This window comes from Cynocephalus volans, chromosome 9, assembly GCF_027409185.1.
Source record: "Cynocephalus volans isolate mCynVol1 chromosome 9, mCynVol1.pri, whole genome shotgun sequence".
Lineage (NCBI taxonomy): Eukaryota > Metazoa > Chordata > Mammalia > Dermoptera > Cynocephalidae > Cynocephalus > Cynocephalus volans.
Genome location: NC_084468.1, coordinates 59,799,688 through 59,871,776, shown reverse-complemented (window position 1 = coordinate 59,871,776; position 72,089 = coordinate 59,799,688). Strand labels below are relative to the sequence as shown.

Genomic DNA, 72,089 nt, shown 5'->3' with positions numbered 1-72,089 from the left:
AGTCAAATGTGTTGACAAAATGAGTTGCTTGTGCGGATTCTTCTTGTAGAAATATTGTTTCACTCTTACATTTTTACTTAGGAAAAAGTAAAAGTAATTTTATTTCTTATAAAATTTTTATTATTTATACTGTTACTTCAAATGGTAAGTTTAAACATTATTGTTTCTATGACATGTGGTATGTCAAGGTTTAATCTTCAAGGTCCTTGACTTACCAATCCCAACAATGGTTGTAAGTATTTTGAGATGAATGATTCAATATAACTATTTTTTTTAATACGAACATAACTATATTAATACCAAATATTTATTTTATAGGAAATTTTAAGAGTTAATCTAGCCTTCAAGAGTTTCTGGGATTTCTTAGTGTATTCCAATAAAATATACACATAAGAATACACTTTTAAGTATGATTTTGTTCATCAGCCTTGACAATTAGCTTTATAATCTTTATTTCAATGTTATGGGCATCTAACAACTCCTACAGTGTATCATATTAGGAAGGTTAGGAAGAGGACATGACACCATCTCCTTTTTCTAAATAGTGTGCCAAAGTTGAGATAATACATACTATTGTTACAGAAATTTGGTTGTCATTCTGTTGACATTCAGCTTTTTCTTTCCTTGAAAACTCAGATTAAGTTACAAAAACATTCTTTCTTTACACTTTAATTATTTCTGTGATTGGTAATATAATTTGTAGTAATTTTCTTCTGAGTTTAAAATTACATTGAGTTTAAAAATTGTTAGGCTCTATGATATATTGAATCTATCAATGTCTCATTGTCTTTAGTAGCTTTGATTCATCATCACTAATAAACTGTTAAGGTCACATTGTTTTTTCTTTCTGGATTCTGATAAGAAAAGCCTAGACTATTTAATCTAATTAAACGGGTATTTCTGTGTCAGTTGTTAAAAATTTATTCCTTTACTTACTCATTTGTTTAATAAATATTTATTTAGCTCCTACACTGTACTAGGCTTTGTCTTGGAGAGACAATAGTGAGTAGAACATAGTTTCTATGCTCATAGGGCTGACAGCCCATGGGAGAGGTTTGTAGGCAGGTAAAATAGAGCTATGATAACTAAGAGAGAGAGGAGCTGGGCAGGGCAGGATACTGTGTAGGACATGTATAAGGGTACTTCAAAAAGTTCATAGAAAGATTCACATTATTTTTTAATGCTGTTTTTCCACACACTTTTTTTTTGAAGTACCCTTGTACTTGATCTCAGAGTTTTGGGAAAGGTTTCCTCAAGGATGTAAGCCAAGGATTCTAATTTTGACTAAGTGATATGAATTATCTAAATGATATGAGCAGCTTCAGAAAAATACTGGATGATGGTGGTGGTATAGCTTAAGCAATCACAGGAATTTCTGACTTGCTGGGGTATATGGTATGAGGATCTAATGGAGAGAAATGAAGTGAAAAGGTAAATAGCAAGATCATGAAAGCTGACTTTAAGAACAATGGATGTGCTTGGCAATTTCACTTAGGGAATTTAGGAATAAAGGAATGAACATTTATTGAAGCCCAACTACTATAGGATACTCTAGCAAATATCTCAAATTAAAGTTTGTATGTCCTAGAAATAAGATAATGCTGGGTGGTGGACTGGATTGCTAGAGTTCACTCTACTGTACTCTAGAGCTCTACTACTTAGCTTTTTTGATCTTGGACAAATAATTAACATCTTTGAACCTCAGTTTCATCTTCTCTACACAAGCATAGTAATTGTACCTTTGTAAGAGAATGCAATGTGGAATAAAGTTATACCAGTAAAACCCTTGCTACAGAGTCTGATACAAATATCATTGTCAGTAAGTATTACTTTCCACTAAATTTATTGCCCAAAGTTACACAGGTAGGGAATGTTGAACTAAAACTTTAATCAAGTTCTATCCAAATGTAAAGTCCAAATGTAAAATTTTTACTACGTTATATATTGTGGAGTATACTAACGTTTATAAAGCAAATATAATTCACAGGGCCTAGTTTCCAAAGCCCTGTAGTTTCAGGTATAACCTAACTTTTAAAATTACATATAGAAATGTTAAGCTTGTGAGAGACAAGAAACTTTCCCCAGGCTAAAGTCTCTGCTGTAGAAAAAGAATTGTAACACAGCCAAATTGTTGGCTCAAGGACAGATGCCCTTGGAGCAGGTTAACCTAAAATTACTTGATGTTATGTAAACATCATGGGGAAACTGCTGTAGGAAAAGACAATATTTGCTAAGAACAAGCTTTTGTTGGTGGATCAACTTAACCTTTTGCAAATTGCACTATGGAATGTCACTTTGTTATTTCACTGATGTTATCAGCCTCTATTGTTAAACTATACTTAGCCATAACTCTACCTATGTTCCTTTTCTGTAACTTTCTGGCCTGAAGAATAAATACTGAACAGAACCCCAGTTCAGGGTTAATTTCCCAAGAAGGAATGCCTCTCTCTTTAGGGTTCCTGGAAATTAACTCCTGAGCAGGGTTTCTCACTGCTCAGAAGAAATGGACTTTGAATAATTCTTTGCATCTCCATCACCCGGGGAGAGAGAGGTGACAAAGAGAGTGCAACAATATATGACCATTCTGAAGTTGTTTACACATATATAAAATAAGGATTGACAAATTACTTCAAAATGTTATTGGTAAAGATTAAGAGGCTGATACGTGTGAAAGTGCTTTATACATTTTAAAGTGCAACATAAACATTCGGTATATACTAAGCACTGCATTCTGAAGGACCTGAGAACCTTCAGATACAGCTGTTTTTCAGGACTGAGTAATAAAATGTTTTTCTAAATCTCATTAGATTATGAGGTGGAGAGGAAACATGCTGTATTCATATATTGGGTGTTTGGCAAGTAATGAGTAAATGACTATGTGTGAATCTCCAGATCAGATTTCTTTTTGCATTAAAGACCCAATTTCTCATGTTTTACAAACCACCTCTGTCTGGATGGACCCTTGCATCTGAAGTAATTTATCCAAGTCCAAAATAAGCAACTCATCATATATTTCATTAACATGTAAAAATAGTAGCTGAGGGATTTACTATGCAATATTAGGTATATGGAATAACGAATTAGTTAATCCAATTGATACAAGTATGGGGTAACATCATATCTGGGAGGTAAATGTTTAATTTAAAATCCTACTTTTAACAACTTTATTGTTAATGTTATTTCAGTGAGACACCAAAAAAATTAAATACTTAGGAATTGAGTTAACCAAGGAGGTGAAAAATCTCTATAATGAGAACTACAAACCACTGCTGAGAGAAATTAGAGAGGATACAAGAAGATGGAAAGATATTCCATGCTCTTGGATTGGAAGAATCAACATAGTGAAAATGTCCATACTACCCAAAGTGATATACAAATTCAATGCAATCCCCATCAAAATTCCAAAGACATTTTTCTCAGAAATGGAAAAAACTATCCAGACATTTATATGGAACAATAAAAGACCACGCATAGCCAAAGCAATGCTGAGCAAAAAAAATAAAGCTGGAGGCATAACACTACCTGACTTTAAGCTATACTACAAAGCTATAATAACCAAAACAGTATGGTACTGGCATAAAAACAGACACACTGACCAATGGAATAGAATAGAGAATCCAGAAATCAACCCACACACTTACTGCCATCTGATCTTTGACAAAGGCACCAAGCCTATACACCAGGGAAGAGACTGCCTCTTCAGCAAATGGTGCTGGGAGAACTGGATATCCATACGCAGGAGAATGAAACTAGATCCATACCTCTCACCGTTTGCTAAAATCAACTCAAAATGGATTAAGGATTTAAATATACACCCTGAAACAATAAAACTTCTTAAAGAAAACATAGGAGAAACACTTCAGGAAATAGGACTGGGCACAGACTTCATGAATACGACCCCAAAAGCACGGGCAACCAAAGGAAAAATAAACAAATGGGATTATATCAAACCAGAAAGCTTCTGCACAGCAAAAGAAACAATTAAAAGAGTTAAAAGACAATCAACAGAGTGGGAGAAAATATTTGCAAAATATATATCTGACAAAGGATTAATATCCAGAATATATAAGGAACTCAAACAACTTTACAAGAAGAAAACAAGCAATCCAATTAAAAACTGGGCAAAAGAGCTAAGTAGGCATTTCTCTAAGGAAGATATACAAATGGCCAACAGACATATGAAAAAATGCTCAACATCACTCAGCATCCGGGAAATGCAAATCAAAACCACATTGAGATACCATCTAACCCCAGTTAGGATGGCTAAAATCCAAAAGACTCTGAACGATAAATGCTGGCGAGGCTGCGGAGAAAAAGGAACTCTCATACATTGTTGGTGGGACTGCAAAATGGTGCAGCCTCTATGGAAAATGGTATGGAGGTTCCTCAAACAATTGCAGATAGATCTACCATACGACCCAGCTATCCCACTGTTGGGAATATACCCAGAGGAATGGAAATCATCAAGTCGAAGGTATACCTGTTCCCCAATGTTTATCGCAGCACTCTTTACAATAGCCAAGAGTTGGAACCAGCCCAAATGCCCATCATCAGATGAGTGGATACGGAAAATGTGGTACATCTACACAATGGAATACTACTCAGCTATAAAAACGAATGAAATACTGCCATTTGCAACAACATGGATGGACCTTGAGAGAATTATATTAAGTGAAACAAGTCAGGCACAGAAAGAGAAATACCACATGTTCTCACTTATTGGTGGGAGCTAAAAATTAATATATAAATTCACACACACACACACACACACACACACACACACACACACACACACATACACACACACACACAAAAAAAAAAAACCAGGGGGGGGAGAAGATACAACAACCACAATTATTTGAAGTTGATACGACAAGCAAACAGAAAGGACATTTTTGGGGGGGAGGGAGGGAGGGAGAAGGGAGGGAGGTCTTGGTGATGGGGAGCAATAATCAGCTACAATGTATATCGACAAAATAAAATTAAAAAAAAAATAAAAAAATAAAATCCTACTTTTAACAACTTTATTGTTAATGTTATTTCAGTTAGACATATTATCAAATTCATATGAGCTAATATTAATACTTAAGATATTTTTCTTGTTTCAGAAGTATTTTGCTTCATGTTTGATTTCACCTACCAGCCTGGAAATGCTTTTATAGCAGTTTTCTAATGACTAAGAGTGTGGATTTTATTTTTATTTTGTATATGTTTAAGGTATACAACATGATGTTTTGATATACATAGTGACATGGTTACAATAATAAAGCAAATTAACATATCTATCATCTCACATAGTTACCTTTTATTTTGTGGCAAGAACACCTAAAATCTACTTTCTTAACAAAACTCTGAATACAATACCTAAAATCTACTGTTTTAACAAAACTCTGAATACAATACAATATTATTAACTAAGTCCTCATGTCAGATGTTAGATTGCTAGGCTTACTCATCCTATATTTCTTCAACTTTGTATCCTATGACATACATCTCCCCATTTTGGTCCACCACTTTATTCTCTATTTCTATGTATTTAAGGTTTTTTTTTCTTTTTGGATTCCGCATATAGGTGAGATTATGCAGTATTTTCTTTCTGGCTTATTTCACTTAGCATATTGTCCTCCAAGTTAATGAGTGTGTGGCAGATGGTAGGATTATCTCTCTCTCTCTCTTTTTAAGATTGAATAGTATTCCATTGTGTGTGTGTGTGTGTGTGTGTGTGTGTGTGTGTGTGTGTGTGTATCACAATTTTTTTATCCATTCATCTCTTGCCAGACACTTAGGTTGTTTCCGTGTCTTGGCTATTGTGCATAATGCTACAATGAACATGGGCGTACAGACATCATTACAAGATGGTGACTCTATTTCCTTTGGATATATACCTAGAAGAGGGTTTTTTTTGTCATATGATAGTTCTATTTTTAATTTCTTTAGGATCCTCCATACTGTTTTCCACAATAGTGGCATCAATTTATATTCCCACCAACAGTGTACAAGGGTTCTCTTTTTTTCCACACCCTTGCCAACTCTTATCTCTTGTCTTTTTGATAGTAACCATCCTGCTGTGGACTGAATTGTGTCCCCCAAAGTCCATGTATTAGAAACTTAATCCCACTGTGACAGTGTTTACCTATTATGGTGATTGAAAAATGGGGCCATGAAGAAATGATTTGATTATGAGCACCATGCCCAAGAAAATGGATTAATAAATTGATGGTTTAATTGTGGTCTAGGTGTGGTTCTAAGGGCTTTAAAATGAGATGGAGTAAGGAGTTAGCTCTCTCTCTGCTTCTGCCATCCGCCATGTGACAGCTTGCTTTGCTGTGAAGAGTCTATACCTACCAAAAAGCTCTCACCAGATGTGTTCCCTGGACTTTGGACTTCCCAGCCTCTGAAACTGTAAGAAATAAATATTGATTTTTAAATAAATTACCCAGTTTCAGGAATTTTGTTATAAGCAACAGAAATGGACTAATACACAACCTGACAAGTGTGTGAGATCATTGTGGTTTTGATTTACATTTTCCTGATGATTAGTGATGTTGAGCATCTTTTTTATATACTTGTTGATCACTTTTACTCCATTTTTGGAGAAATGTCTATTTCCTTTGCACATTTTAAATTTAATTATTTTTATTTTTATTTTCCTTTGGAGGCTGGTGGTACAGGGATCCAAACCCTTGACCTTGGTGTTATAACACCATGCTCTAACCAACTGAGAACCAGCTAGCCTCACTTTGCCCATTTTTTAAGAGTTATTTGTTTTACTGACGTTGAATTTTGTGAGTTCTTTATATATTTTGGATATTAACCCCTTATCAGATCTATGGTCTGTGAATATTTTCTCCCAATCCATAGGCTTTCTTTTCATTTTGTGATTGCTTCCTTTACTGTGCATAAGCTTTTTGATTTGATGTAGTACTATTTACTTATTTTTGTTTTTGTAGTCAGGGCTTTTGGTGTGATATACTAAAAACAAAACAAAACAAAACAAAACAAAACAAAAAAAACCAAACAACAACAACAACAACAACAAAAAATTGCCAAGGCCAATATCAAGGAAATTTCCCCCTAAAAATTCCTCTCAGAATTTTATGGTTTCAGGTCTTACGTTTAGGTCTGTTGTTCATTTTGAGTTGATTTTTTATACTGTGTAAGATATCGGTCCAATTTCATGCTTTTGCATGTGATAACCAGTTTTCTCAGCACCGTTTGTTGAATAGATTATCCTTTCCCCATTGTTTTTTCTTGGTGTCCTGTCAAAAATTACCTGACTATATATGTTTGGGTTTATTACTGGGCTGTTTATTCTGTTCTGTTGGTCTATGTGTCTGCTTTTAAGGAGTATAGACTTTAAACCAAGACTGTGTTATTTTCTCAGTTCCACTTGGAGAAAATTGCTTCATTTCTCTTCTTTTTATAATAAGAATAACAACAACAAAAACAACAATAATAAATAGTCCATGAATACTTAGTAAGTGAGTTAATACATGCAAACGAGTTGAATATTGACTGACATATAGTATGTAATGTAGAACCTCTGGTAGTTTATTGTTATTAAGTATTGTTATCATTTGTATCCCTACAGTAATTTTCATAGTACTTTGTATGTAGCTAGTGATAAATTTTTTTAAATTAATGAAATACATGTTACCTCTTCCACATATTTACTTTGTTTTTTAAGAAATTAATAATATTTTTAATGGTTATAACAAATGAGTCCTAGCCATGCCATATTCTTGACCATGCCCTTCTCCCAGACTTTAGATTTTGAGTGAGAGAGCAGGTAAAGACTGTAAGTCACTCTTAATAATAGCATATCTATTGCAAAAGATTAGGTGGATGACCAGTAAACACTTTGGAAGGGTTGAGTGATTTATAATTTTCCTGGCATGATGTGTTAAATATGGACCAAGCACATAAGTGGCCTGATAATTTTTCCTGAAATATTTGTTTAAGGGAAAAACGATGCCATACCTTTGGACTTTGAAAATTCACCAGTTTTTCTACACTGGAGAAACTCAATTCCAGATGCTTCCTGGTCTGCAGGGTGTGTGTGTGTGTGTGTGTGTGTGTGTGTGTGTGTGTGTGTGTGTGTGTGTGTGTGTGTGTGTGTGTGTGTGTGCGTGTGTGTGTGTTTGGACAGATGTGACTGTGGCTTCCAATCTGGAAGAAACTGGTCATGCATGTCCAGAGTCCCCATCAATTCCTGTAATGTTGCCATGTACATGGCTCCCAAGATTCACTTTGTGGTCATTTGGATTGGCTTCGTCCTTGTCTGGTCCTATTGACTCAGCCATAAGTTTAGATGTCCCAATATCATCCAAGAGAAGTTCTTAACTGGTGTTAGATAAAAGACAACTTTGAGAACCTGATGAAACTATGAACTCTGCCCCCAAGGAAACTCCATACTCAAATTCACACTCAATTTGCTTTGGAATTTCAAGATTTCAGAGGTGCCTGAGGCATCTCCACAGACTTCACTCAAGTTAAAAGATCTGGTTGCATTCAATTGGCTTTATTGTGCAAGAATCAAAAAATTAAATGTGGCAAAAAATGTAAGGGGAGAAGAGAAAGGAGACAAATCTGTGAAAATCATATTTTACTTTGACTGAATGCAGACAAATGGCTGAAGGAGAGTTTGAAGTAGTCATTTGGCTTCAGCATGACCTATTAAAAATAATGACAGTTTGGAAATTTAGTTCATAGTGTGTTAATAGTTTTCATGATATGTGAACTTTTATTGTTCACATGATATGTGAACTTTCATGATATTTCTCTTATGTCTATGTCAAGGACTTTTTCAAATTAAATATTTAAATTTAAATATTTAAATTTGGCATATAGTGAACTGAAAATAATAGACTTCAACTAATATTTACAGAAAGACACTGTCCTTTACACTGTCTTTATAAGTGACATTAGACAGTTTTAATTTAGAAATCTAGATTTATGAGTTTTGAACAAACGTAACTATTGAAATAATGATTACTCCATTAAAAATACATCATATAATAATATATTTTGGGTCAATAAAATGTATGATTACATATTAAATTACTTGCTTTCATGTTGTCTTTATTCATTTTCTCATTTTATTTTCTAAAATTTAATAAGCCAAATATTTATCCAGTTGATTATCTTTCTCTTAACAGACATCCTACTAAAGAGCAACTAAATAACACAACTTATACATATCCCAGTCCAAGGAAATCACAGTGTGTTTTCTCACAATTAAATAACCCATGCAGAAATAGATGGCATAGTAATTAAACACCACTATCTGAAATCAAACAGGTTTGGTTTAGTTTCCGTTTTGCACTTTCTACCTGTTATAATTTACATAATGTTCTTAGGCCTATTCTTTTTTTCATTTCTAAATTTGAGTTAGTAATAAAATCAGTTCCACTGGTTGCTGTAGGAATCAAGTGACATAATTACGAAAGTTCTTATCATTTAGTGAAGACTTAGGATATTAAAGAAAATTATGTTAAGTGATATAAGCCAGCACAGAAAGAGAATTACCGCATGTCCTCACTTGTAAAAGGGAGTTAAAAAAGTAAAAATAATTAAAAAAAGAAAGATATGGCAATTAAAATAATTTGTTGAACTTTCAAAAGTAGAGAACAGAACTGAGGCCACCAGAGGAGGGAAAAAAGAGGTGGCGGTTAGTGAGAAATTGGTAAAGGGCCTCAAAAGTGATTTTATTGTGTAATGGTAGATATAGCACACAGGTGTTGATATTCAATGCTGTACCCCATGGTTATATATAATCAGTTACGTTTCAAGAAAAAAATAAGTTTTGTATATATTAATTTTATTTTGCTTTTTTAGTTCATTGCATTTAATAGATTGATCAGTTTTTAAAATTCTTTCATATATGCATTCTCACTTAAGCCTTATAGCAATGAAAATTATGAGAAAATGAAAATTCAGAGGGAATAATGACCAACCTAGATGAGAAGAAGGAAGAAGCAACCTTCTCTGGTCTAATGCTAGTCCCATCATATCACAGACCATTGGGTGGTATTTTCAGTTATAAAACATGTAGACCGTCTGATGTACTGAAAATATTTGTTGCAAAGAAACTCAAAATTTTGTAATTTTCTCCCCAGATTATTTCACACTCTTTGGCCATTTTCTATGTTTTTAGTCTTTCTCTTTATTTTCTTTCCATATATTTCAAATTATTTTAAACTCTGCCATTATCAGTTGGTCTAAATAATAAATAGTAATATTTCACATCATATTCAATGTTCTGAAAGTATCCTTTTAATGTTTATGTGTTTTTCAAGTTAAGCATTATAATTTTTCTATGGGTTTATATTAGAATAGGAGAAATTTGGGAGGCCTGATTTCATGGATCTTTTCAGAATGATGTCTGAAATAAAAGAATGCATGGGAAAATATGTCATTTCCTTTCACTCTGTTCGTACCAAATTATAGTGCAAGAGCATTGTTGCAGAATTAAAACTTATTTAAACTTATATTCTATATAACTAATATTTCTAGGAAAACTCATTTTTTAGATAAGAAAAATCATGCAAGAGTATTTTACATGGTATTTTACTTTGTTGTCATAGTTTGTGTGTAAATAGGGATGGAATAAAACTAATAGATTCTAAGAGTGTTCAATTGTCAGAAAAAAAAGTTTGGTAATAAAGCTGCTAATTTTCATTATTTTGTAAAATAAGATTATTCTTCATTTCTTGTTGGAATGCAATCTAGTGTATCAACACTGTGGTTAAAATTAAAATTATAATCAGATTATTTTTTCTGTTCCCTTAAGACACTTAACTTATCCATTTGTACTATTTTAGACTTTATGATCATATTTGATAAATCCATGCTTCTTGTCTAGATTATTCATTTTTATATTTTGTTCATTTACCTGTGTTGTCTTTGATATTTCCTTAGTTTTTTACACCACAGGTGAAGTAGCTGGAACTGAGGCAGTTTCAGGGGTGCTTCCGATGATGAATTCTGAGGAAGCTTCTGCAGTGATTACAGTGTTCACCACTGGTTCAATGGCAGGAATTGGTGTAGGCTCCACAGGAGCAATGGTATTGATGGCAGGGGTGGTTGTTTTATGCTGAATTTTCTTTGGGGGAATGGCAATAAATGATGGATGTAGGTATGGGTGACGTACCATGGTGGCCTGCTGGATATTTGGCAGGACTTGCCGATGAGGAACTTGGGTTTGTGGCTTAATTACAATTTGTTTTGCATAATACGGGTGAGGCATATATAGGTTATTAATTGGTACAGCCGGTTTAGGTTGGTAGTAGTTGCGATTATAATGAGGGTAGCTATTCAGATAATGAATTGGGACATATGAGACTGTTTTCTGATCAAACAATCTTTCATCATTCTCATGGCACTGCAAAAAGAATAAATTATACAGATTGATATTATTATAAACAGGAATGTAGAGATATCTTCAATCAGCATTTTTTAAGAAAATATTGTATTTGACGTTGAGTAAGTGCAATATTGGAAGTAGGGAAACCAGGAAATATATTATTTAACAAGATATAAGTTTATATATTTTCCTTCCACTTCATAATTTTCAATATTATAAAACAGTATTTTCAATAATATAAAAATAATATTTGTTCCAAACAAATTAGGTGAAGTAATCCATAACATAAATCACATTGTCTAGAGCTTGGTATGTATTGAAAGTGCATAGTGTTGGATTGTAAGTACAACACCTAGAAAAATCTCATAGAGAACGTTTATGTTTATGTTCTCATCATATATTTGTAATTGTACATAAATTTTATTATCTAGAGATTAGACCAAGAGAACATGTGTTTTTTAAAACTAATTATAACACAATAGTAATGTAATATGGGGGGATGTAGATTTGGACTTTGGATTTCCTTCAATTTAATTTTTTCCACAAAAGGTCAGGTAGGGAATTTTTAATTGTCATTTGCCTCTGTTCTATCAATTATGTGCAATCATGCAAGTTTGTCAGTAGACCTTTCTATATGAAAAGAAATAAATCAACAAAATTATATTGCAAAGCAGGCATTTCTCATAAAAGGAGACATATTTAAATGTATTCATTTAAACTGTTTTAGGAAACAAAAAAGGGAAGTAAATACAAATATACAAGAAGTGTTAAAGGATGGGTCAGATGTGGGATCTTTCCCCAAGTCTTAAAAAGTGAACAGTAGAAATATGAAGCTTTATTTTTGTTTTTACTTTCCCTCCAATATTATATACTGAGAATGTTTTCTCATGTTGCTAAAATATACCTGAAAACCAGAGATACATGACTTGGGCTATACAATAAAACTAAGACTTTCATGTGAACATTGAGGTCGATTTGTATCTTCTGTTGCTGAAGTAATTTTTTTTCAAAGATCATTAGATTATCTTATGAAGATAAAAATGTTTGTTTAGTTTTTAGACAGAAGGTATTTTCATATGATTGACTGTTGCAGAATATTATATTTGGAAGTTCATGTCTCTAACAAAAATAATTGAAATAAACTTACTGCTGGTTGTTCCTGGTTTTGTATATCTGCAGCCTGGGGAGTTCCAGAAAAAGAAATAATGATCAGAGAAATGCAAATTAAAAGAACATTGAGATATCATCTCACTCTAGTTAGACTGGCCATTATTAAACAGACCAAGAACAACAAATGCTGGTGAGGATATGGGGAAAGGGAACTCTTCTACACTGTCGGTGGTACTGTAAATCAGGACAGTCATTATGGAAAACAGTATGGAGATTCTTCAAACAACTACAGATGGATCTACCATGTCATCCAGCAATCCCACTACTGGGCATACGTCCAAAGGAATGGAAATCATCATGTTGAAGGGATACCTGCACACCCATGTTCACTGATGCTGTATTTATAATAGCCAAAATATGAAACCAATGTAAGTGTCCACCAACTGGATAAGGAAAATGTGGTATATATAAACAATGGAATACTATTCAGCCATAAAAAAGAATGAAATTCTGCCATTTGCAGCAACATGGATGAGTCTGGAGAAAATTATGTTAAGTGAAATAAGCCAGACAAGGAAAGAGAAATACTGCATGTTCTCAGAAAGAAAGAAAGAAAGAAAGAAAGACCAAAACAATATGTTGAACTTTCAGAAGGGGAAAACAAACCTAAATTATACTAGAAATGGGTGTGGGGGGGTGGATGGCAGAGGTTAGGGAGGGATAGGTTGGGTAAAGGGCATAAAGAAAAAAAAATCATGATTTGTAATAAGAATATGCTTATAATAAATAATTAAAAAACAACACTAAAAGAAATGAGACAATGATAAATAAGAAATAATAATAGCAAGGCAAAGTCTGTGGTTTTTTTGTTGTTTGGTTGTTTAAAAAATGTCCTTTGTATTAAACAAAACATGTTTTCTTAGTTTTCATTTTAATATTATAAAGCATTTGCCATGAGTATTTAATCTATAAAGCCTGTGAGCCTCTCAAGAAGCAATAGTAATATACCGATTGAGATTGTAATAATGAAATTCATGTTTAAATTGTGTTTAAAAATCACCACTTAAGAAGAAAAATTCACTGTTGAAAATAATCTGATCGTCTGACCCCCGTGCCAACAAATACATATATTTACTTAAATAAAAAATATGAATAACCTTTATTCAGTTTGTACTAAATTACATTGTTAAAAATCAGAGGGGCATTGAGCATATTTTTCTTTCTCTGCTCTCATACTAAGATGATTTATGAAGTTTACTTAGATTTAAAACATTGTCTCTTGCATAATCTTAGTATATAAATATATAAATAACAGTGTTTTTAATTACCTTTCATTTGCTTTTATAATACTTTTCTTAATTCTGGGTTGCAGCATGAATAGGGAATTAGGGACGAGAAAACAATTTTCATAGGGATATGTATGAGAAGCTTTAAAACCTCACAAAGGTTTTATAAACTTTTGAGATGAGGTAATATTAAATTTTTTTAAGCTTGACGGTCCCAGTTTAGGACATTTCACACATATCCCTTGGGTATAAAATGAGTCTAGAAACCTTTTGAAAGGCATAGGTATAGAAAATCAGAAATTTAATAAAGTAATAGAATTTAAGATATGTTGAAACAAAGATTTGTCTTCTCTAACTGTATTAAATTGTTACTTTAAAATTTAGAAAGTAATATGAATATTATAGAAGCTTTACCTATTCTAAAAAATTCTGATAACCTAGACACTTTAATATAACAACCTACATAATGTATTTCTGTATATGTCTGTATAAAAAGTATCCTGTGTTTTTCAAGAAACATATAATTTTTCAGTTTATTTCATACTTTTCATACTTACATTTTTATGGTTGAAAATACATGATCAACGTTTGTGACATGAAATGTTTATTTTTTATTGCTATTTATTTAGGATAAATAGTTAATTATAAACAGAGAGATGAATAACATCTGTATACCAATGGCTTTTTAAATAGTTTTCATTTATTCCTTAAGACAGTTTTTCAAAAATGTTATTTTGGGGGGCCAAAAATTCCTTGATAGGGATTATCACATTGCTGTATAGAAAAGTTGTGCCAACTTCTAATGCCACCAATAGGCTATGAGTTTGTGCAGTTTATCACATAATTGCTAGTAATAAATATTATCTTAACTATTTTCATTTGGAGAGAAGGAATAAATTAGCACATAAAAGATAGTATCACATTTCTGTTTTATTTGTGTAATTTTGACTACTCATAATATTGAATGGTAAAACCTATAAACTTAAATTTTTTCTTTTGAATTTTTTGTTCATGTTCCTGGGGCTTGAAGCCTTTGTGAAAATGGGAAGGACTGTCTGGGGGATAAAACAGACTCAAGCAGCTTAAGTAGCTGTACAGCAGGCAGTTGTGGGTCATTTTATGATTTACACTTTAACCCTCATCACTCAAAGGGAAAACTCATTTCTAATGTGCAGGTAGCCACGATAAAATGTAATATCAAAGAATAAATGAAAGAAAAGAAATGTGAAAGTCAAACTATTCAAATATTTAAAAAGTAATTTTGATTCTAAAAATTTACAAAATAGAATTATTTAATAGATATTAACTTTAAAACAAGTCTAAACTTAATAATAAATAAATCATGAAACAAGGACTAGTGCTCTCCAAAATTTTACAATGTAAGAGGAGGACACATTATGACTGTCTCCTGTTCTTGCTATTGGCTAACACAGTGCCAGGAATGCCAGGACGAACATGAAAATAAAGCAAAACAACAAAGAAAACAAGTGAAAAAAACTAAAAGAAAAAAACAAAACAAAACGAAACACCACACAACCTTTTTCTTGCTCCAATAGCCTTAAAACATACTATGCAATTCAAGACGATGTTTGAAAGCCATGCTATGGATTCCTGGAAGGAGTCAGTTAGTTCACAAAATGTGGAAGAATATAACAAAAGATAATGATTTCCATGTTGAAGGCCTTTGTCAAGGTCTTCTAAACTCGTGGAAAAGTTTCATCAAGCTCCTGATCTTTTAAAGATTTAGTCCCTAAAGAGATCAGAGTCTGGTGAGATAGGAATGTAATTTAAAAATTTCTAATTCTGGACCATAATTTCTTTATATATTCTGTATGAAATATCTTTAGAGCATTTTATAATTTTAAGATATTTTCCGTGTTGTTTTTCCTTCCAGGATGAATATTCTCTAAAGTGTAAAATTGTAAAGATTTTTTATACAAGATAACTGTGATTTCTTAATTCATGGGAACTAAATGAATATCCAGAAGAACATGATCTTAATTTTATAATAGAAGTAAATATAAACATACATTTATTTTAAGATAAGATAGCTAGTATGCAGCTATTTTGTTCTATGAAGTATAACTGTATTTAGTAATTTGCATAGTTAGAGGCCTTAAGTAAAATTTTCTTAAAGTTTTAATATAAATTGGTTAAATGAAATTAACTTACCAGAAAAGGCAGGGTTAATGCCAGGATATTCACAACCAGAAGGAAACTCTTCATCATTCCACCTAAAAATAAATTTAAAAAAAACATAAAAGGATTTGTTACTAACAATTTAGGAATGATTTGAATACAATATTTGCTTTGCTCTAAGGAAAAAAAAAAAAACAAAAAACCCGATATATGGGTAGATTTAGCCATTGTGGAAAATCTGTTTTATCAAAAGTTATTAGAAAAATCAAACTTGGAATACAATTTTTTGAATTCAATTTTTGACGAAATTAATGCAAATATCATCACAGGTTTAATCATTCATTCATTTAATATATACCAAGAATCTACTAAGAATGAGGCACTCAGCCAAATGTTGAGATTACCAAGGTGAATGTGATAAAGGCCTCGCCAACAAGTAACATTGATTTTAGGAAGAGTTGCACTATACACAAATCCCTGTAAGACTAAAGAATATGGGAAAAGCCACAAAAGTGGTTTTCTATGGATAGTAAGTTTTAGTTAAGAGAATCTGCAAAGTCTTTGTGTGGGAGATGACATGTACATGGAAATTTCCTATGCAACGTTTGACAGGAAGAGAAACATTTCAAGCAGAGGAAAAAGCCTTGAGAACATCCATGAATATTTTGATTGGAGTGTTGTATGAGAATGGAAAGATAAAGTTGCGAAGAAAGTTTAGAGCAGAAAAAGTAGAGACCTTAAATGCCAGATCAAAGAGTTAGGCATGGCTTTGTAAACAGAAAACAAGTGTTATCTGAGTGTGTTCTTGGACTAAAGACTGATGTGACTACACATTTCTTTGGAGAACTGAGTTCTAGCTAAGGGATCAAGTCATTTCCCTTCCCTGGGCCTTACATTTTTTTACCTGTAAAATGAGGGTTTGACTTGAGTGATTTCTAAAATTCTGTGATCCCATGATCAATCTAACAGACATATATAGATTGGAATGGGTAGTAGAGCATTATGAAACTTCATTCTTCATAACCTAATTCTCCAGGAATCATAAGTGATGTGATTAACTTGATTGTTTTAGTAAGTATAGAGATGACAATTACAGTGGCTTTGACTAAAATATTAAAAAAAATAAATTAGCTTGTTTTTCTAAAGTAGTATATGGTGTCACACCTGCTTATTTGATTTTTAATAAATTGTCTTTTTAGGCAATAAAAATATATGCCAATTCAAACTTTTAATATTTAAGTGCATATTGAATTTCTGAAGCAAATACTGAGTACATCTTGTTGCAGATATAGTTATGGCCATATTCGTAGAAACTTGAGTCGCTACAGACTGAGCTTTACAAAAGAGAGTCACAGAATTAAAGCCACATGTAGGGAAAGGAAGGAACACCAGGCTGCATTTTTCTCTGATTCTCAGGTATTAGTGATTAGGAAGGCTGTCTGATAAACTGACTTCAGAACCACCTATAAGATATCAGTGAATGGAAAAGAACTAATGTGGAATCAAATGTGAATAACCTAAGCAAACTCATGTTTCCTTGAGTGCAATGGAATTCCTCATTAATTCGTCATTTGCCACTTATCTTTTAAGACTACAAACTGAAAAATAATCTTTCTATGGTGACTCACAGATTGCTTTTCAATTCACACAAAATGATATAACACACACAAAAGAAAACATTCTATAAAGTGATAACAATTCCTCCCCTTTTAGAATGAACAGAAATCACAGAGATAAGACCATATTTAACATATCAGCTACTTAAACCAATAAATACTTGGATCTACTCTCATGATTTAGTAAGAAGAAATAATTTGTGAAATGGTAGAACTATTCAGCTCTCAGGAGTATATGAAAAATATGTTTTAAAACAGTTTTGTTATAACAAATAAAATTACGACTTTTAGGTAGAAATAAAATTTGAAAGTAATTGAGGAAACAATCTGGTCATTATTACAGATCTAACTTCCTGAGAACTTTCTGTATTTGTTTGTAGGAATAGGTTCATTGTCTTAAACAGCTTCTTATTTAGAATTCATGATGTCTTCTATAATTTAGCCAGTCCCAAACCTTGACTTTAACCCAAAGTTGTAAAGTTAAAAATAAATTTGATCATAACACCATCCAGAATCAGAAGTTTGGTTTAAGTTAGAAATTAAAATCAAAGAGATGCTAGGACGTATTCAAACTTAACAATAAAGGTTGAAAGGAAGAAAACGTGATTTTAAAATAGTGTGGTGATGTTCCAACTACTGTGAAAAGGAATCACTCTCCTGGGCATTTCAGTAGCATTACCTTTCTTTGGGTGCGTCAGGTTGTGCTTGGCAGTTGATCGAGTTGGCTGCTCAGCTGTAGAGAAGACCCAAGACAAATAACTGAAGACTAATTAAAGGGTATTAATACCTTCAGTCATGCTATTTTATTTCCCTCCTACTTTTTACCCAATAAGATAATGACAAAAAGGAGAGATTTAATGACAACAGAGTAACCTTTGGGTCAATCTTAGTTCAGAGGGGGAAATAGAGTTGTCATTCACAAAGCTTGGAAAAAGGCTATTCATATCTTTTTGAAGAATGAATCTTTGCAAAGGAAAACAAGAATTTTAAAAATATTAATTGCATTCTCAATCAACTCTTCCTACCTATTTGAATTTCAAGCTATTGCTAAAATGAAACAGAGCTTGCCATAATACTTTCATATTTTAAATGTTTCTTTTTAGTTTCAGGACCTGGACTTCAATTGATCTCACATTAATATAGGCTGTGGTTGGTCTTCTTCCTTCCAGAATTACAACTACGGATTTTAAAAATTAGGAAACTGACCATCTCTTACATACCCAAGAACAACTTCTTACAGGTTAAATCCATGTATGAAACATTTTAATCAGTATAAAGTGGACAGCATTTTGCATTTGAGCTGCAGTATATACTCTTCAGTATGCTCATGGTGTAAGCATCGAATACATACTTATTGATTGATTAACCTCTTATGAATAAACTTTTTAGATTTTTAAATTTCAATAATATAGGTTAACCATTTTGGATGTAAAATAGTAAATTACTGATTTAGGTGTAATTGTTGTGTTTCACGGACAGGTCATTCTGAATTAGAGCTTAGGTCATAAAGTCACCCCAAGTGGTGGATATTTTAGCAATATATAGCTAAAAAAGTAATTTTCCAAGATAATTCAGAAAAGAATATTTTCTTTTACTTGCAGTTTTCTGGGAATGATGTTAATTGTGACTTGACTTTAGCCATGAAGGCCTGGCCTAACTGAGGTGTTTACAAGAATCAATGCAAGACTGCCAGAATAAAAACAAGAAATAATATCAGCATTGTCGTTATTTCTGCATTCCTGTCTGTTTCTTGGAACTGTTTTATGTCTTTGGAAGTAAGAACCATGTTCTGAATCCTAGAATACTTATTAAGCTTGGACAGAGTAAGCTGAGATTTTCTATTTCTCAGAATACTTGGTTTCTACTTTTTAAGGAGAGATGGCAGAGTTTCAAAACTGCTAAAACAAGTTCCTAAAGAAAAAAGACCAGCTATTCGACTTGAACTGTTCAGTCACACTGTTTTCTTTGGTGACCAGGGTTAAGTGATAGTTGGAAGATTATGGTCTGGTCAGTCCCCAAATTACGAAGATGTTCTATTTCATATGGTAATTTCTCAGCCATTGATTTAGAACTACAGGTATGATATTGACTTCCAGCTGAGTGTTTAATTATTTAATTCACAAATATCAGACCCAGAACACTTTTAAAAACATCAGTTTAGCAAGAAAATATATTTCAAGAACTCCTAGGAATGCTAAGAATCCTTTCCCCCACCAAGAGAAAAACATTTCTACAGTAGGGTAGGATCACCCATCCACTTAACACTAATCTGGCTCTTGTGGGGGCTTTGAGAAACTGGACATTGTTTTTCGAGCACATACATTTTTCCAGGTACTGTTTCAGGCATGAGGGATAAATTAGTAAACAAAGCAGGCAGACATCCCTGTCCTTATAGAGCTCATAGTCTAACATTTACTTGAATGCTAGTGACATTGGACATTCCCTACATACACTAATCTAAGGCAATTTAATAGAGCTATAGAGTTGTGAGTGAATGTAGTAGATGAACTGGGTGAACTCTATAATGGGGCTGTCCAAAGAAAAACAAAAGAAGGATCAGAACTCCCAGGCTCTGAAATCTCCCAGGAAGCTGGGATGGTGCCGAACAAGGCCCCAAAGCTTAAAGAGCTGTAATGTGGAATTAATTCATCTGCCTTGATTTAGTCACATATTCATCTTAGGGGCCTGGACTGCTCCTGAAACATCCCTGGGTTATAAGAAAAGAACCAGCATGACTTCTCAGTCAAGCTACACCTTCCTTTTGCTTAGGTCCTGATAATTAGTATACTTGTATATTCATGCAACCATTCACATAGTGGGACTGGGTAAGAGGCTACTGTGTGTAAGTTCACATTTCAAGCATTGTAAAAAAATTTTTGCAATAAATGAAATGATGATTAACTCATTTGCACTCTTTTACTAGTAAAAACTTCTTGTTATTCCGTTAGTGTTTCTTATATCCGATATGTATTTTATCTTTATTTTTTCTTCCTTTGATGGTATTCACACGCATGTAGTTTCATTTTGTCTGTCTCTCTTTATTTCTCGGCTACTTCATTAATCAAGGATGATTATTGTGTTCTTGAAGTGCAATAATGTTTGTGACAGTAGTTACAATGTAAATAACTAACATAGCTTTCTATATGACTAAGACATCAGAAAATTGATATTTTAGTGTAGAAATTTGTATGCTTCAGAAATCTTTGTTATATATGAAAACCATGAAACGAAGTAACATAAAATGCTCTTTAAAAATGGTCAGCACTGTACTAAAATGGAATATCAAAATTTTGCTTTCCTTTAGTCAATTCAGTTAAGTAAACAATATACACACACACAGTTTTTATTATAAACAAGATATTTTGGTAATACAGTAGACAGTCACAAGTCTGTGCTTGCTGAAGACATCTAAGGAGATAATGTTTTCTCTTGAACACTTACAGAGAGACTGTTTTGAGAATGTGAGGAGATATTTGATGTCATCTTGAGTCAACAGAGAGTGTCATTATGACTTCAACATTAATGGACACATAAATTCATGCTTTAGTGATTTTTAGGGTCCAGGACTTCTGGAGCCATTATAAGGAGAAATAATAAAAAATTCAAGGCATAATCATGAAAATTTTTGATTTATATAAAGTATTATTTCTCACATATGGTCCTAAGACCTTCTGTAACTCTGTTCTATATTTATTTCAATAGATCTTTCATTCCTTACAGAATATTCAAAATAGGCAGCCAGGTCAATGACGATCTTCATGTTGCCAAATCTAATGCTAAATTTATATCTTAGTAGATCTTTTAGCAACTTTTGCCATGATGATCAGTCTTTCTGACTTGTAATGATTTCTTCTTTTGTTCTTCTCCCAAATCACTGGCTGCTCTTAATTTCTCCTTTGGTTCCTCTTATTTTCCTCAAACTCTAAATTTTGCAGAACTTTCAAGGAGTCTTCCTGAGTCCACCACCTCTGTACCATTTCCCCTCCTCTGTCTTTAGTGTTATTCTAGTTGACTACTCAGTTCCTGTAGCTGTAAATACAACATGCTGTTGACTTCATTGAATACAAGAATGCAGGTGTGCAACAGCTATTTTAACATCTCCATTCTGATGTGAAATAGACATCCCGAAATGATCATGAACAAAGCAGAATATTTCATCTCCAAACACATCCTGTTTCTCAACTAGTCCTCCACTAGTCTCTTTCTCCTTTAGCAAATAGTACTATGATACTCCAGTGGCTCAAGGGAAAGTCCTACAGGTCATTTTTTGTCTTCTCCCACCAATAACCCTTTAGAAGAATTCTAAGCCCTGTCTTAGCAATATACCTTGCATCTGCCTCCACTTCTAATCCTACCTTTTTTGCCCTAGTCCCAACCACTGCATCTCACTTCTTGACCATCCCAATAGTTCCCTTTTTGGTCTTTCTACTTTCACTCTTACCACCTTAAAATCATTCTTCACACAGTTATTAAAATGTTCTTTTTTGAACATGTATCTGGTATAATTATTCTCCTGCTCAAAATTTTTCAATGGCTTCCTATGGCACTTAGAATACATTCCAAACTCCTTACCAGGGCCCAAAGTTTCTGTATAATTTGGTCTCTTTCTAACCCCTTTACCTTATTTTCTACCACTTTTGGTCTCAGTATGTCCCAGCTTTGATGACCTTCTTACTGTTATTAGAATGTGCCAAACTCTTTCCTGAATTGGGAACTTTCTTAACTTGTATTCATGGTCCCTGGAATGTTCTTATCCCTATTCTTCTCATTAATGTCTCCTTTTTATTATTCAGGTTTCAACTCAAGTGTCTTCTTTTCAGAGGTTTCCTTGGTACCCTTTCTAAATAGTCACTTCCTCTCTTTCATCACTCTATTATTTTACCTTTTATTTTCTTCATAACATATCACAATGTGAAGTTTTATTTTTACTTATATATGAGTGCACTTCAAAAAGTTCGTGGGAAAACAGAATTAAAAGATAATATTGATCTTTCATGAACTTTTCAAAGTACTCTCATATGTTCATTTACTATTCCCTGTTTTTTTCCACTAGAAAATAAACTCCCCAGTCTGTGAACCTATGTCTGACACATATTAGACAGTCAAAGATATGTTAAGCAAATGATTAATTATTTGGACTACTTGTTTAAATTGTGAGTTTCTTCCTCCCCCCACACTACTGAATCAGAATTTTCAGGGGAGGGGAGGAGTGTCCCTGGAAATTTTGATAGTTAATAACCACCTAAATAATTTTTTATGCAGTTGAAAGTTTTCTTCTGGATGAGGTCAGAACCTGGTCAAGAAGAACTTCTAAAGTGTGTAGTCATAAGTAACACGGAGCCCCAATCTGCAAGGGAGATCTGCCTATTCCAAAGAACTCACCCAGTTGCCTAGTGGGTAGAGACAATGGTTTATTAGACTTATGAGAGTCACTGACAGCAGCCGGTCAGTGGGAAGATCCATGCCACCACTGGGTACATACAACAGTTACATAGTGAACAGATCAGTGTAGGGGTGTAAATAACTTTCAGGCTTAAGCGCAGACCCTCATGCAGCTCACATAACTCAGAGCGCGCAGGAGATCTGGCTGAGTAGATAACTTAATCTACTTGCTATTCTCATGGTGCCAGAATGCTTGTTCATTTACTTAGGGTCCCTGCTTCTTGGGGCCCTCTGTTTGTCTTAAAGGGGAAGTGTCTTTCCTTGGATAACTACCTTGGCCAGGGGTAGTCTCCTGGGGGGAGAGGGAACCCTGGTATACATGGGGAGGGGGGAAAAGGGCTATGTCCAGCATTTACCCTACAGCATATTATCTGTTTCCTTTGGAATTCTAATTTACTTCACAAAAAAGCTGGTATATGTGGATAAGAGATGGATTTTTCTGGGAATGATTTTTCTGTGAGAGCATTAGAACTGGCCTCCTTCTGACTTTTGGGGAATATGGACTCTAGCTGGACTCTCCTTTAGAGTGTCTGTAGCTGAAATTCATTGTGGTCTCTGCTCTTATTTCATTCCTGTACTAAAGTTTTGGCTACTTGAGGGAAACTAGAAACTTTCTTAAGCTATTGGAGGGAGGGACACCTGTTGTCAATGCCTTGTGTTTCACCTTGTTCTATTCTTGTCAGCTACCTTCAGCTACTTTGATTTGACCTAGCATGTTTGGCCAGAAGTTTCATCTCAGCCTGGGTGTTATTGAATTCACATAGAATTCTGGAGAAATATTATTTCTTGGATATATTACCTGTTAACACAAGAAAAAAACCCATCAGGTGACATTTGCTCTTGATATCTGTATGAAAAATTAACAGAGATATTACTTACCTAACAGGAATATTATTAAAATATTTATTACCTTTTCTTTTGCTTCTCAGGTCTGAGATTGTTCCTAAGATTATGAAAACTTTATGTATTCCTTAGAAATATGATATAAAATATTTTATTTCTATCTTTTGCTCTTTTTCATTTTGCCTAATGAAGCTAAATGTCATTTAAAATACCAGCTTGAGTACAGATTTTTTCTATTGAGTAAATATCTATTAAGCATGTAATTTGTGCTTGTCTACCAGTCAATAACCTATTTATTCATTAAGATTCAGCTCAAAATCACCTGTGGGACTTTTCCTAATTTGTACAGGCAGATCTGGTTTCCTTCCTGCATAAGAAACAAAACAAAACAAAACAAAACAAACAAATAAACCCCCCAAAATTCTGAGAATAGTTTATTGGAGTACTTATTATACTTGTTGAAATTGTGTACATGTTTACCACCTCTTATTATACTGTTAAGATCATTAAGGGTGAAAAAAAATTTTTGGATTTTCATCTAAATCTCAAGGATTTAGCACAAAGGTTGACACAAAATAAATAAGTTTTTTGATGAATGAATGAAAAAAAAGATTAGATGGGGGACATGTGGGTAATAGTACTGAGTAGTTTTCTACTCAGGAAACTAACAGAATAGTGGAGTTTGAATTTAGCTCGCAGTTTTTCTTTTTCATGAAAGCCTCTTTCAATGATTATACATAAACACTACATGACTGTGATAACTACTGTCTGTATAGCTGATTGCATTTTAAAATAGCATAGTGTGTTCAGTTTGGGAAACTTAGTCTGGCAAAATTGTTTTTTTAACTGACATTTTCCAGAATGTTATCATATGCATTTATATTGCAAATTTCCAAGATATATACAAGGGTACTTCAAAAAGCTCATGGAAAGATTTGTATTATCTTTTCATTTTATTTTTCTATGAACTTTTTGAATTACCCTAGTATTCTGAGAACAAACATTTATTTGGGGAACTATCAATGCTTCAAGACACATACTTTGAGAAACAGTGCTTCATTAGACCCTACACCCATAAGCCAACATTAGATTACAAAAGAAAAAGGAGGTATGACTAACAAACTTATTGGGAAAATATCCCACCAATACAATAATCAAAGATGTCAGGGATAGAAATGATGTTGCCTATATTCACTGGAGGAATAGCTGATTAATTTTAAGACTATATTTGCTTAGCAAAACTAATAGTTAAAAGGAAATGACAGAGTCTTGTTTTTTTTTTCTTTTTCAGAAAGTTACAATGACGTTATATGAGGTGGATAAAATAAAAGTTCTAATCTGAGAGTTAAGGACATATATCAAAGCCAAAAAAACAACAAAACAAAACAGAAAAAAGAAAGATAATAGTAAATCGCTTGTAGAACTGGCCTTCCCAAATGCAGAGGCAACCAACATTTGTCTTCGGTATGTCTTCACGGCTCTAATTGCCTATGGTCTCGTTGCCCCTCTGTCGGTCGCACTTTCCATGACAGCCTTTCCCCAGTCATAGAGTGGACTCAATCTGTCAGCTGTAAGGTTGGGAAATAATCCCTATAAAATTAATTTAAAAAATTATATTGAGGACTTTTTGGTCCTCTTGCTGTCCCTCCCACAGTTTTAACTGGGATCACTGACTTTAATATTAAGGAATGAATATTTAATATTTGAGGAACTTGTAATCTCTGGAAATAACCAAGGGAGATGGCAGTTTTCCTGCTCAATTCATGCCAAGTGGCTCATAAGGCTGGCCTTGATTTGTATCCAGTATATAGATGGATGCTGGCAGAATTTCCATCATTGATGCTAAGGGTCTCAGCTAAGAACAATTTAAACTTGTGGTGGAGAAATGTAATCTTTGTTCAAAGAGAACTTTTCTAATTTCCTGATAATTAACTTGTGGAGACAAAGGCAGCCATTGTGACACAGTAAAAGGCTTATTGCGCAAATAGAATCTTGTTGGATGACTTTTGTCATAAACAGATGGGCAGTGTTTTTATTGCCACCTTTTCCTTCTTCAGGGATTTGCTGCACGAAAGTTCAGTCATACAGTTTGTGGGAACTGATGATCAGGACAAATTGTTCCTCTAAAAAGCTCACAAAATTTTGCTATGTGTACTTACTTTATATGGAAGAGAATAAATAAAACTAAAAGCCTCTGAGCTTGGTTTTGCTATAGCTGACAAAAATGTTAAAACCTTTAAGACATATGCATATAATTTTTATGATGCTTGCATTGTCTTGAGACAAAAAATTTTGTTCACGACTTGACATTTTATGTGCCCTACAATTTCTATAGCAAAGTATGGGTAGGTGCAAAGTTACTCAGTTTGTTATTCTAATGTAATTGAGTAGGAAAAAAATTGCTAATGTTTGAATATTGATTTTAGGAAGGTTTTTTTGTTTTTGTTTTGCTTACTAGAAGGAATCTTGCTCACTTATATGCTGATGTAGATCAGAGAGACAAAAAAGCTCTTTTATTGAAAATTAGGAATTTGAAAGTTTTATTAATGTAGTCCATTCAATGTACCTTCAACTCTACTAAGTACTGGAGAATAGTTATATTTTTGTGATAATCCAGGAGTTTACATTCCCTTTAAGAAGGATGCAAAAATGTGAATAAATTATTCTACTAGAAGTTAAAGTGTAGTAAGATTCATAAAAAGTGGAAATAAAAGTCTGTGGCGGGGGGTGGTTCAAAGTGGAGAGTGATTAATTCTATTTAGAGAGGAGAAAGTTTTTCATGAATGTCATAACATTTGATTTGAACCTTGACAGATAAATTGGATTTTAACAGTGGAACAGAGGAGTGGACGTTTCATGATGAGTAAGCCCCATATGCAAAGGCACAGCACGTGGAAGTGAAGGCCAGTTAAAGGGAATGGCGATGTCCTAGTGGGGCTGAGCTGAGCACGTAAGGGAGGCTGGGGTGGTGGCAGAGGGATTTGAAAAATAGTTTGAGATTCACAGATGGGTGTCCTTGAAAGCCGTGTGGAGAAAAGTGGATTTTACATTGTCTGTCAGAAATACAATTCAACTTATGTTTTAAAAGATAACTCAGGTGGCAGTGTGGCAGCTAGATTAGCAGAGGAGATGGGTGGCAGTTATCTTTAGTAGCAAGGATTTGATTTTTCCTCTGAAGTAAAGTGAAAAGAAATAGACTTAACTAGTCTTCAAAACTGCCATCTGGGAGTCCTGGACTCAGAATTTATTTTAGGAGATATGCTGCTGACACAAAGGCATAGGAGTTGGATAGGCCTGGTTTTGCATTTCTGCTCTGCCATGTACTAGGTCTATGACTGTGTAGGTTCATAGGACTTTCATGATCTTCAACTTCCTCATGTGTGAAATGCAATTACTTTACAGAAATTATTTGAAGCTTTGGTGATATAATGATTTGAGAAGCCCTTCGTAGCCTTCAGGCATGATATATGTAAATTCTATTTTAAAGATTTCACCCATTATCAGTTTCTTGAAGTTACGGATAGTACCTGTTTGTTTTCGGTATACATTACCAACACAACAAGCTTAATACTTTACTGTATATAGAGTACAGACTTAATTATTCAAATATCTTTTGAATTGAATAAACCTCAGGCTCATGTCAATACATTGTATGCAACTATACAATACAAGCTGCTGAACAGACTTTCATTCATGATAATTCAAGAGCTGAATGATTTTGGCCACCTCCACTCCCCATGCTCTCCCTAGGATGTGTAGTGATCAAGTGTATATTAAAATCTGTTAAATTTTATTTTTCTTCCCTATTGGTAATGCACATTTAGAAATTAGGAAACCAAGATCTTCCCTTTTATGTTTACTGAAGAAGACCACCAAAGATATTGATTAGAGAATAATACATACTACTTCAATTGCATTTATTTTTCTTTTATTAACAGGTATATTGATTCTTCAAGGAAGTGGCTCACATCAATTTTACAGTGACCTGAAATAAATGACAAGCATATGGTTATTAATCCCAATGGGTCATTTTCTTGGGAATTTTTAAGTTTCTCGCATTTAATTATTAATAGTGGCTTAAAAGTGTGTCTAGTTCAAGGACTAAGAAACTTTCTGCTCACTAAGACTGAGTAGGTGCAATAAAGAAGGCAGAGGCCTTTAGTAGTAGGTATTAGCTAATAGTTTTTTGTTTCCTAGAACAGTCCTCTGGGTCCTAATTTAATCTTCAGTATAGTCCACACTTCCTCAATTCATCCAGTAATTGACAGACCATTTACTTTGTTTTTGATATGATTAGATGACAGGGTCCTCTGTGATAGATGGAGCACTCAACCTTTCAAATTTTATTATAATGTGACACCCAGAAGCTAGGTTTGGGGTTTTAGTATTGGAAAAATTACATGATTTCCTAAGGAATAGGCTGATGTCTACTTTAGATCCTAGGTTCACAAGTTCATCTACTACGACCTCTACTTTCGTTAAACTTTTGCCTTACGTATATTTAGCCCTATGATTCAGTCCAAAATTTGCAGTTTTTTAGAAACTACTTTAAAAAAATATTTTGATAAGAAAGGGCTTGTTTCTATTACATCACAACAAATGAGGGATTTAAACTACTATACTGGTTGGGTCATGTATGAGGGATCTTCTAAAAGTTCATGGAAAGATTCGTATTATCTTTTAATTTTTCTGAGTTTTTTGAAGTACCCTTGAATATACCTCTGAGTGGAGACCCCAACAATTTCTACCAGAGAAAACATTGAAACAAATTGGAACTTAATGGGACTAACTGGGAACATTGTAACATTTTTTCATGAAATGATGCATTTCAGTCCACAGATAACAAACTTAAAAAAAAGTTTGTGCTGTGTATACTTACCACTTATTTCATCTTTAATTATACTGCGACTTTTCTTTCCTATTTACTTTCCACTAGGAGGGGTAGCTGCAGAGTCAGACAAAGGTATAAAATCAGGAAAAAAAATTCTAATCCATGGATATCTTCGGAATGGTGGTGGATATCGGCCAAATGGGTATCGGTCAAGTGGGTATCGGTCAAGTGGGTATCGATAGGGAGGCACATAAATCTCCGCAGATGATTCATCGCTGTCACTGACCTGTTGAAAGAAAGAAATTAAAAAGTCTTGTTTTACGCTTTACAAAAAAGAGAAATAAAGCAGCTTTTTTTTTTTTTTTTGTAATATGTTGGTCTTCATTTTTAAGAAGAGACTTTAGAAACTCTAAAATCATTTTTTCCTTTCTGTGTATACTATGAAGAGAAATTTGATTAATTTCTGTCATTTTGGAAAATTATTTTAGAGATAAACATGTTCCTGTATCTTTGTATTCAAAGCCAATTTTTTTCAGATAACATTTCTATAACTATAAGCCTAAGATGGGAGGTGTGAAGTGTCATAAAATTTCCCCCTTTGGCCTCACATAAGGTCTTTACCCAAATCATGTGTTAGAGACAATCACTTTCCTTCTTCATATTGTTTTTTTCTTTCCTCTTTCCCTCCCCGTCATCTGTCCATATCACTACCAATTTCTGCATTCTTAATACTCTATTTATAGTTTTCCCTCAAAACCATGCTTTTTAGGTAACAGAATTTCCACAAACATAAATCTCGAAACAAGACTTTCCCTCTTCAAATTTTATTTTCTTTCCCCTTAAACATTTTTGTTAACCGTTTAAATCAAAATACTCCTTTAGTGAATTTGCCACTGGTAAGAGCATCAAAGCTGGCCCATATCTCCTAATTCTCAAGTTTTAATTATTTTTTTACCTTCTTCTGAATGGGCTTTGTAGAGCTATGCAGTCTGGAGGCATGAGCAGTTATGAGCCCTTATAAGGTGAGAGAATTCTAGTAAAAAATATTATAACTCAATTCATTTCAGAGTGATCCAAATTTCAGTCTTGGTCCCACTGTTACTTGAGATGCAGAGATGATTCCCTTTACACAGCAGATCTCAAATCCTCAAAGTCTGAACCTCTGTGAAGTACTAATAACCAAAACTCACTTGTAATCTCTCTAGAGTGTGGTATGTCTGGATAAATGAATATCTTTAACCACAGTTATGAATATATCACATGGAAAGTTTATATGTAAAGAAGAGAAAAAGTTACTCACACTTCGTTTTTCTCGTTCCTGGTCTTCAGAGACCTGCAGCTCAAACAGTGAAATTAATTCAGCTCGGGGTGATAAAAACACACAAAGAAATATATACATATTCATGAGGGAAATAATTTGACTCTACTACCTAATATTGTTTCATAGTGTCCACTTTTTAAAAATCTTGGATTTGATTGTCTAGGAAATGTTATAGAAACTATTTTCCCAAAAAGTGTTTATATGTATTTTTAAATGGCTCAAATCCACCACTGCATCAGGGCTAGATGGGACTGAATTATGCACTGAACAGTGCATTATGATTTATAATATTTAAATGTGACTATGGTTTATAATATTTTCTGGAATAGATTGTTAAAGGGGCAGGTGTTACCTATCCTTATAGAGTACAGTGTGTGGAGGGACAAAAGATCCTTAACATTCATGAATTAGAACAAAAAATGCATAAATATTTTGGAATGTACAAGTGAGTACTTACCGGGAAACCAACAGTTATTGCCAAGATGGCTGTAATCAGAAGAAGAACTTTCATCTTATTCAGAAATATTCTAGAAGTCAGCAGAAAAACAAATATTAAATTCAGAAGATTCAACTAGTACAGATCATGTAAATAATAGCTGTTTGACCTTGGGCAAGTCACTTATAATCTTAGGGCATTAATCTACTTGTTAATGAAGACTATTTTTTTTTTATGTAAACTCAAAGGTGTTTTACAATTTTATAGCTATATTACATCAATTCTTTTAAATTAAACATTCACATGTTATTTAACACTTCTCTGTACTCGGTTGTAAAAGTAAAGTTTCTGAAATAAAATAATACCACAGTTTATAGAGAGAATGTTGGTGTGGGGGTAAGCAGTTATTTACAGATCTCAGGAAGTTCAAAACAACATTCCGTGTAAAAATGTTCACAAAATTAATTTAGGTGACAGAAAAATTTGCATTGGTTCCAGGAAACACATAATAATCCATGCTGTTCAGATTAATCTATTGTTGACATTTGGGAAAGATATTTCCAAAGCATTCTATTCTATTTTAATTTCCATTATAGATTCCTTATGTTATCATACACAGTTATAATGTATCAGTTACAATATTGATAATAAATATGTAGAAAACTAAGCTAAATTAAATATTTAATCAATGATTATATTATATAATGGAGAAGACAACAAAACATAGAAACTTTTGCATTTTCTTTTAAAACATTTTCTCACTAATATAATAAGCATGTGTATATTACTTGATTTTGAACATTAATGGGAATTTTTCTTTATAGGATGTCATCATTAGTCATCAATCCTCTTTGTCATAGTGTGGATGTGGTAGATACTAGAGAGTACATAGGGGGATTTGAGAAAGGCAATGAAGTTGGAAAGGGAGATTGGTTAAGGGACTTTTCTTGAGTTGGCCTCGTATTTCAATTATTTATTCATTCATAAAGTAGTCTTGATAACTGCTGACTTGTCAGATTTTATTTTAGGCATTGGGTATATAACAGTTGAGAAAGTCCCTATTTTATGGACCTTTAATTAGCACACTCTACAGGTCAATACATTAAAAGTTTTTTGAAGATTATTTAATTTGACTTTTTACATTGAGGAAAATATCAGTTTCTCAAATCATTATCATTCTGAGATCACTTTGAGATGATTAATGAAGATTCTAGGGAGATTTCATAACCTCTTAATGTTTCCTACATGTCTATGAGACAGAAGAATGAAATGTAAAAGAGCAATGTAGCATAGTTTAGAAGTCTGTCTTTATTTTTGATCACATTGATCAAAATTCATATTAGGATTAAAGAATACCCAATGATGTAATGATTTTAATGACAGGAACTTAAAATTCCAATTAAGTTCAGAATTCTATAGGAAGATTGGCAGTAGGAAATTGAGTAGAAATTATAAACACACACACACACACACACACACACACACTTCTCACAGACACACATATACACACGCAGAGCCTGGCAGTATGGTGATTTTAAGAAAAAGTTTTGCAAACAGAAATACTCAGAATGATTGTTTAATTACTTACTAAGTTTGCAAATTCAAGCAACTCTTACATGATAGTCTCAATAATTTTAATTTTGACACTTTGCAGAAATGTGTACATATATATATATATAATATGCATCTATAAGAGATAAAATCTTAGTTTACAATGATATTTAAGACTTTTCTTACCTCAATCTTTCCACTCAACTCCTTCTCTGTGATGTTGTGAGAAATGGTGGGTGATTGGCTATTTTATATACTCAGAAGGTAATGGAATGAAGAAGTCTGTGGCTTGAAGGCCTCTCCCTGGGATCAGTTATTACTTAGTTGGATCATGACTATCACAGTGTGTTGAAATTGGGGAATAACTGACATTTACAGTTTCATGGAAACTTTGGCTGCTTGACTACCAAATGTATCCCTTTGTGGTTTTCTATTCAAATTTTGTTTGGCTTGTGCATTTGAAGCTTACCACTTCACATGATGTTGCTTCATGCTCTTTTAAAATTTTTTTTCTTTAACTTCCATAATTAAAAAATATCTTAAAGCATTCTATTGGTATTGATTATAATCTATTGGAAAGCATGTTTGGTAGTGTTGGGATTTTGAGAAAATAAAGAATCTAAAAATGTTAAAGATGGGATTAAAATCTTTTGCATGATTCTGCTTTCAGCTCTTTGCTTTTAGTGATCAGGGTTAGAGTTTCATAGGTCAATGAACCATATTTTGGAGCATCAAAGCATCTTGGTTACCTTACGGAACACTATACTCTGTTGTTCAATTAATATTCACTCAAACACTAAGGGTATAATCATCAAGTGTTGGACTAAAGACTAGAGCCCTCAAAAAAAATTTCAAGAATCATCTTATATATGCACGAATATTGTATACGCTATAGTGAAGAGTCATAAAACTTGAGCTTCTTATCACTTATTTGAGAGCTCTCAAGAGTATTGCATATTGAGTTCAATTTCCATTTTGGGTCTTATTCATAAAATCTTTGCCTAGGCCTACATCTTGGAACATTTCCTGTGTGCTTTCTTCTAGAAGTTTTATAGTTTCAGGTCTTACATTTAAGTCTTTAGTCCATTTTGAGTTGATTTTGCATATGGTGAGAGATAGTGGTCTAGCTTCATTCTTTTATATGTGGATGTTCAGTTTTCCAGCACCATTTATTGAAGAGGCTGTCCTTTCCCCAATGTACATTTTTGGTGCGTTTGTCAGAGATCAGTTGCATGTAAATATTTGGACTTATTTTTGAGTTCACTAAACTATTCCATTGATCCTTGTGTCTGTTTTTATACCAGTGCCATGCTGTTTTGGTTACTATAGCTTTGAAGTAATATTTTGAACACAAATAGTGTAATGCCTCCTGCTTTATTCTTTTTGCTCAGGATTGCTTGACTATTCGAGGTCTTTTGTTGTTCCATATGAATGTCTGGATTGTTATTCTATTTCTGTGAAGAATGTCATTGGTATTTTGATAGGGATTGTGTTGAATTTGTAGATCACTTTGGGTAGTATGACCATTTTCATAAGATTAATTCTACCAATCCATGAGCATAGAATGTCTTTCCATTTTTTTTGTGTGTCCTCTTCAATTTCTTTCATTAGTGTTTTGTAGTTTTCATTGCAGAGATCTTTTATCTCCTTGGTTAATCTATTCTTAAATATTTTATTTTTTTGGTGGTTATTGTAAATGGGATTGCTTTCTTGATTTTTTTTCCAGTTCATTGTTGATGTATAGAAGCACTACTTTTTTTTTTTTTGTATATTGATTCTGAACAGAGGTTATACAGTCCAAATTACAGTAGTGCATCAAAGTCCCTTCTCTTTATTTTATCTTTTCTAGGAATCAGTTCTCAAGAGAACTCAGGAAAATAATAATAGCTAACATTTCCTAAGGGCTGTAAGTGTTGAAGCACAAACTTAAGTGCTTTATATTATACCATTTAATCCTCCAAACAACCATGTCAAACAAGCAAGAGCAAAATACTATTATCAACACCATCCCATCTTACAGATAAAGAGAATGAGAATTAAAGAATGTTAGTAATTGGTTTAAGGTATTATAACTAGCACTCTGGTAGAGAATGTATTTAACACCAGTAATTTGGTTTCAAAACATACACTCTTAACTAGCTCTTTGTACCATCATTTTAGCAGAGGGTTAGAAAACTCAGCTGAAACTCAGAGACATTAAGCTTTATTTACCTATAAGTTAAGATTTAACCTTATCTCAGTAATTTAAAGAAAACTACGTGAATTAGAAACCTAATTTATTACACTTAGTATGTTATTGTATATTGGTTTTCATCTTGAACAATCTGGAGTCAGAACAGATTTCCCTAGAGCTAGTGATGACAGGTGTGTGTGTGTGTGTGTGTGTGTGTGTGTGTGTGTGTGTGTGTGTGTCTGTAACATACTATTTACTTCTTTACCTGAAACCTGTATTTCAATTTCTTCTAGTTATCTGAAATTGCTCTAACAAAAGTTGCCAGTTGACACTTAATTGTGAAAAACCATAAATGCTTTTCTGTTCTTGTGTTATTTCACATCTTTTGACTTAATAGTGGTGACTATTCTCATGTAGAAACCTATTTTTCTCCTTCTTGGCTCCTTAAAACCACTTTTCCCTGTTCTTTTTCTTCTGATAGCAACCTTAAGTCTTATTTGCTGATTCTTTTTCCTCAGCTTATTGTACTTGACCTTTTATCTTCTTGGTCTTAACTCGCTCTGAATAATATAATCTACTTCTGACTCCATACACTGTAATTTTAGCTAACACCATTTTCCAGTTCCCAGAATGTTTTATCCAACTGCATAATCCATTTAAACATCTGATGGCTGCTTCAAACCCATCCTACTCAAAACTGAACTTTTATTATTTTTCCCACCAAATCTGCTTCATACCTTTATTTAATCCCTCAGCTGATGGTCATCCATCACTTAGTATCCAAGCAAGAAATCGGAGACTCACCCTGTTCTTTCCTTGTGCCCTCCCTTGCACATCAAATGGTTAACATTTCCCTTCTTGTGTGTTCCTGGAATCAATCTCTTTCATATCTATTGCCAGTTTCTTAGTTTAGTTCTTCATTCTCTCCTGGACTGTTATAATATCCTCTAACTAGATTCCCTCTCACCAGCATTTTCCCTCTTCAATCCATCTTTCTCAGTAATGCTACGATGATCTTCTAAAGTGGCTTTCAAAGTTTTAAAATGGAAGCCACAGTAAAAAAACAAAAACAAAAACATTATGTTATATGTCATAACTCAGTGCATGCCCGCATGCACACACACAATTGAGATGAGGGTTTTATAAAACAATTCTTACCGTGCTACGTGAAGAACATGCTGAAATTTTCTATTCTATTTCATTTTCAGGTAAGTTCTGTTGTATTCTAATCTTTTCTATCCTTTTCCATTCTATTCTAATTTATTTCTTTTAAATTCTAGTAGTGACCCACAAAGTTTATTTCACCATAGAAAAAGATTAAAAAAGAGGCAGAATGCTAAAAATTGGTTCATCTAGATTAAATGTGACTTGTTGTTCAGTGTATTATCCCTACTAATTTGTAGGCTTAAACATTTTCAAAATCAAATATTGGGAAAAATTATTTTCTAAAACATTTTGTCCCTTATAGAATTGTAAGCTCCTTTAGGGCAAGGATGACGCATTTTCAGTTGTTAGGTGTCCAATGCCTAGCATAATGACTCCCATATCGTAGGTGATCAATACATATTTATTGTTCAAAGAATATGCATTTGACTAGTTCCTAAGAAACTGGGAAGGAATTGCTTTATGAAGTAAGTTAAAAGATAAGAGGGCTGTAATCTTGAGAGACAAAGTCTGATTTGTATTAAAAATTGAATGTTGTCATAGTGGAGTTCACTAAGCAACTGCAGGATACTTTCTGGTGCTGTGGTTGATATATAATTTTAGACTAATGGATCAAAAACTATTACTTAGTATGGCAGTGCACGACATTGTTGACCCCAGACGTAACATATGGAAAGCATTCTTTTTCAGTTATAATTTTAAAATAGTTACAATTTTCAGTAATTAAGCCTGATCCTTACACATGTGCAAATATGTATGCAAACCATGTGACAGTTGTTTTCATGCCTTTGGTGTGTAAGCTTTTCCAAGGTCTTTAAAACATTTAGTGTAAGTCAGTTGACTCTACACTATTTAATGCTATGCTGTGTACATTGCAGATAATGAGCAATTATTAGCTGAATTGAAGGAATGTTTTTCTCTTAGCCATGCATTTATCTTTTTAAGGGGAAACTTTGCTTTATCTTTCAGGGGTAATCTCCCCATTACAGATTCTTTTTTAAGAGAATCTAGGTAGGTGAGGAAGAGAAAAAAAATTCTCATTGAAAACCGTCTAGTTGTTAGCTGTACTTGAATTTGTGGTTCATTTTCAAGGTGAAGCTGTCAGCTCTGGGTTTGTGGAAGGTTTTGGTATTACTTTTCCAGGATAGTACTTTGATAGAAAAATTCAACACAAAGAAGCTATACATTTCCAAAGTTGGTATGACTTCATCATATTGAACCGGATTCAAATGGACACTTTTTGCTTTCTTGGTCTTTGGCTTTCTTTTGTGTTGGTCCACAGGCAGTCCTGATAAGCTACCAGGTTGCATAAAGCCACAGCTATATTGTTTCTGAAAGTCTAGCTACCATAAGGCAGTAGAGATAATAAAGTCTAGCATGGATACCTCGAAGCTAAATGAGGTAGGGAGAGTTATAGATGTGATATGCAGATGAGTATTTAGATTTTTAGATACTCTTCTTTATTTGTTGTAATTAAGTCAGACTCTCTGAGCCTCAATTATTTCATCTGTAAAGAGAATTCTCTGGAACAGAGAATGAAATAAAATGAAATGTATAAAAACACTTATCATGGTGTCTGACTTCATAAATGATGGTTTCAGCTGCATCAAAGCCATCATCTTAAGACACCTTTTGAGAGTAGATCAGACTTCTTCCTGCTACACAGCCTCAGTGTTCCTCAGATAATTAGGTTCTTCACCTAATTTAAAGGTATGTGAAAGCACCTTAAATAGTAATTGGAACCAGATAGGTGCTTGATACGTTAGTTGAATCTGAATATAAGCAGGGAAAATTTGAAATCAAGCAGCATCAGGTGGGAATAATTATTCTTTCTGGTTGATGATCTGGTTGTGTAACCTCCACAACCATCAAATATTGTCTAACAAACTATAATTCTGGCTGAATTTATGCAGTAGAAGCTACTTTCTTGTGTTAATATTAGCTCAAATGGCTAGAATTTAATTGATAGAAGACTGACAGTACAAAAATTATAGCTACAAAAATCTCTGTGCAGTCTTCAGCATGTGATTGTTCTTTAAAGGACAAGAGTAACTCAAGGAAGAGCAGATAGGATGTCTTGCCTGGATAGAGAGGTTGGACAGGTTTTTTCATGTGAAAGAGATTATGGATTTGTTTTGGGGGATTCACACGGCAGAAGTAAAAATTAATATATCAAGATATTAAAATACCTTCTAAAGAAAAACTTTTTAAAGATTAAAAATACTCATCTCTTCAGATATTCAAGGAGATGCTGGGTGATCACAGACTAAGATGTAGCAGAGAGGATTTTTGTGTAGCCAATGGAATTGGTTAGATGACCCATCTGTACTCTCTCTACTATAACACTTTCAGATTGAGTGTTACATAAGAATACCCACCATAAAGAACAGGGTTAACAACTAACTACTTAAAGCCTTAAATTGAAGGATTAGAATTAGTAATAGGGAAATGAGCATTGTGAGCCACATTATGGGAAGCCTTAGCAATGGATTAACTCACTATTACCTCCATAAAAGAGCAGAAATATTTTATATATTGTGGCCTACAAAGTTTGTAGACGTTTAATACATGCATACTATTTAGGCAAACAATCATCACTCTCTTCTGTGAATTGAAAATGATGAGAAATGATCTAACCTTTACCAGGCTTGCATATATATCAATACTAAGGAGGAGTTTTTTACTTTAAAAAGTTTGTGATGTCTTCCTTCTAAAATAATGGACACAGAAAAATTAATGCTTGAATTGTTTTCAAAGCCTGTCCAAACATTATGTATTCAAGTAGAAGTGAACTTAGTGGCTGTAGATTCCTGCAAAAGAATTAGAATCCTGTGTGTTAATGTTGTAGAATCTGAGTGGTTGTCAATATCCCAATATCCATGGAATACTTGGCCCCAGCTGTTAAAAAGGGTTTGCAGAGTTCTCATGCTTCCTGGGGTTAGTACCAAAGTGCCAGAGCCACAATCGGATAATCCCACGTCCACTGTACTCTTCACTGGAATGGGCCCAGCTCACACTGGCATCAAGTATGTGCTTAATAAATACTTACAGAATGAATAATTTAAGGTCTTTAAGACCTGTTTTGTACATTTTGTGCTGTTCTTTACAGTTATACTACACCATATCTTAAAACTCAAAGGCCAGCAACTGAGAAGCCCTGTATATTAACTGTCCCCACTCAGGCAATATGATTTTACTGGTATAAATTGAATTTATACCAAATTTAACTAATAATTTGATATATTTTATGTAGCTTAAATAGTAGAAATTGCCATATTCGACATATATTACAGATAGCTTATGTAGCCCATTCCAAAACTTCCCTTCCACTCTGCAAAATATATAATTTCTTTAGTTAAAGTAATGTAGATTTAAATATAAAACCACAAAAAATTAAAGGCCTCCTTTTATGTACTATCATATTATTTTTTTCTAGAATGTTCGAATAGAACCTAAATATTTTGATATAAAACATGGTTTATAGTACATGTCTGTAGGAGTATCACACAACTCTCTGTAGATAGTCTTCCTGAGGCTCCTGCTGAAAGACTTTTTCTCCTGATTCATGCTCCTCTTGCAGAAGGTAAGAAAGGGGCCTGCAGAATCATGCATCTAGGTGTGAATCAGTCCCCTCCACTTACTAGCTGATTTAACTTGGACAAGTCTTGTAATCTTTTATATTCACTCAGTTATTCAGCATTAAAATCACAACATTTTTTCCCTACTTGCCACAAAGTTTTAACAATTTTAACAAAAAATGATGCTTTCCATATGGCAGTGTGTTGATATCAAAAGTTTTGTACTTGACTTGCTAGTCTCCTACCTGATCTTTTCCATGTTCATGCTCCAGAATTTCAAGTTACTGTACCCTTATTTTTATTTTTGAATTACTGAAATATAAGGTTTCTGTATTTAACAAACTCTAAAGAATTTATATGATTAGAAAATGATCTGATAGCTTTATACTATTTAAGGTAACATTGTGAAAATGCTCATGTACTAGAAACTGACAGATGCTTTACATAAATTACTATATATATATGTACACACACACATTCACAATAGTCCTATGTGATAAACTATAAAATTATTTCTATTTTATAGATGAAGAAAAGTATCTAAGATTACAAATCTAGTAAATTGTGTAACTGGAATTCAGAATTAGTCAGATCCTAACCACAACACAAGGAACATGAAGTGAATTAGAGAAAAATCCACCTAGTGAATCATAAGGGAACTGTAGAAATTTTAAATAACTTTATAATTTTATTAAAAAGACTTTTTTGTATTAAAATAGTTACAGTCAAACTTGTTTGAACAAAAGCCTGCTATATAATAAAGATAGTCTTTTAGTTTTATATACTTTAAATAATAACTACATATTTTAAAAGATGATACATTTTATTGGGACAAGGGAAGTTCTGAAACTAGATACAAAAATATTTTTTATCATAATGGGATACCTTAGAAGGTAAATGTTAATAATTGTCTTATTTTTAAGATATATCAAATACGCAAAATTCTTAATAGAATTTGAAATGATATACAAAATGTATTGGTAATATTTTCATGTGTTATGATTTGGGGAGAATTAGTAAACAGGGCTACTCAGCTATTGACCCTTCTACTTATGCTATTAAATTATTGATGAAGACAGTAAGGTTATTTCTGAAGTAGGTTGTATTCATTAATTTATTGAGCATTTTTTGTGCTTTAATTATATGCCATGCACTATGCAAGTCACTGTATAATGATGAACAGGGAAGACATTGTCCATGCCTTCCCAGAGCTTGCAGTTTATTAGACAAATTAAACAAAAGTAACAATAGAATTTATATGTGAAATGGTTGAGGAAGTACAGTACTACAGAAACACATGAAAGATGTGTTTATCAAAAGTTGTTTTTACTAAAAGTTGTGTTTACTAAAAGTTGATTAGGCATTTGCTAAATGGCGAGGATTAGAAGCAGTGTTCCAGACAGAGGAAACATTGTGTGAAATTTCAGAGATCGGAAGTACATGTCATATTTCACAGAATACAAAGGAATTTACTTTTGCTGGAGTACAACAATCAAAGGGGTAAATGGCAGAGGTATGATAAGTGATTGTGGACCTTTTAAGCCAAGTAAAGATGTTTTTAATTTAAACAGATACTGATTGGAATTAAATGGTTTCAAGCAGAGGGGGGACATGATTAGGCTTCCATTTCTGAATGATCATTCCATGTTAGCAGAGCAAATATAGAGGTGTTGTATAGTAATCCTCCTAAGAGGTAAAGGTGACCTTCAGGAGAATAGTGACGGTGAAGATAAAGGGAAAGAAATTCAAGAGATACTTAGAGAAAACCTTCAGAATATAGACTTGCATCTTCTGGTAGTGACAAAGAGCTTATATTGAACTAAACTTTCCATTAGTAACAGTTATAAACTCTGGACAAAACATAAAAAACAATAGTTTGAAGGCATTGGACAGTGACCAAATGTAGGCAGAAACTCAAGGAAATTAGACTCTTGTGAGAAGGGTGAAATCCATATTTGTTTGACTTTTCCTTTATAGGCATTCCCCATCTGCAGGATATTGAGACAGTTAGATCTCAGTAAGGAAATCATAGTCATATTAGCCTGAGGCATTGGGGGGGGGGTATTTGGGGATGCCAGAGGAGTACAGTCCCCAATAGGAGGAATCCTCTGAGGTGGGAGCCTTAAAATCTGTGTGTATACTCCCACCAAATCCTTGGCTGACCCTTGAAATATGCATGTGCAAGGCAAGATATTAAAGATCTCAGGAGAAAACAATAGCTGGAAGACTGAAAAAGGTGAACAGAAATTTCAGCCTTTTTTTTTCCTTGCCGTGGAGACTGAGTTAGGAGTTAGAGTCCCACCAGCTTAGAGGAATTTGATAAACACTCCAGAGTTTCTACCGAAACACCAGAAAGGCAACCCCATAGGTATAAAGACCATGCTGATAGGACTGAGTTTTGCCCTTAGCACTAAAGCAAACGTGAAATAAATATATGAATAAACAAAACAAAACAAAATAGGCCTCTACAATATCAATGCAATCAATACAACATTCTTTGGAGGAAAATGACAGAATTCAGAGTTTCTATCATTTACAAAGTCACCACACGGTATATTTTTTTATATTTTTTATTAAAAAATAACCCCCCCCCCAAAAAAAAACCCCAAAACTAGATATGTGAAAGAAACAGGGGAATGTGACCTCATACTCAAAAGTAAAACCAGTCAGTAGAAGCAGATCCACAGAAATCTAAATATTGAAATCAGCAGATAAAAACCTTAAAATTACTAGGATAAAATGTTAAAGGATTGAAAGGAATATGATTAATATATTTGAGGGAAGGGCTTAGGAAACTTCTGTAGAGATAAGAAAACTATTAAAAAATCAAATGAAAATCATAGAATTAAAAATTTTTAAATCTGAAATAAAATATTCATTAGATGATATTAACAGTAGAAGCAGATTGGATACAATAGAAGAAAGGATCACTGAATCTGAAGGTCAAAGGAAATTTTTCAAACTAAAGTACTAAAGGCTCAGTGACCTAAGGAATAGTATCAAATAATCTAATATACATGTAATTGGAGTTGTAGAAAGAAAGGAGAGAAAATGGACAGAAAAATAATCAAAGAAATACTGAGCAAAGTTCTCCAAATTTAATGAGAAACCAACACAAAGATCCAGGAACCTCATTGCACACCAAATAGGATTCATACTAAGATAATTATGACTAAGTCTATTAGAGTCAAACTACTGAAAAGCAAAGATACAGAGAAAGTATCAAAAGCAGCTCTTAAAAAAAAGGACACATTGCATATAAGGGAACATCAATATGAATAATAGCTGGCTTTCCATTCGAACCAAAGGAAGCCTGAAGATGTGTAATAACGTCTTTAAAGCATGAAAAGAAAAATCTGCAAACTTCGAATTCTATATACAAGAAAAATAATATACAAGAATGTGGTCATAATAAATGCATTTTGGGGCAAATAAAAACTGAAGGAATTCACAGCAATGAGATACAAACTAAATAAATTTTTGAGAAATTTCTTGAGATTAAAGGAAAATTATATCAGATGAAAACTCATGTCTGTAGGAAGGAAGGAAGAGCACTGCAATTGGTAAATATGTGAGTAAATATAATGTTTTTCTTTTCTTAAATTCTTTAAAAGTTAATTGGCATATGTGAGAAGTAGTAACCTTCAAAAAAGAGGACTCACAAATGACCAATAAGCATAGAAAAAAATATGACACAATTAGTGATTGGGCAAATGCAAATTCAAACCATGAGTTGCCTATTTACACTTATTAAAATAGCTAACATTAAAAATGACAGAGAATTCTGAGCTATTTAATATATTAGACCACAAGTATAATGAGATATAGGTCTAGGAGTCAGTGATTATTTATAAATGCTAGTAAAGTCACAATAGAAAGGTTCATGCAGCAGTTTTTGAGAGAGAGAAGAAAAGAGGTCTGGGGTCAAACTGTGACGATTAACTTTTAAGGGATGTGTGGCAGAAGAGAAACTCACGAAAAAGATTAAGAAAAAACCAGACAATTCTAATTGTGGGTCAGAAAGTGGAGGAAATGAAATTCCTATACATTGCTGATCAGAATATAAGATGTTATGGCCACATTAGAAAACTATTTAGCAATCTCTTATAGCATATACTTATCCTATGAGTTAGATCCACTTCTTGGTATTCATTCAAGAGATATGAAAATAAATGTTTAAAAAATGAGATATACAAGAATGTTCATAGCAGCTTTATTCCTAATGGTCAATAATTAGAATGGATAAAGAAACTGATACGTATTCATACAATATACCACTTCAGCAATAAGTGGATGAATCACGAAAGCATTATGTTGAGTAAAAGAAGCCAAGCACAAGAGAATGTATAGTGTATGATTTAATTTATATCAAGTTCCAGAACAGGCAAAATTAATATATGACCTAAAGAAAGAAAAGTAGCTGCTTCTCATGAGAAAGGGGAGACTAGACTGGCTAGAAAAGAACTGGAAAGAACTTCATCGGAGTGTTGGAGATGTTCTGTATCTTGATGGAGTGGTAGATACAAGGTATACATTTATTGAGCCACAAACTTAAAATAAATTCATATGAAAGTTTTATTACGCTATAATGATAGATTGGATATAGATGTAATGTTGGGGGTGAGGTCGTGCATGGATTCTATGTTTCTCTTTTACAATGTGTTTAGATAGGAAGCATTCAGTGGGGAAGGATTGGTAGGGGAAGTTTTGAGGATTACCAAACATAAATAAAGATGATTTTAGAGAAATTATTCTATATTGAACTTTTCTGGTTAAACCTGTTCAAAATCTAACAGCTTTTTTTGCTTTGCCTTTCTCTTACTGAGCTGGAAGGAGGAAATTGGGATGCCAGGGCTAAAACAAACAAAAATAGTAGTTCTTTGCATGCATTGTGCTGATGTTTCTCTAAGCTTCACACCCTTGTTTTCCTAACTTTAACAAAAACGATAAAATTTAAAGCTTCTTTTTAAATTATTTTGAAAATGTGGATTATCTCTTTGATAATAATTATAGTATTTAGGTATTCAAACATGTTTATTGCAGATGAATACCTAAACAAAGCTTAACATCTTCTTGTAACGGGTTGGGTACTGGACAGTCAAAGATTAGACAACTCATTTTCAAGTTTGAATCACTCAATTTGATCAGTTAAACTATCCAGAGAAACAAGGTCCTCTCAATATTGCTTGGAATAAAAAAATAAATTCAGCATGTTTAGTTTAACTTTAATGTTTTCATCAAAATATTTATTCTTTAATTAACTTCTTAATATTTATAACTGCATTATGTTATCTAGGTAGTACTTATCCACTTTACACTCATATATCTAACGTTGCATTTATGTAATCCCTATATGTATTAGTCAGTGTTCTCCAGAGAAACAGAACCAATAAGATACATATGGATATATAGAAAGAGATTTATTATGAGGAATTTGCTCGCAAGATTATGGAGACTGGGTCCCATGATCTGCCATATGCAAGCTGGAGGCCCAGGACAGCCAGTGGTGTAGTTAGTGCCAGTCCACACCTGAAGTTAGCACCAGTCCCAGTGTGAAGGCCCAAGGTCCAGGAGCTCTGATAATTGAGGGCAGGAGAAGATGGATGCCCCAGTTCAAATGGAGAGAGCAAATTTGCCCTTCTTCCACCTTTTTGTTGTATTTAGGCTCCCAATAGATTGGATAATAACCACCCACATTGGTGATAGTAATCTTCTTTACTCAGTCTATTGATTCAATTGCTAAAACAAGTACCTTCCAGAAACACCCTCACAGACACAGCCAGAAATAATGTTTTACCAGCTATCTAGTCATCCCTTAGCTCAGCCAGGCTGACACATAAAATTAACCATCATACCCAATTTTTCAAAGTATTTATTATTATATTCCTTAATATTGCCAGACTCTTGAGTTGATTCTAGCTTGATAATTAGTTTAACAGTTTTTCCTGAGATCTCCACTGGCCTCTCTTGAATGGAATAGTCATGCTATGTTCATTTTTCTTCTTTAGTCTCTGGTCGCCCCCTTTATCTTCTTTCTTAAAGAGAAAAGTTGAGTACTCGCCATGTTCCAGAAGTATTCAAACAGCTTAGTATGCATTACCTCAGGTACTTTTTTCAATGATCCCATGATCTGTTGGAATTTAAACTTTATGTTCTTACATGTCTAATACTACATTTATATAATCCCCATAGGTATTAGTCAGTGTTCCTGTAGCTGCTGAGCATCTGAGTTTTATCAGACGTCTTGGTGTTTGGCTTCCTATGCCATGTCCAGTATTAAGAGACCAGTAAATTACCCAGAATTACATTCATTCAACACCTTAACTTAAGGAAAAAGGACACAAAATAAAATGAAGGTAGAGCTGGTGAGCATTGGGTTACTCTTCTATAAGGACGAGTAGCAGATTCCAGGGTCATAATGCTACTAAATGCTGAATGGGTAAGATTCCAGAAATTGTGCTCAACGTTAAAGCCTAGAATACTCACCAAATTTGTTTGAAACCATTTAATACATGTTCACTCTCTCGCTCACTCACTCACTTATTTTTTCTTTCATGCGCACAATCACACACATGAATACACACCTACATACAAATATGTAATGTATATTGAATGCCAATTTTCCTGTTTGCTCAGAATTTCAGCTGACGGTCCAAAGCTGTCCAAAGTACTGTCATATTCACATGTAAAAGGAGGAACATTAACATTTTCTGAGTACTTTGTATGAACCAGGTATCTTACATGTGTTATTTCATATGATCCTTTCAGAAATCTAAATAGTATTGTTATCTCCAATTTACACTTGAGAAAACTGACAGATAGGTTAAGTGACTTGCTGAAGGTTCAAAGCCAGACTCAAAGCCAGATCTGATGAAATCCAGAATCTATACCTTACTCTATATGGGATGCTGCTTCCCAAAACAAGTATACATTTGTGTGGGGATCTATTCTTTTGGTTGAGGACTGACATCTCTGCATATAGCTATGTCTTATTGGGACCATGTACTTCACGATATTTGCCTCCAGATAATTTTGATTTTCATGGGGAGTGCGCCAGAAGGAAGCTAACTGAATGTGTCTGGGGGAAATAAGAATATGTCAAAGCTAAGTACATGTTTTAGTTAATCAGTCCCAATCACTACACTCATCATAAATCCAATGACGGTATATCTTTATCCTCAAGGATGATACCATTTTCCAGACTCATCCTTTATTAATGCAGTTATCCAATTGATTCAATAATATTAGCTTTATTCTCAGTGTTGTTACATTCCAGATTATATAGCGATAAAATATTTTAAAAGAAACATAATTTTGTAAAAATAGAACTCATTACATGATTGAATTATTTTTCTATGACATATTTAAAGAGTGTAATGCCATTTATAAGTAAAAACGAAGTCAGGAGAGGAGCCAAGATATTTTGTATATTTCAGCGAACTAATATAAACATTCAGGAAGCAAATAACCTAAAATAATATCCAAAGCACTGCCACATCTTTTTATCTGAAAAATAAGATAGAAGAGCATTTCAATACCATTAGACTGTTTTGTGTAAATTTTCTCGATATTTTATAAATTGAGATATAATAGATATAATATAAATTATTATATAAATCTAGATATAATATAAATTTTATATTAGAGAAATAGACAGTTCATTTGCACTGGCGTTGATTCTACATAGAGTGAAGGCTACACTGTACTGAACTACTTTAGTATTTATGTTAAATAACTTGAATTAACTTGCATTGTACAAAATAGTATATTAACAAGGAGACTTTTCTAAAGCAATTAGCATTGCTTTACTATTCACTCCTGATCGTGTTTTTATAAACTTTTCTTATCTGAAGAATGCTAAGAATTCATTTTCGTAAGAGTAGGGTCAGAAGAGACTCATAGGCAGCAGGGAGGAGATTTCAAAAACCTTTGTCTTTTAGTTTGCCCTTCAGGGCAAACTGTTTGCTTTTTTAGTGTATGTTTTTACTTTTTGGTGCCATTCCCAGACTGCTCTTCTATCAAATTCCCACTGTAGCCTCACAGCCAACCAAGCCAATTAAGACAAGTAATTAATCAAGGTTATGTTTGAATAAAAGTCATGGAATTTGAAATTTTCTCATCATTGTGTAAATGCTTTATCATTTTGAAATTTTGTTTTATTCCAAACTTATACAGATATTTTGGCATTGTTACAATGCTTAGCTTGCAAAGTGAAATGAGAATTTGGGAGAACTGATTCTGTGTAGAGTGTCTATAGAATGTCTTTTATATAGACCTAGTATATTTAGCATTTGTGTTGTAAGAGCTTACACCAAACTTATGGTATAGGCAGACATGATTCTGAAAATTTAATTTTGATTTTTAAAAATTGTTGAAGTCTCATAGATAATAACTTTGTATGTAGATATAAGCATTAACTTGTTTTTCATAATCATATTGGTAAGAACTCTTCATTAGTTCCTTTGACAACTTTTTTCTTTTCTCTTTTCATTTAGGAATTGTCATGGCACCTAATGCATGACTTTTGGCAAATACCTACCAAAAACTCTGAATGACTGGGACAACATCTTATGGTTCGCTTAAGCTATCAGTCTTGGCCTAGTGAGAAAAGGACATTTATAAGAATCTCTTATTAAATTAAAATTAAGTTATATTCTGATTAATTAATTATCAAAAATAATTATTGGCCACCTTATTCAGGACTGAAACCATGTACTCTACTATATCGTTAGTTGTCTTATTTCTATGATTAAGTCCTATGAATTAAGCACTAATTTTACTTCTATATTTTTCGTTAGACAACAATTTCTTACATAAAATGAATTTTTGATTACTATACCTTCTTTTCTGGGAGCTCTGGGGTAATAGTTGGGTCTATAGCAGTAGTGAAAAAATTGGTTGTGCTGGGTTTTGGTGAAGTTGAAGGCATGGAAACTCCTGCACTGTCATGCCTAAAGTTTATTACTTCCTTTTGCAAATATGGTATCACTCCTCCTGCTGGCTATAGAGAATGAGAATGAAAACGAAGTGATTATAGGTTCAAGTAGAAGGCCAAAACTGGCAAGAAAATAAAGCAGCAGGATTGAGATGCAAAGCAAGCATTATATTCAAGAGGTTAAGTACCTTTATTAGAATTTTAGATCATAAGCTATTTTTTAGAAACACTATGAATATATACCAGTAAACATGATTGTATCTTAGTACTTGTTTTTAAAGAATGATACATAGAAGAGTACTTGGTATAGAGTGCTAAAAATATTTGATGAATTGAGTGAACAGAATCTTGAGTGGCAAAAGATTATGAGAGGGAAGGAGCAATAATTGTTGAAGGAATCGTAAAAAAGTTAACATTAAAATAAACTTTAGGGCCGAGCCCGTGGCGCACTTGGGAGAGTGCGGCGCTGGGAGCGCAGCGACGCTCCAGCCGCTGGTTCGGATCCTATATGGGAATGGCCGGTGCACTCACTGGCTGAGTGCCGGTCACGAAAAAGACAAAAAAACCAAAAACAAACAAACAAAAAACTTTAATGCGAGAGCCTGTAAGTTGCCAGTTGTTGATTTCCAGTAGCTAGCACAGTGTTGTAAGTAACCTTACCATCACAGCGGTTTCAGGAGCTGTGCCTAAGAGAGGATAAAAGGCAAGTTGCTGCTGTCCTCCGGGTGTAAGCTAAAAAAACAGAAAGTTTAAAAAAGTCAAAATTAGTAACATATAAAAACATGCTCTGTTGCCACCCAGAGCAGTTAAACACTCCCCAACTTTTTTTTTATTGGTTATGAATATTCATGAGATACAAAGCTGATTGTCACCCCTCGTGCCCAAGATGTGAAGGCCAGATCCCAACTTCTTAAATTATTTTCTTAAAAAAAGAAATAATGGTTTAGATTTGAGAAAGAAAAACGCAATTCCTGATATCAGAGAACTGGCTTGACACCAAGCTCTGCTTCGGTTCTGGAAAGTCTGCTTCCTAATATCCCCTGGTGGGCCCTGGTGCTCTCTTGTTGATAAACAAATCTTTAGAACATCAACATCAGACAAGGTTGTCTCTGAGCTTGATGAAATTAAAACAAACAAGACAACTTTATAATCTTGTCTGAAGCTAGGTCACTGTGCAAGTGACAAAAATACCAAGCATCCTCACATTCTGGCTAATACCAGTAACTGTGCTTCTTTACCAATTACAGCCTTTGCCTTGCCCCGTTATCCTTGCCTTCTAGGTATCCATAAGATACTAAATCACAGAACTACCCCCATTTCTTAAGAAAAACCACTCTAGAGTGAACCAACACTTTCTTGAACTCTCCCCAAATCACCTAACACAAGCCTCAGTCCTAGGAGACGTTATTTTAATACCTTCCTATTAAAACACCCCACATTTCCCACGTGTGTGTTCTTCTCTTTGTAGTGAGTTGATAAATCCAAGTTTATTCATTTAGAGGTGTGCTATTGGTGCTCATTGGATGAAGGGCATTTATAGATTTAATAGACAATAAAGCAAATGGTTTCAAGGAATTTTTTTTTTTTAATGAAAATTGTGCATTTACTGACAGGTTGTGCTTGTTGTGCAATGCATCAATACTGAGTGTAGAAGGTTATCTGTCAGATTTTTGAAAAATATATTAGACATACTCTGATGATTTTTGTCATGTTTGTGATAAATGATTACTTAAAAATTTACTTGTATATCTTAGTATGTTAATTAAATGCTTTTTAAAAAGTTCATATATTCCAGGTGGTAAAAGTAAAAACTAATTATTGTTAAATTACCAAGAATCTTTTTAATATATAATTTCTAGAATAAAACTCTCATTTTAAAGTAACATGACTTAATTAGACTTATTATACCTTTTACTTAAAGAATAATTTTTAGCAAGCTTTAGAATAGCAATTAAACTATTAAAAAAGACATTTCCACTCTAACTAAAAGAACAGTAGCTATGTTTGAGCCACCTGAACTTACATTAGAATTCTAAAAATTTATTGTAAGTTCACAAAGTTCAATGTAACAGTATCAAATTGTTTCTCAAGGTCTGGTGATCACAGGTATCTTATATCAAGGTAGCTATTATTTTTTGTTTTTTATTATTTTTTACTAGTAATTATATATGTATATGTACTCACATATATACATACATATATATCTGTATTTGTGTGTGTGTGTATATATACACACACTTACAAATGCATATAAATGGATGCTGGTAGATTTTAAAAGTGAGAAGCCTTCTTTTTCCAAGATGATCCAGCTTTTGGCCTCTGATTTTATTGGAATCCACTCACTGACTTCACTCTTTAAAATCCAGCCTTGGAGCATTAACGAATTGGTCTACACAAGTGATACACAGGAGAGAGCCCTGTATGCTCTTATGCCTACCAGTTCAAGCTGTTGCGTATTTGCATTAAGTTTACTCAGATGCTCTTTTCTCTGGGAATTTCCCTTGAAATTTTACTTGAAATTTTCTCTATTCTCAGGTGGAACTAGTCAAATTAAAATCAAACATTCGCAGTACCTGCTCTTCAAATGGCTGCTGCCCTGTTTGTTGAGGTGACCATGTGACTGTTTGCTGAAGTTGTTCCAAGGGTAGGACCATGTAAACTGGATAGTATTGAGGCATCTATTTGAAACAGAAAAGTATACAAGAGATTTCATTATATCAGCATAGGCCTTACTTTTTATCTTCTGATGTCAATATTACATTAAAGCTGTTTTATATCTGGCAGTTTTACATTATTAATTATAAAGAAAAGAATGGATAAAGCAGAGTTTCCCAAACTTTACAAACAGCTTGCATCCCACATCATACTGGACTTTGTTTTTGAGATTTTTGGGGCAGACGCGTTTAGGAAATAGTAGGGTCAACCAAAGAAAAGAGGCTTTTTTTCTTCAAAGGACACCTTGGAAACTTTATATGCAAATTACTTTGCAAATACATACGAGGAGGATGGCCTGTGTAGCATTTTTCCTGTATTTTTGAGAATCATCATTCTGCAGGACATGGTATTAAAAGTTCTGCCATAATGAATGAAAAAAAGACACTCATTCTTTTCACGTGATTAAAAATTTTAACAATTGTTGTTTAATTAAAATAATCTGCGTGCACTTTAGAGTATTAAGAAAATCCAGAAATAGACAAATAACAAATAAAATCACCTGCAATTTCACCACCCAAATTATCATGTATTGGCTTCCACTTATATGTCCCTGTGTGTTTATTATGTGCATATGTGTTTATAGAAAATTGGGATCATAGTACATAAAACAGTTTTGTATGCTGTTTTGTTTATTTGCATCAAGTAAGAGACTATATTAGACATGAGAGTTAAAAACAACACGAGCTATGGTTCAAGAAGGAGTATATTTTGTATGTAGTTCTTAATCCTGACTGAGGATCAAAATCCCTATTGGGTATTTTAGAAGAAAATCATATTTATCATGTACTCATGGGGTTTTGATTCATTAGGCCTGGGTTATGTATTTGTAATTTTCAAAATTACCACCAGAGGTTCTGATGTAAAGCGAGGGTGGAGAGTCACTGGTTTAGTGGTTAAAGGGTGGAGAATAACATTGCAACTCAGTTATTTACTTTTATCGGGATTGACAATTTAATCTCATGAATACTAAGTTTCCTGATCCTTAAAATGAATTATCCTTGTCATGTATCTAACTCTCTGAATGCTTACAGCATTGAATGAGATAATGTCTAAAAGCAACTCTTGTTTTGTAATGGGAGTAGGGATGGGAAAAAATTAAATAATTATGATTACAGTAGAGCCAAGTGGTATAACATTTTATGAAAAGATCGATACTCTGATGGTGCCCTGTTTCTTTGAATTTAGGATATTATAGAATTAATTATCCTTATATTGATACGGGTTTCCATATCAATAATGATTCTACTAGCTTGCTTTCATTTTTTAAGATTATCTTATTTAACAAAAATCACTTCCATTTGATTGTAATATAGAATTAAATTGAAAATATTCAAGAACCTGTAAATACTTTTAGCATAATTTCATTCATAACTACCAAATAATGTGGAGAAGTGTTTCTTATCTCTGCATTGTATCATGTATTATCTGTTCAATGCATCTCCCTCCGAAACAAAATTTATGGTTGGGAAAACTCAGCCCATGATATTTCTTTTGAGTTGCTCCCAAATGTCAGCACCTAGGGTTTAGTGAGTTTCACTACACCGAACATAGCAATGCCCTGGAAATTCAGGGGTCCTGGAGACTTTCTTTAGCTTCCTATTCTCAAGGAGCTGGTAAGTGGGACCAACATCAACAGACTAATGCCAGCCTAGAAATGGTGTTTTTTGGACAGTGGTATCATTGTGTGGGTTTTTATATTCCTGCTATGGGAGAGTTAGAAATATAAAAGAAAGCAATCTGGAGAGTGTATGCAGTTCTCTCTCTCTATGAGCGGTAGTATTTTATTCATTTACCTGTGTTTGCTCTTGAGGCATTTTGACATAAGGCATCACCTGTCAGAAAAAGAATTACATTAAAAAATACCTGACTTTGTTATTTAAAATTCCTGAGCTGCTTTTCATAGATCGAGCTTTACAAGGGGTCTTTGAAAATTTCATGGAAAGATTCATATTATATTTTAATTCTGTTTTTCCACAAACTTTTTGAAATACCCTCATAAATTTATCATTTTTATTAGTAAACTTCCACAACAGAAGGTCATCTATTATATGAAGTATCGTTGACATAAATTGTCTTTTTTTTTTCAAGATGAATTTTTCCTAATTATCTTATTCCAGACTTGTTTTAACTCTTTTGATTTATGGCCATATCCTAGGCTAGCTGATTTGAAGGTATTTTTCATGTTAGACATCAGAAAATATAAGCAAGTAGTTTCAGTGATGGTAGAAATATATTATGAGAAAACATTTTTGTTCAATAACTCTTGTCTTATTTCAAAGCTGATTCATATTCATTTTCATATTCAATGTGCAGTTATCTCTTCTCAGGACAAGATGGAAGAGGCCTGACTTACATGATTAGGGCCCTGTTGTGTCTGCAGTGGTGATTGAGGCTGTGAAGGGTCCAGTTGGCCTGCCTGGGCTCCTTGGGCAAAACTGACCTGTCCTGGGAAAGGTATATAATTTGGGAGCAATCGGGCAAACTGGTCTACAGTTGACAAAGCGAACTGGGAGAGTCCAGGAGTTTGAGCCCGCTGCTGCTGTTGCACAATCCGAGAGAAAGGAGGAATCCATGAATTAAATGCGTCCTGGAAGGACACAAAAGAAAGAAAGAAAGCAATTCTCCTTCACATCAGAAATAATTTAAAATCAGTCTTGAGCAAGAAAAAGACAAAATGTAAGCAATTCCTATATTTCTGGTGCTGCATTATTAAAAAAAACCCAGAATCTTGACTACTTATGAGCCTTGCAAATAGTATGAAACGATGCTAAATTCCAATGGTCATAAGAAATATGAAGAAAAATGAGGTTGATAAAAGAGCACAATTTCCACCGTTGCCAGACTGGTTTCAAATCTTGCTTTTCCCCCACCCCCTAAACTGGCTAGTTGAACATGGCTTTGCATAAAAGTTAATTTAACTATCTCATAATTGTGAGAATTAGTGTCTGGCATATATCAAGTTCTCAACAAACAAATGATAATCAGATTATACTTTTTACATTAATCTTCAAACAAATGGTCATTAGAATATTTAGAACAAATTTACAACTGTAAAAATTAAGATTTCAGGGGCCGAGCCCGTGGCGCACTTGGTAGAGTGCTGCGCTGGCAGCGCGGCGATGCTCCCGCCGCGGGTTCGGATCCTATATAGGACTGACCGGTGCACTCACTGGCTGAGTGCCGGTCACGGAAAAAAAAAAAAAAAAAAAGATTTCAGAAATGGAATCAGGAAGAATTTTGTTCTTATACAAAATACCATAAGAAATGAGCAGTGGAAAAATGTTCTTCTTAAAGTAATTATTGAAGGTGAAGTACCTGAAGCTGTAGTGGCAAGAGCCGAGCATTATTAAGATTCAGAAGTAACTAGAAAAGATAATATGAAAACAAGATTACAACACATGCTAAAATGATTAAGAACAATGTTTACTACAAACATAGCACAAGTCAGAGCTGGTTGATCAGTTTCCTGTTAGAAATGAGACATTTTCTCACTAAGCTTGCACTGAATTATAGTGATTAGAGGTTAGAATTGAAAACAAGGTTGGGATTTATCAATGTCTCCCCTGCTGTGTATTGCATAACTTTAGCCCATTCCTGTGGTTTAGTCAGTCATTTTATGCTTTTAAACAACTATATACACCTGTATTAGGTGTTAGTAGACAAAAAGACATAGAAAATACTATGTTTGCCTTTGAAAAATTTACAATTAAGTCAGGCAAAATAATATTCTAAAAGTAACCTGGTATACAAAACAAATGTGAACCTTGGAAATGCGTTTGGATATGCATAAAAAAGCTAGTGGACAGGATGCAGGATAAATCAAGTGCAGGTACTTATCTCTTTCCACTCGGTTCCCATGAAAAAAAATGGAGGAGATCGTTTTAATTATTTAAACTAACCTCATTGCTGTTGCTTGCAGACATAAGGTGTTGTGGAATAAGCTAAAAACAAAAAAGAAAAAAGAAACAGAATGGTAAGAGAAGGGACTGATATGTTTTGCATGATGAGATCAGTAGTACCATGAAATCACTTACTGGGGCTGATAATGTGGCTCCCAGGAATCCAAGAAGAATTATAATTTTCATTTTCAGATGATATACCTAGAAAATAAGCTGTGATACTTAGCTTTGAAAGTACTCTCTACTTAGAAATCATGACAAAAAAATAGTTGATATTGTTCAATCAGAGTAGTAGTTGAGTAAATTCTATAGTATTTACTTATATTTTAAGATTTAAAATTTAAAAAGTTATATTTATAAATCTCTGTAACAGAACTCATTTTTTTTTTCTCTCAGAGCAGCTGTTTATAAAATCCAAAATTGTTTGCTAGTTCTTTTAGCCTGACCAAAAGACTCTTTGGTGGCATGCAATGTAGTTGAATGGGTTGATGTACAAGACGGCCTTATCCCTTATGCTGCTCTGCACTGAAGGAAGTAGGCCCTTCAGACCATGGGAAGCCCATGACTGGGGTCAAGCAACTGGGTTCTTATTACTAAAACAATTTTAATATCTATGTTGAAAAAGTACTATAATAAGGATCTGACAATACTAGACCAATCTCAGGTAATTCCCATTTAAATGTCTAATAACATTAAAATATATTAAAACTAAGCAACTACATCAATATTTTTCTAATTTAGAGAAAAAAATTATAAAAGTAAACTGTAACATTGATTTATAGTGTAACCTGTGGAAGCATATAGTCTCTTGTCCTCTAGATGTGAAAGTTTCTGCTATAGTTCAAATCACTGACCTAACCAAGCATTTAGGGTAACCTCGGTAGTTTATCCTGAATAGCCCACCAATTTCAGGTCTTATAATTATGAAAGCTAAGATTTGATATCTTACCTCACTCCTAGGCCTATGAAGAGAAACCTAGAACCATGGAAGATGTGTGCTCTTTTTCTCTCTTAGCTCTGCTGCTTGAAGCATCTTTTAAATTTAAAAACCCATCTTTAGAGAAAAAGGACCAATCATTTTCAAAAGGACTAGTGAGTCAGTGGGTTTCAGACAATAGTTCAGCTAATAACCCCTTTTCTAATTATTTATGTGGTAAACAGATTCCCACACTTTCAGTGATGTTATTAAATTATCCCCTGAGAGATGTTTTCCTATGATTATTTCTGGTTTCTGCTTTGGTTATGACTAAACACTTTTAGAATAATTTCATTCTGCTCCTTCTTTTATTGTCCTTAAAATGGATACCTTAATAGAGTAACTTTAAAAGCCCTTATTAAATTTAAGGATAAATGGATGATTATTTTTATCTCAAGAATAAATTGCAGAATTATTAGACATAATGACTAAGTCTAAAAGACAAAAATTCAAAACCTAGTTAGGGGCAATCAGGATTCCTCAGCTCTTCAACACTGAGGTGAGTAGATATGAGCTAGTTTCGCTTAGGCTTGACCTTGAAAATACTAGTGTATCTCCCTCAACCTATGGAATGAAATTCTAAAAAAATTGCTAAATTTCTGTATATCTCTATGTAATCATGTTGCTTGCAATAAATAATTTAATAAATATGAAGTGTGATGGCCTACACTTTTTAAAATAGTGTTGAGTGAATGTTTTCCATTTTAAAAATTCTCTTTTGCTAAGTAGAATTTTAACATTCAAAATACAACTAAGTATTACTGTCTGTACATCATCGTTATTTAAATTTCCTTTATAGAGTTTTGTGTTCATTTGTCTTATGTTTTTTTTTTTTTGTCGTTGTTGTTAATATTGACCCCACTGTATATAGTCCAGGATCACAAGTGTTGTAATAATGTATTAACAATTTTTCATTATAAAAGAGTTTTTTTTGGCTAATTTAATCTTGAAAAACTAATGGCAGCCTTATTATTCAGAAAAAGTGATTGCCTTTCCATGAATTTTTCTTTCTTAGTAGGGTTGGACACTTCTTAGAACTTGCAGGACTTGTTAATGCTAAAATAATTGTACCATTTTTTATTTATCTAGCCAAAAAAGCCCCACAACTACTCAAAACATTAGTTAAAATAACAATTCATTTTTCTTTTCTAAAGAAGAGAAGCTACTAACGGGATTTTATATCTGTTAGAAAGGGACTTTTTTAAGATTTGTGAAAGTTGTGTTTTTAAATTAGCTAAATAGTTAGACTACCCTTGATGTTGTGGCAGATTTAACTAAAGCTGGATGATCAATTTAATTGTGTAAGGAGGAGGCTAAAGTATAATGCCCTCCAAATTGCGAAGGTAGTTTGAGATTGAAGAAGGAAGTGGGCAGGTCCATTATATAATCAGAAATATTTATTAATGGGGTGACTTATGTACAGGAAAGCTGCATGCAGTGAAGAATTAGATGTCCACAGCAGACAGAGCTCTTAGCTCTCTGAGGTTAGACAATGTTTTTTATAGCAGAGGCCCCTGTACCTTAAGAAAAATAAGTTGATAACATCACTCACCGTGTGTCTTGTGATTCATGAGGCAGAGGGATCTTGTGATATTAGTGCTAAAACCACTGACACCACCTGCTGTAGTAAATTACTCACTCCCTGAAACCTATGTTCCTTTTACAGCTTGCGCTAAGGTTGATGTATAGCTGGTCAGTGAAACAAAAGAATGAAGTTAAGCAGGAGTCAACATAGTGGGCAGAGCCCCAAATGGCATTAGTTTTGTTCATTCTAACAGGAGCCAAATGTTGCCTGGAAAATCCAGTAGATTGGTTGAGTGGGTGAACTAGACAGATGGCTCTATATTGACTGATGATATCTATTTACGGTAAATGACCTTGATCTATTCCAAATATTTTCTAATTAAATTTAAGACACTATAAACTCTCAGTCTTTTGAGATTTTATGTTGCATTCTGCAGAATCTTAGGCAGCTAACCCCAGTACTGAGCCAGAAAGTTATTAGGAAGCACTGATAAGGTTAGGAACTGAATTACAGAGCCAAAACATAGTCAATTTAAAAATTATTCTGATGATGAATAGTTTCCTCTAGCTACATTTCTCCTTTCTCTTGGAAGATATATTTGTTGTTGTTATTTTTATTTTCCATTACTTGAGTATTCTAAAGAAAAGCAACTGAAACTTCAGTTACACAACAGGTGAAGTGTGAGAAAGAGCAGGCTGTGCTTTAATATCTGATAGCTTCCAACTCCCTATTGTCATTAAAGGCAAAATTATTTTTGGTTAGAAGGGGAAGTAACAAGGAGTTCTAGTTTAATTCTCATCACATTGTAGTGTGGAAAATGTACATGTCTGTTTCTCCAATTCAACTATATTGAATTTACTCATTTTTCTGTTGTGTCTCTGTCACCCAGTAGGTATTCCATTGAGTTTTTATAAATAAATGCTTTCCTTTATTCAGGGGAGGAAAAAAAGCGATACCTGTCCAGAGCAATGTCAATCTGTATGGATTAATTAATTTGTTTTAATTCAATTATCAGAACACCAGACAATCTTTCATTCAAATAAAAGTACAAAAACACATTTCAATGCCAAGTATATATGACTGTTGAATTATGTACCATTAAAATTATCCATATCTGTGCTGTTTCAATAACATAAATGATAAAGAGTAAACAACAATGACTTAAAAGTTCTTTCAAAATGTTTCTCTGCTTTTTGTTCCCTTCAACTATCCTGAAAAATTATTCTAGAGGATTATAGAGTGCTATTGTGAAGTAGACCAATATCCTGTGAATCATGACAAATGAATTTGAATTTTAGCACTGCTTGTAATAGCTCTAATCTTCTAGGAACTTCTAATGACATATCAAAGTGGGCAAGATATGTTTCAATGTTTTAATGAGAAAGCTAAGGTACATCCTCATGTTTCAATGAGAAAGCTAAGGAACAGAAGGTTCAGTGACTTCCTTCATTAATTCATTTACTCCTACAACACATAGTTTTGTGCGGCTTCTACAGCCCATGTCTTTGCTAGGCATTGAGAATTTAGTGTTTCTGCCTTCATGGAAATTACTGTTTATCACTGTCATAAATGTACCAGAATTGTGGCTAGAATTCAGATCTTTTGATTCTCAACCAAGTAGTCTTTCTAAGGCATGAAGTTGCCTAACTAGAGGGGAGAGAGACATAATACCATGACAAAAATAATTAACAGATAAAAATAATAAATGATAAAAGTGGACATTTTCATATATTGCCAGAGATGAATAGAATAGTAAATCTCAACTCAGTGAGACAAATAGGTTTTGTGACTGTAAGAATTACTTCATTAATAACTCATGCAGTAAACACAGAGAATAAGCAAGTTCTCAACCAAATTTCTTTTATTACATAGAGTGTTTACTTTTAAATTCTGAGATTTTACTAAAGTACCCCTTCTGTCTGGTATTATACTTTACTAGATGTTAATCATCATGTGTACACTATAAAAATACATTCTAGCTTAGTGCCTCTAGCTTGATTATTTGAGTCTAATTTTATTGTATTTAAGATTTGGTAGGTATGTGCATGCAAATTATGACCATAAAGTATAATTCCCAGTAGTGTGTTTAGAAACAGAAGTATTAAGAAACCTAAAGTAATATATGTCTTCCTTTTACAAACAGGTCCATGAGTTTTGGAATAGTTGAGAGAGGCCAGCACATAGCTAAGCTTGTGCTAGAAACTGCGCATCAACTTTCTGTGATTCCCTGAAGGGTGGCAGGTGGAGCATTCAATGCAAAGCATGTCCTCTCAAATACAATCCATCCTGGCCTGGACACAAGTGAATATCCAACTTCTCTGAAAATGATTTCTTTTGTCTTCAGATCTGAAATAGTTTCTTTCTCTACTGAACCTCTACACTATTTATTTTGCCCTTTGCTTTGTGAATTACAGATCTGCCCTTTTAATGACTCCTGCATCTGATTCTTTTTTGGGAGGGCCTGTAATCAGCTTGGCCTCAACCCAGTTTCTGTACTACAAACATCTGAAAACACAGAACAAAACAATAAACAACTTCATTCTAACCAAAATCTTATAATTTTAGTAATTTGTTTTAAGATGCATGTCATTAGGGAGAGAGTGCACAATGTTGGGCTGGTTTCTGGCTTTATCCTTCTCAGACACCTAGCCAAGCCCATGCTGTGGTCATGACTCTCTTGTTACTGTCCCAGTCAAGGAGAAGAGCAGCTGTAGGCTAGTCTGCCTTAGTTCTCACTCTGAAGTCTGGTAATTCTTTTTTCCATTTTGTTACATTAAAAGTTTATCTTCTTAACAAGATGCTATGCTTTTTGACAGCAATGGTGTTTTATTCTCAAAAACAAAACAAAACAAAACAAACTTTGCTATCTTGTCTTCCTTTCTTTTTCTCTTCTCTTTTTTCCTTCTCTTCTTCCTCCTCCTCCTCTTTTTCTTTTCTTATCTCCTACTCTATTTCTTTTCCTTTTCTTCTTTCTAACCTTATTTACGAAGCCCTGACTGATCTAGCCCTTGCATTATTCTTCCACTTCACTCCTTCTCACATTTCTTCTCGTCCATTAAGCTCCAACCGTGCTAGCTTTCTTTCTGAGTCTTGAATATGTTAAGTTTATGGCTGCCTTAAGGCCTTTTCACTTGCTGTTTCTTCTGCCTGGAATGTTCTCTCTCTGATTACGGAGAGGCTGGCACCTTCTTGTTGTTTGGTTCTTAATTTAGGTATCACCCCACAAAAAAATGTTTGCAGAATACCCAACCGAGAGCAGCCACCTTTACCATACTACTCTATATCAATTCTCTGCAAAGCATGTGTCACTGCTTTGTAACTGATACATTTATATTTGTATATTTATTTGGTATTTTTTTAGTATTGCCCATAATTATTAATTTTATATTTTAATTTCCACTGTTAGAATATAACTTCATTAAAGAAGAATATTTGTTTTGTTCTTTTCCTTATCCCTAGTACCTAGAACAGTGCCTGGTCCAAGATAGGCACTGAAATATTCGTTGAGCAATTGAATAGTAATCATTTTGAGTTAGAAATTCCAAGGCACACTTTTACATAATGAGATTAAATGTTACTTACAGCAGTGACAAATATTGAAAGTCACTGGATTGTTTGATAAGACATTATTTATATTATTTAATATAATTATTTTTTTCTAGAAATTCATTCATCATAGAGACATGTTATAATGCATCAAAATTGTTAATGTAATATACTTTATATTTCAAACAAAAATTATACATCTAGCTTGACTTAAATACTTCTCTATTATAGAATCTGTTACCTCATCTCTGGTAATTACATGAGGAATTTGGTAAAAAGGAGTGAACATTTTTAATTATATGTTTCTATATTTTTAATGTCTTAATCCACACTTCAACAGTTTTAGAAGTGACTTTTTTTTTTTTTTTTTTTGCTTTTTATTTGAACAGTGAAAGGGGAACTGATATTTGTTGCTTGGAAAATAAGGCTGATGTGAAATCTGAATGTTGAAGCAAGGACAAAAATGGCAGCTAGATTACGAGACAAAAGGATTAGAAGTAAGAAAAAAATCAGATTTGAAGTTTATGAAAAACAATCCTATTAATGAGAATTGTATGCTGGAAGTCACTCAATATAATAAATTCAGATTTTGGGGACAAACATGAGTAAAAGAGCTGCAAACTGCTAGACACTAGTCTGTCCTCTTGCTCCACTTCGGGAATATTTCTGTTTAGATTATTGGTGTTGGTCAGTTGGTCATCTGTATTCACATCATGTATCCTCTAGAGATAGTGATGGAAAAATGTCTCTTTTAACTTCTAATCTTTCTTCTGAATTCTCTACCAGTCTCTGTAGTGGCTTCTGTGATGTGCCAACCAGAGTCCCATTCAGCAATGAAAGACTTATCATCCTAGATCCTGGGAGCGTCAGCACACCGCCTCTTCAGGATATGCCGCCCTACCTCCTCGAAGGGCCTCCCAGGCCAGTAAACGTCCTCTAACTAATCCGCTCAAGGCCAGGCCTCTCACCATCTCAGCTCCAGAATTCCCCAGGGGACTGAGTGAACTCTTTTTTTTGACTATAGCAGCTTTACTTCTCTGCCTGTTCCTGCTTCCTTCCCTTCCCTGCCTGTCCATAGGTGTAAATTTCAAGGACCCTTAATATATTTCCTGCGTATTAACCTCCACCTCAGTCTGCTTCCTGAGGATCTCAACCTGAGACACTCACCAAGGCTTCAGTCATTAAAATGTTACCTCTGAGTGATTTGTCAAAAGACTTGATCATAGTTCATCAAGTGTTAATTATTTTTCTCAGTTAGCCAGTTCCGAATTACTATAGAGAATGGATTATTTCCGTGAAATAGCTTCTAACTTACTAGTCTTACTTATTGAATGTTGAATTGTGAACGTTATCTCTGTGCCCCCAGACCTGAACCGCTCGTCTACTGGTCATTATTGCATATTTTAGGAATTAGATGTACATTGAACTTGATTCAATATTGTTTGATATAATGAGCATAAAATGGTTAAACAGAAAAACCTTAAGGCCCGACATATAGAGTTCATAGTGGGAGATTTTTGCTGCTTTTTTTTTCTGTAGAGCAGTTTATAAAACTTACCCCCTGCCACACAATTGAAAAGCATTTCTGACAGAAACTACCAAAATTTCAGAGAGAGAGAGAGAAAGAAAGAGAGAGAGAGACACCAGAGATTTCTCCTGGGTAAGAAGTGCTTGACAGTTTTGTTGAGCATTCACCAGAATGTTTAGCACTGCATGCATTTGTGGAGTACCAAGTTAGAACCAGGATAAGCCCTCACAAAAACCTCACATTTTATAACAAATATTTATTTGTTACCAATTTCTAACTCATTCTCATCTCAAAGAGGGGTTGTGTAGAATTGAGGTTAAGAGCATGGACTCTGGAGTCATTCTGCCTGACAGTAACCCCAGTTCTGCCAGCTGCAAGCTCGTGAATTGTGAGCAACTTTTCAACCTCTCCAAGGCTCAGTTTCTCTTACTGTAAAATAAAGATAACCTCTTAGGATTGTTGAGATGATCTATGTTTCGGGCAAATAATAAGCATCAGATGTTAATTACATTAGGTGTTAGACTGTAAGCACCTTGAGCATCCCCAGGGCCTGGCACAAGACGGGCACTGAATATTTTATTTGTTGAATGAATGAATAAATAAAGCATAATACACAGAGGTACCTACTCTTACAAAGACCAGGATGGCGAATTGGTTGACATTTGGTGTAGAAGAAGAAAAGTGAAAAGCAAAGAGCTAATGTGATGTTACAAATAGAAAATCCACAGAGCGCTAGGGTAGAGGCAGACTCTACTTGAATTAAAAATATTCTTGAAAAAAATTAAAAATATTAATTTCAAGGTATTTTAAGGAGAATCCACTAGCTTTCACCAACCCTTCCCCCCCTCAAATTCTGTCCTTTCATTTAGACGGTGAAGCAGCAGTGGAGTACTGGTAAACCAGATCTCTGACACCCCCCCCCCAAAATAAAATAAAATAAAATAAAAATAAAAATAAATAAGTAAAAATAAAGAAAAGAAAGCCCTAATTTGTAGCCTCTCCCAATTTTCATAGTGTAAATACTTCCACCAGGGCCAATTTCAAGCTATTAACTGTTTAACAACAGGCTTTTAAAGATCTAAGTATTTCACAATTGAATCTTAAAAAGGAAGTAAGAGTCAGCTCCAGCAAATCGTAGCCTTGACACTTTATAATGCTTGCATCACCCAAATAATATAGATTCATTGCTCCAGTCATAGTATTTTACCTGATGTAACTTATGTAATATAATAACAGCCATAATTTATATGGAAGATGTAGGTATTTAGAGATATGTGGATCTAACTCTTGCTTAGTGCCATATATCAAATCTCGGCTATGTTTTCTAAATACATTTTCTCAGCTGATCCTCAAAAGCATCTTACATTGTTACAATTGATTATCTCCTGATTTCTGAGTTTTCTGAGGCTTGTCTTAGATTGTTAGGAAATTTGCTGAGACAGAAGTGTTAAGCTAGATAATTTATTTCTGCTTCTCCAAAAGCCTTAAGAAGCTCATTCTGATAGGAGGAAATATACCCAGTTCCAATTTAGAGTTTGAGTGCCCTCCACTGAGATTAACCAACCGTAAAGGTCACTTAATAATACTGCCTTTCTTCAGGTCACATTTCAGTGAAAGAAGTTTGATTTTCTTTATTCCTTTTCCAAGAAGCTTTTCCACCTGCATAAACAATCACTTAAAGCACTAGAAGCCAAGAACTAATAAACCAGTGACACAGACAACTTTCCTCATCAGAACTACTTTCTGAAATGTAGATACATTATGAAAATACAAAATTGGTGTTTTCACAATGTTTCTACACCAGTTTTGTATTTTCATACTGTATCTGTTTCACTGGATATTTTAGATTCAGTAGCCGGAATTTATTTTTAAATTACCAGTCAAATTTTGTTTTTATCACGTAAGAATTTCCTGTTATTTCTGATAAATGATAATATTACTTGCAAACAGTCCTATTTTCTTTTTTGATATTAAATTCATGACCACTTTGGAGACCTTATCAAATTTTCAGTGTATGTACTGTTATTTCCCAGAGCTTATTCTTGCTCTCATATTTCTGGTTTCCCCTGTATAGATTGTACCCCAGACATGCAGACAATTACTTCCACACTCCTCTAACGTATCACACTCAGCACCTTTTTCTGAGTGATTATGTTAATTAGAACAGAAATAATATGTTGTTAATCTAACACATAGATTGTGCCAGGTATTACACTAAGCACTTTATTTACAGATCAATTTTATGAATCCTCACCACAACCTTGAGTCTTAGGTATAATATTGATATTCTCATTTTACAGGTGAGGAGCATGTGGCTCATTGAAATTAAAAAATCTTCTCAAGGTTATGTGGTTAATGAGTTCCAGGTTCAAGTTTTGACCTGAGGTCCGTCCAACACCAGAATCCTCTTTTTGGCAATTGTACTATACTGAAATATGTAATTTTAAAAGACCTATTTCTTAAACTTACATTAACATTTGCATTTTCATGTATATGTAGTATATGTACTTTTCTTTTTTTTTAAATTTCACTTAGTGAGTTGAATGGTACTCTTCTGGTATGAATCTGATGGATATAAGCCTACATCTCTATAAATGTGTTTTTCTTCTCTTGTATCCTGCTGTACATCCATACATAAGAGTTGAAGAAATTTAACCTTCATTGATAATTTATTATGAAAATATCTCTTTCTGTTGTGATGCCTACCTTACAATATCCTGGAAAATATCATTTTCTTACATTGTTTTTCACCAGCAAAGATTTAAAAAAAATAGTGTCTTGGAGAGAAATCAATTAAAAGTGCTACAAAATAGGTTCTAAACTGAGGTATGAATGAATAAAAAAACCCACATTATTGAGAAAGATTCTCTAAATTGGCAACTAATCTCTGTAAGAGACTAAAGCAGTCTATGAATAAGCATTATGTAATGATATGTAAGATGTCTGAGGATGGATTATCTGTCTAAGCCTGGACTTTGAATAAGTGTTAGGTTGGGTTGAAATGATGCGCTTAAAAACCAAGGGGAATGAAGTAATTTGTGGGAAATAATTTTGAGACAGCATGGTGTGCTTGGCCACAGAGATGGCAGAAGCAGCCTAACTACTTGGACACTCTTTCTTCAGTAATTACTCATCTTGGTTTCTCTGGAATGCAAAATTCACTGAGTAGACGTATTAATTATTTGCCCGGTGAAGCATGAGTTTTCTCATCGTTGAAACAAGCAATTTGTATTTGCTTGGGGCCTTCGCATAAATTCTAAGCCCTGGATATCACTGAACGTTGGAATAAAAAAGTAAAATCTCTATTCTAAGTGGGATTTTTGAAGACACTTTTAATATTTCCCTATAAAAATATGTCTATAAAGGAGTACAGAATCACTTTATTTGATGGTAGGAGTAAAGTTCCTAGTTGCATATTTTATAGGTACTTTAAAGAACTTACTTTTAGATTCAAAGATTAGATGATCCTAAGATAAAAATTCTTTCGACACAGATGGATACAGTTTGAGTCCAGAAAAGAATAATTGTGAAGACCTGCCCTAGGGCTAATTGTATGTTTAGAAGAATGTGTTTTAGAAACCTCTGGCAGTTCTATTGTGATATTTTGAAATTATTGGTAAGAGATATTCTTAGAAAACAAATGCATTACTCTTTTCCTTTAACTGTTCAAAATATCAGAGAATTCAAGGACATATTCTACCCAGTGATACCTGCCAGTCTGGGTAAGTGGGTGGTCATGAGAGTTCTGGGGTTTGTAACCACCAGGCAGCACCTGGCCCAGCATAGGTCCTAGACCTTGGCAAAAGTAGCAGCTACTCATGAAGTACTATTTCAGCAAGATTTATGAGTCCCAAACTATCACCTACATAAGTGATAAATGCTGAAGCTAATAATTTATTAATGCTCTTTGTATAAAATCATTGTTAGGAAAAGACCCCTGATGATACACAGGGTGGGGGGATTCATTAGAAGAACAACTATTCCCAATAATGGGTGAATATGATAATTTTTGCATTCATTTACATATAGTTCACTGTATCTACCTACATTTTTTTGTGTGTGTGTAGAAGGTATGTCAATAGCATGACTCCACCATCGAAAAGTCTTGGATTTGAATTCCACTTAAGGTACTTACTAGCTGTGTAACTTTGGGCAAGTTAACTAATTTCTCTGAACCTGTTCCCTTCCCTGTAAGGGGGCAAATTATGTACTTATTTGCAGAGTATTTACAGAAAGTAATGCCACTAATTGAGAAAATGCATTGCTCATAAGTGGGAGCTAAGATAGAAAGAAGGAAGGAAAGAAAGACCATAGTGGTGCATTGGACTTGCAGAGGGAGAGAACACACCTAGGGATACAAAGTAGAGTGGGGAAGGGAGATGGGGAAGGAGGTCGGGGATAATTGAGGGGACAACAGGTTGGGGTGACATGGGGTATAATCACAATTTGTGGTAATGGACATGCTGCCAGTATGGATCTGGCCATCACATCTTAGGCACGAGTGGTGACAATTTGCTTTCTACCCCATGAATATTCATAACCAATAAAAACAAAACAAAACATTCAAATAAATAAATAAATAATTTGTTTTAAAAAAGGAAGTAATATCACAGATCTAAGCTGGAATAACAAGACACATACACAGAAATTGGCAGTTTATTTTTCCATGAATCATGTCACTACTAAGTCCTTTGTGTAGTTCAATGCGAGAAATATAGCAATCAGGAAATCTGATTTGTATCCTGGATATTCCACTATTAGTTATGTAATATAATTTCTTTGACCTTAGTTTCCTCTCAGAATTATAATAATTACTCCTTATATCAATTGCTTCATATATACTCAGTGATATGTGAGGCACTTTACATTATTCTTTTCTCTCTACAACATAGTTTGGCAAATATGATTATCCAAATTTTACAGATAAACAAACTAAGACTCAGAGAAGTTAAGTTACTTGCTCATGTTTGCAAGCTAGCAAGTACATGCCTGGATTTAAACAAAGGTTCTTCTAGTTCAGAAAGCCCATGTACATTCTCCTAAGTAGCATAACCTCCCAAAGTGAAGTTTAACCTAGATGTTCTCCAAGGTTGATGAGGCTATGCAGCACAAAGTAGTAATTAAGAACTCAAATTCTAGGGTCATATAGGTCAAGGCTGAAATGCAACCTCTGCTTCCTAAGGCCTGATCTTAACTACTCAGTTCCAGTTTCTTCATCACGTCTAGTCTGTAATGGTTAAATGCAAGGATTCTGGAGTCACTGCACAAGTTCATTGCTTAACAGTTGCATGACTTTGGAGAAATTACTTAAGCCCTGTGTTCCTCAGTTTCCCCCATCTCAGAACAGAGATCATAATAACTTCTGCAAAGATTACGAAGATAAAATATGTTAATATGATTTAAACATTTAGAATGGGGGTTGACTGTATAAATATTAGCTATTATTATTGTGTGTTATATTATTAGCTATATTATTATCAGAGATGCCTTTTGTGGAGGATGCTAACGTTTATAAGCACATGTACTTCACAGAGCCTAACTTTATAGCTTAGTAGGACCACAGTCCTTAGTTTTTAGAAGGGCCAAAGCCCTCTAGTTTAAGGTATAGCCTAACTTTTTAAAATTGCACATAGAAATGCTAAACTTGGGAAAAGCAGAGAACTTTCCCAGGACTAAAGTCTCTGTTGTAGATAAAAAAATTGTAACACAGCAAAAATGCTTGCTGTTGGAGCAGTCCTCCTTGGTGCAGCTAAACCTAATGATTGTTGCCCTAACGAATATCTCATTGTTCTTTGTAACCACCTATGTTCCTTTTCTGTAACTTTCTTGCCTGTAGAATAAAAACAGAGAGAAAACCTAATTCAGGGGTATTTCCTAGGAATTCTTCTCTCTTGAAGAAACTGTTCCTGGGAATTAACCCCTTCTGGGCTTCTCACTGCTCTGGAGAAATGGGCTTTGAGTAATTCTTTGCTTCTCCATCACCCTGGGAAAGGTGACAGACTTTAAATTCTAAAATTCTGTGATTCTGTAATTTATAAAATACTGTGCAACCAACAAAGAATCATCTTTACCCTGAAATTGAGCCAGGTTATTTCTTTGTCTTAAATAATCCTAAAATGATTCTCAAAGTTTGTAAGCCAAAAGAGTGAACTTTAGTTTTTAAAGGACTAAATTCTAATGTTGAAAAGAAATTGCTTTTAATATAATTGTCCAAATTAAATGAGGCCAGATCTGGATTTATATGGTTTCAGCTGCAGGGCTTGTTAGGTAAGTGGTAGATCTTTGAAAGTCCCTTCTGTTGTACTAGGACAGTAAACTCAGTTTATTAGCTTGAAAAATAATTAATCACCAAGTTTTCATAAAATCTTAAGTGCAGACATTCCTCCATCCTACCAAGCACGCCATCTGTCTCAGAGTCTTTGCACTTTTTAATCCCTCTACTTTGAACTGTATTCTCTCATATAGCACTTAGCTTCCCTCCAGTCTCTGATCAGATGTCACTTCCTCAAAAAGTCCTTCCTTGAACACTTTTTACTGTTCTCATCCATTTCTATTAATTCATATCATTTCTCACTCCCTGACTATGAACTATAATTCATTAGGCTACATGTTTTTTCTCTTTCCCATGATGTCCCATATGTACTCGGCATATAGAAGTTCAATTAAAAAAAAAGAAAAAAATCTTGTATAAAAAAAAAAAAAAGAAAATACATTGCTCAGCAAAGTAATGATTCTCAATAAACCACTGTAGGGGAAGCATAATGCACCTTGACCTTCCAGGGAGAAGTATCTAAGATACAGAGGAAGTTTGAAAAAGCTTCCCAAACTGATTCACATATATGTGACCTTCCACTCAAATTTAAAGTCACCAGGTTGTATTAAAAAAAAAAGTTACTTAGAAAAAAATCGTTAGCTTTAGCAGCAAAGAGTAAAAAGCTACCACCCAAATGCCTATTCTTTTGCTGTCCCACATTTTTTTTTTTTCAAACCTCCCCTGGTTTATTGATGATACTCATTTTGATACATCTTGATATCCCTTATAAAAACACAGATGACTTTATTCCCAACCAAACATTATTTATTGAGTACTAGCAATGATTCAGAGATACTGCACTCAGTGCATCTGCAGTCTAATGAATGAGAATTATGTATGAAAAAGTGTGTGATACACTTTGGTGAGGATAGAAGAGAGGTAAGGCTACGTGGTGTATAGATGAAGGATGGAGTGACCTGATAAAACATTACAGAGCAGAAAACCCCTGAGCTGGGCCTTGAAGGAAAAGTAGCATTTGACCAAACAGACACAGAAAACTCCAAGCAGGGGGCGCATCATGAGCAAATGCTTGGGGTATGATGTAGCTTTGTACTTTGGGGAATAATTACTGATTGACGATAATTGGAGGATAGGATACCTGTGGGAAATTGTTGGGAGATGAGGCATGGCAGGTAGTTAGAGGCCACAGCACAAGGGGTTTTCTCAGACAAATAAATGTGCTTGGATTTTATGCTGTTGGCAGCTGGCATCCATCAATTAAGCAAGAGAATGTATTTGTTAATCATTAGTAATGTCTACCAAATACTTTTATTCCTCTTTCTGGGCACACGTAAAGTTCTAGTTTCCAGACCTTGAATTTAGTGACTTGCTTTGACCAGTTAAATATGAACAAAAAATAGCAAGTGTCACTTCTGTCTGGAAGCTAAGATCTTTCACCACCCTCTCTTTATCTTTTCTGTAGCCACTGACAATGTTCCAGATGACAGATTTTTCATCAACTCGAGTTTATTTAAACTGGATCTGCCAGTAAAAACAATGTGGAACAGAGCTTTAAATTGCCCCTCAGTGAAAGTGTAACATAAGGGAGAAATATACATCAAGTAGTTTCAAGCCACTGAGATTTTGGGGTTGTTTTTTACTGCAGCATAATTTAGCTTGTCTTATTATTACACTGTCAGATTTGTATTTTTGTAAGATCACCGTGGCAGCAGTGTTACGCACAGACTTGAGTAAGGCACATGTGATAGCAGGACACCATTGTAATGTGTGCCTGAATTGGTGGCAGGAGCAAATTACCCAACCTGTGTTCTGATCCTGACTTTGCCATTTATGGCCTATAATATCTGGAAGACAGCTGACATCTTTAAGGATATTATTGATTTCACAAGACAGAGGTTTACCTATTGACTTTTTCAATTTTGACATTTAATTATGCAGACTTGGAGACTAGAACCTATGGACAACTGGAATAAGTATATTCTGACTATTTAGAATAAAAAAAATTGAATAATGATCTCAGTAAGTTTTCTTATTTTTTGCTTTCAGCTTCTGCTTATACTCTGTCCAAATGATTTTTTTTCTTAATCCTACTAAAACTTTTTCCAAGGATTTTTCCTTCCATCTAACTTTCCAGTGGGAACACTGTACTGTGTTGACATCAGACCATACTAGCTCTGCAATATGTTATTATCTGCGGTGCTTCAAGTGAGCCACCTAAACTTTCAAGACCTTAGTTTTCTGATCTGTAAAATGAGACTAATAATATGTGCCTTTTGGGACTGTTGTGAGAATTAAAACACATTCTAGGAAGTACTTTGTACACTATCTGACATATAGTGGGTACTCATTAAATAGAAGCTATATTCTTCATTATTAACATTGCTAATATTCCCATCATATTCATCTCAATCTCTCATCTCCTGGTGTTCTAGAATGCAAGGGGTTCAATTTCCATAACAGGTAATCAATTCATAGCCTTCCTTTGACCTTCAAGTTCTATAACTCTGTTATTAATGTCTCAGCACCTCTTTGATCTCCAGTGATCTAATGGTAGTCTTGATGCTGTCAGTCCTTTATGATTTCCTATCACAACTTTACTCTTGAAACAGTACCAGCTATTTGAAATTTCCCATTAATTTGAATAAAGGTTATACATATTTTTCGAATAATTTTACTTTAGGAGGCAAAATCCTCAGGTCCATGAACTATTTATAAAGCCAGTCAAGTTCACAAATTGTATGACTCCAATTGTACATAGGTGTTTGATAGGGTGATGGTAGAATAAATTTTGTTAGGTGGCCTCGATGAGAATGCGCTACAGGTAATAGGGCAAAGGATTCCCTAAATGCAATGATACCTGTACGTGTGTGCGTGTGTGTGTGTGTGTGTGTGCGTGTGTGTGTGTGTGTGTGTGTGTGTGTGTGTGTGTGAGACTGAGTGAGAGAGAAGAGGTAGAGAACATATGGTTGGTGATGTGCAGGATTATGTCTTTCTTCCTAACCGCTTGTTTTTGGACAATCATGTCTTTCACATAGAAATGTTAAAATGTAAAAAAAAATCTGAATGAAATATGAAATCAGAGACTTGAACAAATGAGTCATACTAGTATCTGTAGAATTTGAATTCTGTGGCTAATTAAAGGAACTACGATTTTTATCTTATGTGCCTGTCACACCTGATTATATGTAGCTACATAGGCTGCTGTGCTGAGATGGATTTTAAAGCTAAGTTAATTTTAATGGCTGCAATGGGCACAGGATGGGCCCAATGACATGAAACAATTAACCATAAAGCAGATTAGAGGCATTTGTCAACGCGTTCAGGCTCCACTTCTGCATTACCACACGAGGGCGCTCTATCCATTTCATATATTTAGTGATTTTTTTTCTTCATTATTCTTTTTTTCATAATAAAAAGTATGAACTGAAATTTATCGTGTAATATTCTAAATTTTACAGACATCCTAGAATCCTTGCCAGAAAAATATATATTTCCAAATAACTGTATATAAGTCAAATTTAATCTCAGCTAACTGATATTGTTGAAGAAATCTGAAAGGCTACAGGTCCTAGGGCAAAGGACAAATTATGCTGGGTGGATATGTGGTTATGGTGCTCATAGGTAATCATAAATATGGATGTATATCTAGTAGTTTTTATGTAAGTAAAGTATGAAAGTATAAAAATAAGAAAATGTTCAAATTACTTCTGTCAGAGGAGCTTTGTATCTATTGAAATCGAATTACAAAGTCTAATATGTGATGGATACACGCTATTCGTCTGTTTTTTACTGTTTCTTAAGTAATGCTAATACATAGGATAATGCAACATAGTGAT

At 33.9% G+C, this 72,089-nt stretch overlaps 1 protein-coding gene across 1 annotated transcript; it reads right to left on the bottom strand.

Moving 5' to 3' along the window:
• Window positions 1–28,723: 28,723 nt before the first annotated feature.
• Window positions 28,724–54,590, bottom strand: LOC134385718 (odontogenic ameloblast-associated protein-like). Its single transcript, XM_063107446.1, is given in 10 exon segments — window positions 28,724–28,918; window positions 47,695–47,856; window positions 48,451–48,522; window positions 49,402–49,449; window positions 50,364–50,468; window positions 52,299–52,337; window positions 52,859–53,092; window positions 53,821–53,868; window positions 54,405–54,446; window positions 54,540–54,590. Coding segments are annotated over 10 exon segments (996 nt in total).
• Window positions 54,591–72,089: the final 17,499 nt, after the last annotated feature.